Genomic DNA, 68061 nt, shown 5'->3' on the forward strand with positions numbered 1-68061 from the left:
TTCATACTGCAATTTATTTGCAAAGCTTTCAATCATCTGACCCCTTTCTCCCCCTTTTTTTTTTATTTCCTGCGCCGGCACCCACCTTCACCGTTTTCAGACAGCCCACTCGAGAGCATGAGCACAAGAGCGGTCTCTCAGTAACACTGGCCGGTACTGAGTAGTTCTTAATCATTATAGTCGTCGTTATGATCAATAACACGCACACGCCAGCGTACACAGCATAATCGGTATGTATTATCATCGAGCTACTACAGGCATATATACAAGGTTTCATCGAGCTACGTGACATACGTCGAACTGACGATGCAGCTACATACAGCATCACTAAATCGTTGTCAAGAAAACCAGTGACGTCGCACTAAAGAACCGCGCGTACGTTTCGAGCATTGGTTGCGGCGCTTTTTATGTACAGTCATTTTAAAGGCTCTGTTCTAAACGAGCAGGTATTGTCGTAAAATTCACGAAACACGCAAATTTGAAATGCGAGTACATCGTTTATGACTTTCCGCTAGCGTTCTGCGTATAGAATCTGTACAGCAAGTGTGCTATATAACATCGTAACTAAAGAATCTTCCAGAGAACCGCTTCATCGGCGTAGACTGGGAGGTCACTTCCTAAATTTTATACGTTTCTTCAGGTGAAAAATATTTCTCACTAGCGGAGAAAAGGAGAACGACGGATTTATTTTTCTTCGCTTAAATTTTTGTGCCCGTACCGCGAAATTTTATACGTGGGCATGGGAATCCGGGTATTTATAATGCGAGGAAATCCCAGAAAAATGGCCAGGTCGAGCACTTCTTTCTTTTTCACAATGTAAATTTGTTTTCTTATGACCAATGTAATCAACACAACTCACCAAAATGCTCTCGACACCGCCAACGTCATACAGAATGATGCGAGAATTATGAGAGGGCGTGAAACAATCTAATCCTAGAAATTTTGTATATCCATCGAGCTCGATTTGTTACTTATCTTTAATCGCCCTGTAATATCGCTCACTTCTGTCTTTACTTCTGTATTAGTCTATAATGTCGCAACGCCGCGCTATACGGTCAAATGGACCAGTAATATCGACACTATATCAAGTATTGTCTTTACTAATACTGCTATTTGAAATTTAACCATAGAAAAAAAAGCATTAAACGATGTACTCACATTCGAAAGTATGACAATGTTGGTCTTTCGCCGTGAGGGCAAAGGATGCTGTCTTAACGTTTCCTCGCACACAAAACGAACGTCCGCGTAGATTGGCTGTCATCACTGACAGGCGTATTCGCCAGCGTCATTAATACTTGCTGAAAGTTAATGCAGGTTGACGCGTACGGCACTTACACTGTAAACGCGCAAAGTTCACTGGGGAGCAGTTTCACTAACTCTATCCCGGAGCCCCATTGCTCTTCCGTGGTTTGTGAGAGAACACGGTCTATGATTATCACACATCGCTGATCACCACTGGTGCAACTTTCGGAGGGCCGGTGTGAAGCTGGAAGAGGGAGAAAAAAAGACAAGCTTTGGCACTGCCATTTGAAGTGGAATTTCGAGCACATGGGGTGCCGCTTGTTAGTTGAGAAAAAGGTCGAGTTGAGAAATCATGCCTGCAAGGCCATTTAGGTAGTTCGCGTCGACAGAAGATCAACTCCGCACTTCCAGCGCACATAGCTAACACAGGTACAGTTATGTTTTGCCACAGTCAGACAGAATAGTGCAGTGTTCTTTGTCGCTTTCGTTGCCGCGTTCTGTTTCTTTCGCCCTATATATGACTGAGCTGCGCACTCACAAGGTCAGCAGAACGTTTCCTTGTAGTGATGTTGCAGAGCACCTGCTTCTGGTAAGAAATCTGTCCTTCCGAAGAAGTCAGCAGACTGCACGATGGCGGTAGCAAATTCATGGTGACAGTTCCTTCTAGCCGACACCGACGAAGTAAGCGACATAACTATTTCTGCTTTTGGAAGTGGTATCCTTCACAAGCCAAAGATTTGCAGTTTCAGCCTCGCTTCCTACCAGTCTTGGTCGACGCGCCGCCTGGCGCCATCTACTATTAAAGCAAGGATATGCCTTCAGTGAGAAGGTGATTACGAGTTACCACGATGCTTATTCGTCCCGACTGCGTCAAAGGTTTCTTCACATCGCATGTCTTCAGAGCACTATGTCGCAGAGGTCTTCATCTTGAGGCAGTTCCTCTGGCGCTCCTTGCCTGAGCGGTTGAGGTCTCGTTCCGGAAGCGGCGGCGAAGTCGTGGTCCTCGTCTTCGTCCTCCTCCTCCTCTTCGTCGTCCTCGCTGAAGTTGCAGTCGTCGTCGTCTGTGGCGACCTCTCTCTTGACGGTCGCCTGGGACGCCTCGTGGGTCCGCTGGGGTCACGAGGCGTCCCAGAGATCCAGTCACCAGGTGCGGCCCTGCAGCTGCAGGTAGGACGGGCACATGGAGGTCATCGCGGCTCCCGGCATGCCTCCGGCTCCGGTGGCCGCTGCGTTGCCCACCATGCTGCCCGGGTTCAGGTCCACCGCTTGGCCGTACGATGTCATTCCTGCGTAGCAGATCGGTAAACTCGTTGAGAGACATCCCAACGCCTTCAAACGCACAAAAAAATGGATCAGTGTCTTGACGCCTCATATTGTGCGAGAGAGACAAGTGTAGTTATCCTGATAGAGGAGATAGCATAAAGAATTATGTTCTATGAACATGTTCTCATATATGGCATTGGGGCTTAATGCTGAAACAGTACGCGGCTTTCAAGAAATGACCCAACCAGCGGAAGTGACTGAACAATATTTGGAACGCGTTCCCGTACTTCCATTGGGCACCGGGCGTGCTACTAACTTCCTGTGGCCTTTTCGGCTTATTCCAGCTTCGTTGGCCCTTTCGTCACCCGACTTTTCCTTCTATCCCCGTTTTCCCGTTTTCCCTTACCAGGCGCAGTGTACCGAACAGGGCATTCGCACATTGTCAGCCTCCCTTACACTCTGTCACTGTGGTCTCAAATCTAGCGCTTAACGTGACCTCTGATCTCAGTGAAAAGCGCACTACGAAGAGATGTAAGCTTCGTGTCGTATAACGTGTCGGACTAACGACATTTAGGCGCATTTCTTCAACATCAACGTGACTCATATATAGTAGAATATTAGGTGAAACCTTACAAGCAAAGGTCAATTTCTCGCAACTCTTCTTCCTATCCTATAACGATGCTACGAAGCGTCAGGCTGGCCACCCTATGTTTCTCTGGAAGTACACGCTCTCCTAAGTTTCACGCCTCCTTGGTCTCCTCATCCCTTTTACGGTAAAGGGAGTACAGTACTCACCGTTGATGTTTAGAGGGCTGGAACTACTGGGAGGCGCCCCGCACATGACCCTAGCGCCGGTCGAGCTGTCCACCAGGCACGACCTGTGGTGGTGGTGCTGGTGGTGGTGGAGGCCTCCTGCGCCAATGCCGTTGCCGCTCCTTTGCGACGAAGAGGACGAAGACTGGTGGTGCGAGGCGCCCACTCCGCCGACCGAGGAGCCAGTAGAGGAGAGCAGGTCCCCGACGGCGTCCTCCTCTCCCGAGGAATTGCCGCACGGCTTGCCGTCCTTCACCAGTACCGGCACGGCTACCTGAAGAGTCGGGCATGGTGAACGGGGAACTGGTCATTTATAATCGAACTGATCGGAAGCAAGCGATACGTTGGTTTAAAAATCGCGGAGCAGAGGCTGTGTTATGTAACGATTATTTCTTGCCCTTCTTCAGTATAGTCTACAGTCGCTGCGACTGCTGATACAAAATCAATAGCATTGAAAGAAAGAAATCCCCACATGGTACAGACCGAGAGTACATTCCGAGGTATTTCACTTTCGGAAGGAATAGACAATTTGACAGCTCTAAAATAGCGGGACTTCCATGTGCGTCTTTGCAGCAAATATACTGTTTCTTGAGGAACAAAGGGGAGTACGAAGGGAGGTCTCACGTCTGCCACTCACATTTCTGCGTGGTATTGGTTCGACGGACAACTGATAAACGGTGTGTGTGAACTGGGACGATACCATAAGACTGAGCAGCTGCCGGCTCAGAAACGGAATAAGCGGTCTGAGATATGAGAAGGTATGTGATAACCCACGAGAGTACGAACCAGGCTCGGACGGCCATGTCAGTCCCCGCTTGAAGCGACGTCAACACAATCCCTGCAATTTAGCGCCAGCCTGTTCTTTAGGAGCTGTTAGGTCAGTCAGTCACTTTGTGCAAAAGTGTCGCGGCCAGATAACTGTGCAAGAAAGTGACACGGCATTTGCTTCAAGACGAGCCACGCTCTGCTCAGGATTAGTGCACTTCCTGGTTTCGTTTGTCCTGCAGTACCATAATTTATATCACAAGTCAGTCGGAAGGGTCCACCTATAAGGACGCCAAGTTCTGACCCGAGGTAAATGTATGTGACTGACGGTAGGCTGTGACTCGACGAGCTTAAAGGGACACTAAAGGTTACTCTGAAGTCAAGGTAAAATGATAAAGCAATGCTCTAGAACGTCTAAGGCGTCAATATAATCGCGAACAGAGCTTTAGTAACCGAGAAATTGAGGAAAATGCGTGACACGATTTGAATCCCCCCAGCGACATTCCAGTACTAGCCCGATGACGAAGGCACTCCTCATCATAATTTATGTCACCAGTACTCAACTACTCGCAGTAAAAAAGATCATTTCATTAGGTTATGAGACGGAAGAAAATGCTACTTGTCTACTTCTATTCGAATCTAAGAAAAAATAACATTTCGACGTTACCCTTCAATAGTATGGGTGGTCGAAAGGTTTCGTTTGCGCTCGACTCTGCGCGTTCGACTCTGTGCCGCGCGCGCTTTGGAGTTTCAGTTGTTTCGTTATCGCGTCGTGCTGCGCTGGTTTGGCTGGCTTGCGAAACTTTCATTTGGAACAAGTAGCTAGAATGCCACGTCCATGTGATTTCGTGGGATGCGCGAACGGTCCGCGGAACTTGGCCAAGGGCACTTGCAGCGGCGAATCCAATGTTACTTGTCACTGTGTGCCAACGAGTGAACCTCTCCGTTCGAAGTGGTTGAGTGCCGTACCTCTGCCACAGCGCGTTGACAAAGAGCCGGAAAATCGTGTGCTCGCTGCACTTTCAGAGGATTACGAGTTCAACGCCGACTTACTGAAGTCGTGTGGAGTGCCTTTCAAAGCAATGCTTTCGCGTAGCGCTGTTCCGCCGGTCGTGCCTGCATTCTCCGAAGCGCAAGCACAACTGCAGGTCGAAGACGCGGCGGTGAGTGCGGCGTTTGGTAGTCACGGAGGAAAAGCTACAAATGTCCTAATATGTACATCCATGACATACAGTTGCCGTCGTAGTAGTACGCAACGATGCCGGCAGCGCGAGCCCTCAGCAGCAGGTCACATTCATCAGTGCTTAAATCGCTGAAGTCGAGCCCAGCATCGCGAACCAATGTGTCGTTGTCAGGGTCGTCCATTGCAACGAGCGTCAAAGTTGGCGTTATAAAATAAAGAACCAGCTTATCGCCACGCGCTTTCCCTTCCGCTGGCCACCATAGTTCCACTTTCCAGCTGCTGTCGGCTCTATCTTGGCTCTGTTTCTGGCCGCGCGTTTGCGTTTTGCGCAGAAAAGCCGTAGCGCCGTCTGCGGGCGCCGTTTTCCTCACCGACGGCGCAACGTCAGTATGAGACCATGACGTCACCACTCCTCGATCAGAGGGTGGCGATTTGAACTGCGCTAGAGGTACGCGGGCGCTTTAGAACGCATTTTCTCTTAAAATAAGTCTCTTCTTCGCATGAAACAAGCGTTTCGAGGTTTCTGGGATGATATTTCATCAGTCCACGTTGACTTAATATTAACCTTTACTGTCCCTTTAAATCTGAAACGACTCGGAGAAGTCGCTTGACGGCGCTAGGTGTCAGGAGATTATTATGCGTCTGCATTTGTCATTGCAGATTACACGCGGGCTTGACTTTTAACTGTTTCTGATAACGTTGCCTGCTTCGAAGCATCCATGACGTGTGGGCTAATGGTGGAAGAATTCAGAAATTGTGTGTGCGCATGCGCATATGATGTATACCTTTCTAGGGGAGTGCGACCCCTGGTGCGCTCCTGACGCCGTGCCTGCGCTGACGCTGTTGGTACCGTGCTGCAGCTGCTGCTCAGCCATGGCCTTCTCCTTGGCCTGCCGCTTGCACTTGTAACGGTGGTTCTGGAACCAGATCTTCACCTGCCCGTAGAACAAAGTGCGTTTGATTATATTGAAGATGATGAGAAAAAAAGTAATGTAAGGAGACCGCAAGGGGGGTTTTCCCCCCCTTCGTAACGCTGGCCCACAAAGAACTGCATTTCGAGGTGCACACGGATGCCGTGACAGTGGGTTCGTAGTGTAGCTTATCCGTAGACCTTGGCCTTATGTTCTGAAGATTCAAAACATTGCCGTACTGTAACCTACCTCACATTTTCGTTTAGACCTAGCGGAAACATGACAGGTTTATGGTGGTCGACAGCATTGCGATGCAGCAATGACTTAAACTTGATCAATTAAGTGCGTGTGACCTTATCGGAACTAATGCTGTGCTCGGTGACTTAACCATTTGACCATTTTTCGCCGCAAATTGAAACACACACAAAAGGAGGACACGTAGAAGATGGCACGGGGGGTATATGTCTATGTGTTCTCCTTTTGTGTGTGCTTTGATTTGCGGCAAGAAACATGTCCTTCAGCAAGCACCAACTAGGCCTACAAGTAGTTGTTTTGAAACGTGCTGACCCTTTTCATTTAATGCCTGGCCTTTCCAACTATTTTCTTCGTTCTGCGCCCGGGCTTACAGTTGACAGTGCAATCTACATTCTAAAATTATAGCAGTAAATCATGGACTACTTGGACACATAATCTAGGGGCTATGGCCTGTCTTAACTTCAACTGCTTACAAAAATATTCCGCATTGCGCTGTCATGCAAACAGGTGCCATAGTTCGGCATAATAGCCGACCAATTATACTCACTGTATATAAAAGCACACTACCGAAAATGGACCACTCGGATCCCGGATGTACCCACGCTTTTTCGAGCTATATTTGTCCATCTTACTTCTTTGTCGCTCTCAAGCGCGTGCCATTGTTAGCGTAAGGTTTATCCAAAGTTGTCTTATCGCGTTTCTTATTTATTGTGACCACTTCTCCACTTTCATATATGTACCAATATACCGCTGCTCACTGCAGGTGGCGAGAAAATCTGAAATCACTCTTCCAGCCGTACACTCTAAAAACAGTTGCACCCTTTGGGGTGTATATTTGTCCCACAACGATAATCGTCATCTGTCTTGCCCGCGTTTCCTTTCTTTAACGCTGCGAGCCCGGTACTTCCCGGTCACGAACGGCATGCGCGTTATCAGTGTGACGCAGCATTCTCGACAGGAAAGTAGCGAGCGCCGAGTTTTCAAGAAAGGAAACGCAAGCAATTGAGGCAGATGACGATTATTGTTGTGGGACAAATATACACCCCAAAGGGTGCAAACTGTTTTTAGAGTGTATAGCCCCTAAATATACCTGATGGCTGAAATCGCCGGATCGAAAGTAGCAGGATGTGTTTTAGTCTATACAACGTTTGATGCTCAACGCACACCGAAACAACTGCTTCCATATTTTTGGGTTACAGTAATGCATACCTGAGTGGGTGTTAGGTGTATGAGACTAGCCAGGTGCTCCCTCTCCGGAGCGGACAGGTACTTCTGCTGCTTGAACCGTCGTTCCAATTCGTACACCTGCGCCTGCGCATGGAAGTAAATTATGTCGAACGTACACATTTCATCGCGAACGACTCGCCAGAATCGCAGTGGCTTCTATTTTATTGCGATAGCAACTATATGGACACTCCAGGCGCATTCCTGCCGCCGCCGTCGGCGTCGCCGTGAGGTTCCGTATAAAATCCAAACGCGATAAAATCTTCGCCGCGTGCCATGCTCTGTTTGTGCGAGTGAAGGCGTGCCGGGGTGAGCCGGCGATCGCAGCTCAATCTCGCGCACGCAAGCGAGGGAAGTGGGGAGGAAGCGCGCCGTCTTCCGTCGCGCGCGAGGATCAGGAGGGAGGGAAGGCAGCGGGGGCGCGTTGTCGGCCGACCGCTCCCGCCCGCCCGGGCCGCTGTATCTTGAAAGCCATCTGTCACGTGGACAGGGTCCGGCAGCGAGCTGTGTCTTCGCGGCTTAGTTCGCGTTGAGGCGAGACGCAGCACGACGGTTAATTCGCTCGCTGCTCCCGCCGCGCTTCCTCGCTCCAGCATTCTGACAGCGAGTTTCCGCGGTCATCGAGTGATATGTGTCCATATTTGCGGGTGCGCGCGTGATACCACGCATTTTAATTTAGTTAGGCATACTATATTTACGAGTTTGTACGGTCGATAAAACTGCTATCCTTATTTCGTACAGCTAGCTGTCCAGCAATTTGCTGTCGCAATCAATGCTTCGCCTTTTGGGCGAGAACTGCAACTTTTTTCTAGGTTCAGAAAATTGTTCCGAAGGAATAAACCACCTTCCTATATTGTAATTTGAACCATTTCCTCACTATATAGTATTCAACCGGTGGCTCCACGAAAGCACGCGAGCGGATTAAGTAGATATAGAAACTTGCGTACTAGAGGCACAAAGTGAATTATTCTCACTTCAAGCATGTGAATGTTGCAAACTTCGGTCACGATGAACATGCCACACCCACACACTTAACGAAGATTATGAGAAATCTCCGCCGTTTCTGTCTGGAACGATGGGACTGTGCTGCTAAACGAAGAATCACACGTTTTAAGGCGGAATTTTAATTTCAGTGCCAGAGCTAAAGGAAAAGTATACCCGAACCGGCAAGTCGCATAATCTCGAGTACTGGATCTTGAATCTGTAGAATGCTGTAAGATTATGCTTTATTTTGTTAGGAGCACTAGGCTATACAGCGCTCTCTACAATCTCGACGAAGCCTGTACGTTCTCTTTCAAATGTTCCTCGAATCGCGGAAGAAGCGTGCTGACGACTTCGCGGACTCGGATATAGGCTAAACGAGTCTCAGCGTTCAAGTCGCGCGACCAGTCAGGGCAACGGCGCTAAGACACACAGCGGCCCGGCTACAGTATAACATGCGGTTTACGGTGGCTTTCATTACTATTGAACGAACGGCACTTTGAGAGCTCTAAATCTACCATCGTCTGTCGTTCACACGTAACTGCATTTTGTGTTCAACGGTACAGGTATACATTCCGACTAAACGGCCTTTTGCGATCCTTGACCAAATGAAATCAATGTACATGCACGAACTGAGCGGAGACCGTGTGTTGGAGCTTAGGAAATTAGAAACTTGAATATTCTATAGTTGAGTACGTACATAGCGTATAAGTCTCATCCCTTAATATAAATGTGCTATGAATACGGGCTGTGTCCCATGCATGCCTTCGACGAAAATACACCCGCAACAATTAACTCCGCATGCGGCGGTCGTTACCTCAAATCAGCAACTTATTTATTCGATACACTGGCATCCCGCCCTTATATAACAGCGATGTAACAAGGTTGACCGCTAGCGCAGAAGTCACATGATGCGAAAGTAATAAAATTAAGTGAATTGACGCTGCCTCACGCGTTCTTGCTATACTTAATCTTTAGACTGCTGCGGCGGTTCAGTGGCTTAAGCGGTTCTGCTGCTGGTCACGAGGTCGTGGGTTCGATTCCTGGTTGCGGTGGCCGCGTACCGAGGGAGATGCATGCGCAGGAACGCTCGTGTGCCAAGCTTTAGGATGCATGTTGAGGAGGCCCAGGGTGTTAAACATTAGTCCTCAACCCTTCATTATATACCTTGCATCACATTGTCAGTCTGCATATTTGTGAGGCTAAATTCATTCAACCAATCATACAGTTCCCGAACACCTCTGTGATAGCGGAGCGCTCATGTGCTAAGCTTTAGGATGCACCTTAGAGGGCCACATGGGTGGTCAAGGACCTGCGAACGGCGGCTGTGGCATATTTCGCGGACGTTTGACTTCACCGGTGAATCACTGAACATCGCGGTGATATACATGGCGTCCCACTGGCAAACAGGAAGGTCCCGCAGAAGTGAACTTACCTGCGTGAAGAGCACGCGCCTCTTTCGGCGCTGGCCCAGGGGAAACTGCATGCCTGCGGCCGCGGCTGCGGCTGCACAGGCGGCGGCCGCAGCAGCCGCCGCGGCCGACTTGCCCATCGAGTCCGCGCCCGAGCCCGGACCTCCACAGGCCGCGCTCAGCGCCGGGCCCAGCTGGGCTCCGGCACCGGCACCCCCTGGGCCGCCCATCAGCCGCGAGACTGCAGCAATAGTGGCAACAGGTCAGCAGTGAGACATCCACGGACGTACCGAATATCTGCTACTGGATATCGAAGTGAACGAGGGTGTGAGAGAGCGAATGAATGAGTGAGTTGAGTGAGTGAGGGAGTTAGTGAGTGAAAGAATAAGTCAGTGAGTAAGCGAAAGAGTCGAGGAGAAATTGAATGAGTGAGAGATAGCGTGATTGTGAACAGGAAGAGGCGCTATTTTCTGCAGCCCTCAGCGCCAAAAAGGTGAGAGTGAGTAAATGAATGAATGAGTGAATAAGCGAGTGAGTGAGTAAGTGAGGGAGTGAGTAAATGAATGAATGAGTGAATAAGCGAGTGAGTGAGGAAGTGAGTGAGTGAGTAAATGAATGAATGAGTGAATAAGCGAGTGAGTGAGGAAGTGATTAAGTCAGTGAAAGAGTAGGTGAGCCACTCAGTGAATGAGAGAGCAAGTGCGTGAGTGCAGGAGTAAGTGAGTGAGCGAGTGAGGGAGACATTGAGTGAGTTAATCAGTAAGTCAGTAAACGTGCGAGGAAGTGAGTGAGTGAGATGGGAAGGATAACTTGAGCAGGTGAGTGAGTGAGTGAGTGAGTGAGTGAGTGAGTGAGTGAGTGAGTGAGTGAGTGAGTGAGTGAGTGAGTGAGTGAGTGAGTGAGTGAGTGAGTGAGTGAGTGAGTGAGTGAGTGAGTGAGTGAGTGAGCGAGCAGCGAGCGAGCGATCTGTGTTACCTTTATGACAAAAAAGCAAGGAAATTTAGCTGTTCTTCTATGTGCATGTTGGATTGTGCATGTTGGTTGTAAATGTATATGATACGGGCAGACCTAAGAAAAAGCTGTCCTTTCGTATTTCTCCTGAGGCTGACACAAAGTAAGCATTAAAATTCAAACAGCGCTAAACGACAGGACCAGAATGAGAAGGAGACAAACACGGCGCTTATTTGTTTCAGCGCAGATTGATCAGCGCCGTGTTTGTCTCCTCCTCATTCTGGTCCTGTCGTTTAGCGCTGTTTGAATTTTATTGTTACCATGCAACACCAACTCGCCCAATCCGCTGCCCTTCTGCAGACCAAGTAAGCCATGTTGTTGAGAACATCAGCGCTCACACTATTACAGCATCCACATAGGTATGGTCAAGGTATGCCTTGTGTGGACTTTCCCGAACGTGAAACCACGCCTCATCTCTCGTCAAGCCTTCAGAGAGAGAACGCTGGCAATGTCTTTGCGAATTCCTTTTATGATTAGTTCTACGCACCAGTTCATGTAAGAGGTCATACATAGCTAACTTGTTCTGGAAAGACTTCGCTCTATGGCGGTTTCAGGGGAGCATACGGTCACATGACGGACTTAGTCCGCACATCCTCTCACTAAATTCAAAGCCCTACATGAAACATCGGTAAGACTCTTCTCAAGGTGGATGGTCGCAGTCAAAAAGGCTGGAAACGTGACACGGGAAGGAATACAAGGCTCTATGCAACAGATAAATCTGCTCGCAAGCCTATCAAATTGTAAATTTTATTTTCAACGATTTTGAAAATTCACGCACGTACACACCCCTCCCCCTCCTCTCCCCCCCCACACGCACGAAATATTGTTACGGAAGATAAAGAAGACAGAGGAAGAAGATAATCGCGAGACGCTGGCTGCTGCGTGTTGTTGGTGGTCAGCCAGCTTATTTACTCTGACTCATCCTGTATATATATTGTAAGTACCGTCTTTATATACTCCCAACGTCCCCGTAACATATTGGTGGAGGTGCGGGGTACCACGGCTGGAAATGGAACTCCGCAGTGGACGTCTCATCACCGTCCGCACCATGAATGACGGTGAGCACGCGGAATCAACGTCGTTGCCGCCTCCCACGTCACCGTCGCCACCTACGTCGTTGTCGCATTCGGTTGTGGTTGTGCAACCCAAGGATCCTGGAAATTTCTGCGGGACCGATGGCGACGACGTTGAAGAGTGGGTGGCTATGTACGAACGCATGAGTGGAATCAATAGATGGGACCCTACGCTTATGCTAGCTAACCTGTTGTTTTACCGACGAGGCATGGCAAAGGTGTGGTACGAAAACAACGAAGAGGAGCTAACCAGCTGGGACCAATGCAGAGAGAAGTTGGCAGAGTTGTTTGACAAACCAGCCGGCCGTAACATTGCCGCAAAGCAGGAACTGGCCTCCCGTGCCCAATCCCCCACGGAGTCCTATGTCTCGTACATCCAGGACGTGGTGTCGCTTTGTCGTAAAGCCGCTCCCGACATGAGAGAAGCCGAGAAGGTGGGGCACGTGCTCATTTGCAAAAGCTGCTCTACAGTCGATACTATCATAAAGGAGTGCCGACAATTCGAGCAGGCAAAAAGCCGACGCGTCTTGCAACCATTCGCCAGACTTCCCAACACTGCCGCAAAGTCGACGTGTGAAGATCAACCCGCACAGCAGCATGCGTCGCCACCAGAGGACGTGGTGCGAATCGTTCGACGTAAACTGGTCCTCACCCCAGCAGCTGCCCGAGTGCTTCGTGTGGCCGACGGCGGCGCGCTGGTTTTCCTTGGAATGTGTACTGCGCGTTTAAGTATAGCTAGCTGCCTTACTTATGTTCTCTTCGCTGTGATCGAGAACTGCCCTCACGACGTTATCCTTGGACTGGACTTTTTATCCACTCATTCTGCTCTCATCGACTGGGAGGACGGCGTCCTCCAGTTTGAACTGCCTCAACTCGCCGATGCTCCGAGCACCGCCCCACCGCACTTGTGCTCGCTTCATGATGTCCGTCACCCGAGGCAGTTACTTACGTCACTTTGACCGCCCCGCCACAGGTTCCTGACGGCGAATATGTGCTTCGCCCCATCATCGACGTGCTTTTGTACCGGAACATTGCTGTTCCGCATACGTTGGTCACGGTTACTAATAACGACGTCGTTCTACCGCTTCTGAATTTCAGCCTGAGCCCTCAAGTGATTCCGGCCAGCATGTTCTTGGCTAGCGTTTCTAGTGGTTCCGAATTTGACATTGAGAGTCTGAATGCTGAGAGTGGTTTATTAGCGCCAACTGCAGCTCACAGCTCTGGTTCCTTAACGGATGACCTCGTGAAAATGATTGCATCTGACCTCAGCACAGGCCACGGACATACGTCTCCTGCTTGGATCGTACAGTGACATCTTTGATTTCGGCGACAGGCCTTTAGGCCAAACATCTATTGTTCACCACCGCACAAACACTGAAGACACGACTCCTATATTCGTCGGCGTCCCTATCGTGTAGAGCATGCTGAACGTCGAGTCATCCAATCAGAAGTGGACAAAATGCTCGGCAAAGGGATCGTCGAGCCATCAGCCAGCCCTTGGGCTTCGCATGTCGTCCTTGTGAAAAAGAAAGATGGTACCTGGCGTTTTTGCGTCGACTATCGCCACGTAAACAAGATCACGCGAAAAGACGTCTACCCACTACCACGCATCGATGACGCCTTAGACTGCTTGCACGGAGCTAAATACTTCTCGTACATCGATCTTTGATCCGGCTACTGGCAGTTTTCAGTTGATGAAATGCACCACGAGAAGCTGGCCTTCATCATGCCGGATGGCTTATATCAGTTCAATGTCATGCCCTTTGGCCTATATGCAATGCTCCTGCGACATTTGAACGTATGATGGACTCTCTTCTTCGAGAACGGCAAATTGACCACCTGTCTTTGTTACCTTGACGACCGTTATTATTTTTTTCTCCCACGTTCGGCAGCCACATTACCCGACTCGCTGCCATTCTTGCGGTCTTCCGAAAAGCCGGCCTCCAATTGAACTCCCCGAAGTGTGAATTCGGGCGCCGTCATATTACCGTGTTGGGACACCTCGCTGAAGCATGTGATCTACGAGTATAGAGAAATTATGTATTAGTGTTGCTCTCCGGTGTATAAACAGAGCGTGCCGTTCAATTTTTTATGCGGGGTGAAACAACAGCTTGATTTAGTTTAGTTTAGTTTAGTTTGACAAATATGTGAAGTTTCACCGCGTCTATTCCTCTTTTCCTTTTTTTTTTTTTGCTTTAAATCGTGAATGCGCTCCGGTGAACTTCAGCCGGTTGAAGGATTGCCTCTATATAAGGGACAAGTGAAATACGCATATCGAACCACGGCTTTGCTTCGCTCGTCGACCAAGTTTGGGCCCAAAGAATCTGAAACTGAGGTCTCGCCTCTTAGATTAGCGCTGTGACTTGACGATCCGTCCCGCTTTCTTTGTCTTTTCTTCGAGACGTTGCAGCGGACTCGCGAGCGAGAAGAGAAAGGAGAAACAGAAGAGATGGAGGATTAGTCGTACACGTTCTTCAAACGGCTTGTCCTCTTATTTCTCCCCGCTTTTCTAAAGAAAGCAGCTACCTTTCCCCTCATCCTCTGCTTCACCTGAGCTCGTCTTAATGCCTTTCTGTTTCTGCATCGTTTGTAGTAAGTCTGAGAAGCAAGGTCCTCCACTATATAGTTTCTACGATGTGCTGACACCGTACGTGTTTCCTGTATGGTGGTTTTCGCATACGCACGCGCATTCGTGTGTGTGTGAGAGAGAGAGAGAGAGAGTGAGTGCATGCGGGCTCGGTGTAGCTTCATCGAGAGGATGAGAGAGTGAGAGAGAGACAAACTGGGCAATGGAGATGTCACAGTCAAGCATTTCTCCAAGTTACTCGAAAAACGACGTCCGAATACCGAGTGCGCCTCCCTCGTTTCTACAACGTTGTATAGAAAACAATCTCGTGAGCGAGAGTAGCGCAGTGCTCGTTCGTAGGCACTGCCGTGCTCTTCAGTATCACACATTCTTCCGAAGCCCTCCTCATCAAGTACTCGCTGCGTTGCCGTCTTCTTTGCCGTCGCCATCGAAAGGAACCTCCCAACGAACCTCACGCTCCCTTTCCTCCCGCGGCCACGTCCTTTAGGGCACCGGCGCGCGTCGCGTCTAGTCTTCTACACGAATCACCTTATAGCTCTTCGCCCCATCAACCCACAACCGCCACTGCGACCAGGGAAACCCTCCGCTTCACTCTTCAATATCCTGCACGGGGAGGCACTGGAGAGGTGCTCGGGGTTCCGTCGTGCACAAGGACCTTCTAGTACGGACTCCCCCCCCCCCCCTTTTTTTTTTCTCCCTCCTCCCTCTTCCTCTCTCCCCGTGCTCGCTCTCAGACACCGCTGCACTCGTTCTGGGGTGCTCTTCAAGTTCCGCCGCTGCTTCAAGGCGCTCGGTGTAGGCATCGGCGGGGGAGAGTGAGGTAAAGAGCACCTCTCGTCGAAGCCGGGGCGCTCAGCGTCGTCTGGCGCTGCGCGCACTCCAAGGTGAGTTCAGCGGCGGAGTGGTCCCCGCGCGTGCTTCGGCGGGCGTTGTGCGGGCCTCCCCGACGTCGCGCTTCTGAGCCCGCTGCTGTCGACGCCGTCTCGACGTCGAGACCTAAGAGACCCTCGAGTCTCGGCGGCGGGCCTTCTAGGGTCCTCTTTACTCCGTGCCACAGGGCCTCCGGTTGTATAGTGCGCTCGCGTCCGCAGATGGTCTCGTCTCTTTCCCTCTCTTCCTCCTTTCTCGCCGCCAAGCTGTATAAAAAAAAAATAAACCAGGGGCCGCGATGCCAGTCGTGGTTCAACTTTGGACCAGTGCGGTCGACGCAGTGCGGTCGTACTCGGATACTGGGGAGTCTCCCGCTCTGGCCGTTTGAGTGGTGTTCGGTGTCTGCCGGTGCAGGTGATTATATACGTTCGGTGGCTCGGAGGAAAGTGTTGCTTGCGGTGTAAATCACGCGTTCCTAGTGTTCGTGACTTCCACACTTCTTCGAGGATTTCGAGGCGACATGAACGTCACCGAGAACCTCTCGCTTTACCCACGGTTTGTGGCCAGTGCAGTTCGTCTTCTCCAAAGCCACCGCTTCGATCTCTTCGGTTACGGCCGTGTCATCCCCGAAGATGAAGACGCTGTCGCCGTTCTGTGACCATGCTGTGTTCTGACGTTGTTCTGCCATTAGTAGAAGCAATCCATCTAGTGCAGTGGGCCCGATGAACCGTATACCTGACTCCTGGATGAATACATGTGATTCCACGCGATGTCTCTAAAGCCTTAATATTCTTGCATACATTAATCCTTACGAATGCTGTTAGGCCATCCCGAAATTTTAAATTGCAGACACAGCGGCTAGGGGCTATATACGAACTCCTATGACTATGTAGCGCGTCGCTTCAGCTCTGATTGTCTGGTAGCGTGGTTTCCGTGTACAGAAATGCGGAGTCAGTGCACCGGATGATTTAGATACGGGCTGATCGCGCGTGAGGGGCTTGAAGCGCAAGCGTCTATCCTCTACTCTGTAATACGGAGCCGTCGTTAAGTCTAACGTGTGTGTGCATCCACGTTTACTGCAAGTTCGTTGTGAAGCGTACCTATCACGCGTGTTTACATTGGCCCAGTCGAGTTCAGTTGGCTTGACAAACGAGAGCCGTCGTGTTATGGATCCATGCCTGCAGTTCAGCCTCCTGCGCCGCTTACCAAGATGTGACTTGGCGCTCTTATATCGCCTATACGGTTTAAACTAGCCTTCGCGATTGTCTACGCTCCTTTCTCGCTGGTGTGGCCGACGGTCTCGAATGTGAAGTTTGAGAGCGCAAAGAAACGACTTGCTCAACCTCTCGGTGAATGTTCGCGCTTCGGCGAGAAAAATAACGGCGCTGGCTTCACCAGATCGATACACTATGCAACCGTCGCCTCAAGGGAAACAGAATACTTCAACAATATTTGCAGCTTATTTATACGTCGCCCCGAATGCCTTTGTAGAAGCGATAATGTGCTTTGCGAAAGCAGCCGGACATCGTGACGGCGTGATCATTGTCATGCACCACACATTTGTGCGCGGGTCGACAGCTCATTCTTACATCTTCCTCTCCCTTTCTTGTAATATTTACTGCCTTTCACCTTGCTCCAGTGCAGGACAGCAGACAGGTACCCGGTTTGCTGCCCGGTGTGTGATGCGGCGACGACGAGGGGAGAGTTAAGGATACCATTTCTATCGGCCTGCTCGCAAGTGATTTTTTATGCCAATTCGCCCCGTCGGCGCATGATCGCACAGTTTTGGATTAAGGAGGTGATGGAGCGGAGCTCTTATTTCAGGCGTTATACCTCTGAAAGTCGCAGCCGCAAGGAACTAATTAACTGTATCTTTGCGGTTGCGAAGTTGCATTGATTCGCTTTTTTTTCGACGAACTTTCCTTGATTACCTTTCTTAGAGAAAATCAGTTCTGCGGAATCCCGCAAGGTGGAGGAAATTGTACATGAAAGGGAACAACTGGCATCCACGTGAATTGCAGCGTGCGAAGCTACAAAGGAAACGCATACGAGGTTTCCTTTGCAGCTTCGTGCTACAATTCAGGTGGATGACACTTTCTTCTCTTGCATGATTGCCTTCTTCCTACGGCAGTGTACGCTGGGAGAGTTTCGAATGATGAGTGTAGCACCAACGTATTTCGTAGCACATTACGGGGTCGGATCTTTCAAAGCCTGTTCTATATATGCTTTTCAGTATTACTGCTAAGTGGATGCGACTTCGCTACTATAGCCCGATTCGACTCTGCGGATGCGACACGTGCCCCAAGATTAATAGTTAATATTTCAACCATTGCCGCTACTTCGCCAGCTCATTAATTAAACATCGCGATTCATCCCCCCGTGCCTCAGCTCCTTTCCCTATAGTCTCACTCGGGTGGTGGAAGTTTCCCCGTCGAGCCTTCGGGGTTTAAGGCGACCCTTACGTCTTCCGCTTTCCTAATCTGGGGCCCAGCACCCGAAGACCGCGTGGCGTGCCAGAAGTGTTCTGGCTCCGTATCATGCAGCGGATGCTCGCCATTTTTACGTGGCTGTGCTCCAGGGACAAAGGCCACACGAGAGAAAGTTCTTTGCGGTGCCAGGATACAAATAGACCGGCCTAGAAATGTGATGGACATAAGTTCCACCGGTCGAAGCGCTGGCAGCAGAGACATTCCTTGTTCTTCTACTATTGCTAACCACGAGAAGTTAATTACGGACGACAAGTACAGAAGGCCACTTGCGCAGCTTCTTCATACGACCGAGGTCCTACCCGCCGCGTTTATGTAACTATGGTATTGCTAAGTGGGAAGAGAACGGCGATGGCTCCAAGGACGACGAAAAGTCAGACTGGGCTCTCTTCCGTCTCCGTCAACGTTTTGTATTTCTACACGAATCCTGTAAATGGTTTTATACGCGTAACAATATGCCGTTTGGAAACCACTGCGGACAAAAGGGAAAGTGTCGTCAAGCGAATAATGCCGTTTTATTTATGCTATCTCCAAAAACAAAAACAAAAAATGGCTTTACCTCTTTCGGTATGTCAGACGGTGTCCTTGCATAAGTGGGAACTTATGAAAAGACCACTGGCGATTTGAGTCTCGATGCGTATAATGCGATGGGTGTTCGAATCACAAACTTGAGCACGCGCAGACTATATAGACCGTTCGAATGCCGAGAGCAAACATGCGGCTCGTGGCTTGACCGAATGAATCAGTCGCGCGTATTCAACCGTCGCCACTTCACGTCACGTCGCGGGCGCGCTGACACACAGGCGAGCAGGTACAAACAGCGCGTGCAAGATTTGAATGCTACGGTCTCTGCCCGAGTGGTCGTCGATGCTGTCTGTGCATGCACTCGCAGCAACCGCCGCCGCTCGAAGCTTACATATCGTGGTTTCACGGGTGGCGGCGCTTCGGCGAGGAATATGGAGGGCAAACAACAACCCGCACGGCGCGCGCTCTGGCGTCGCTCCACCGCGTAAAGGCAAGCGAGCGGGCGAGCACTTCCCGCTTGGCTTCATCTTTCTCGTTCGCTCACTCCATCGGGAACGTGCAAACACGGGCTTTTCTCGCGATGTTGGCAGCTCGGAGCCGCGCCGCGTAGCCCGAGGCGCCCTGTCGTCAATCCCGATGCAATCTTTGTCGGTGCGATCTTGAGAAGGGGGCCGTGTAAGCCTGTCGCGGTCTCCTCCGTCCCCGCCGCGCCCGCAGAGCCGGCTCGCAAGAGAATAAGAACGTAATAATAGATAACGAGGTTATCAAAACACAGCGCGGTCGTCGACGACGGACGACGCTATAGACGTGCGCGCCCTCTGTGAACGACGGGTTTGGCGGTAGGCAGTCGGCGCCATCTTTAGGCAAACGCGTTCGCCCGGCCAACCTTCTGTTTGCGTAGCAGAGAAGGCGTGGAGAATGGCGAATGGCAGGAGTTCGAAAGAAAAAAGAGTGGCGTGGCATTACTGCCCAGTGTGGTGTACACACCAAGTGGCTTTCGAGGGCTGCATATCCGTGGCGCGTTTGAATGCATTGGCCACGCATATGTTTCGGCCGCGAATCGCTTGAAGGCATCGACTCTATTATAGCTGTATACTCGGTACAGCGGCAGATCCGGAGGCGTGATTTTTTTTTTTTTTTTCGCGCGCCCTTAGCGTCAACCTCAGCGCCGCTTAACTGACGCTTCATCAAGTGGCATGAACAAACGAGCGTGGGCAGATGGGTTTTCGCGCCGGCCTCGTCGGCGCTAATATGTGTCACTCGGGTTCGCACCGTATCATTACACGTTCAAAGCAAAGCCTTCCAGCGCAAACGGGAAATCTAGACTCGCACATATCGAGTGACGTGGCATGGGATTAAACAGCGACGCTCGAGCGTGTATTTTTATCCTTTTTTTCCCGGTTAGTTCTGATCGGTAGGATGAGCGATACAGCCGCAAAAGAATCTGCAGCGAGTGGCCTTATAATGTATATGTTATCATATAGCCCGAGACATACGCTGGGGCGTGAGGCAGTCTAGCGTGACGCGGCTTATATTCGTTCGGGACGCCTGGTTATACGCGCGTGCGGTGCTTTATAGATAATCTGCGTGCATGTCCGCGCATCTGAACGGGGGATTTCGACGCTCCCTGCTTGCCCTTTAGCAGTCTAGCGGAGCTGAACTCTGGGAGAAAGGGTCGGGGTCGCGACCCGTGCGGTTCTAATCGCTGGCGTGCGTGAAGTTCATTAGGTTATTGCAGCTCGTGGTGGCGCTGGCTGCGGGCGTGCCCCATATACGGCGCACGTTCGTTACTGTTTTGTCCCCATAATTGAAATGCGAGGACGTTTCCGAGCGTTTGGATGGCGCGTGATATTAGGCTGAGCTTAGACGGTTTTCGATTGGAGGCACACACCCGCCGTGGTTGCTTAGTGGCTATGGTGTTAGGCTGCTGAGCACGAGGTCGCGGGATCGAATCCCGGCCACGGCGGCCGCATTTCGATGGGGGCGAAATGCGAAAACACACGTGTGCTTAGATTTAGGTGCACTTTAAAGAACCCCAGGTGGTCGAAATTTCCGGAGTCCTCCACTACGGCGTGCCTCATAATCAGAAAGTGGTTTTCGCACGTAAAACCCGATAGTTTAATTTAATTGGAGGCATACGTGTGCTAATGTTTTCGCCTAGCCTGAAACACTTAGCGTGCCTTCGACGTTGTTACAGAGCCACTTATAGACGGCGCATGCGCATTATACCAGCGGGTTACAATTCTGATTTGGTATCATTTCCAACTGGCCACGAAAGTGTACCCGCAACCCCATTCTTTACAGCTTGTATGCCGATGTGGGGCGCTCAAATTTGAGAGATCAGGCGCAACTGTAGACGAGAGCATCGATAGAAACACAACAGCAATAAACCAAGCAGCTGAAACGACTCGTGTGAAGGCAGTAATGTGTGCGTATACCTTCGACTTCTTATCTAATGACTGATCGAGCTTTGTGAAGTTGCCTGTGTTGGTTTTTTGAACTTATTCAGTGGCATCACGTCACCTTTAGAGCCTTTTCTTAGAGCCTTTTCTTTAGAGCCTTTTCTTGATATTGTTTTTTTTTTTCGCTTTTTCGTACTTCCGATAGAAATATACAAGCTGGAAGTAACAACCGCCGTGGTCTCTTTCGTTGCTCAAATGCAGTGTGCACATCATCATTGTCATCATCATCATCAGCCTGATTACGCCCACTGCAGGGCAAAGGCCTCTCCCATACTTCTCCAACTACTGCGGTCATGTTCTAATTGTGGACATGTCGTCCCTGCAAACTTCCTAATCTGATCTGCCCACCTAATTTTCTGCCGCCCCCTGCTACGCTTCCCTTCCCTTGGAATCCAGTCCGTAACCCTAAATGACCATCGGTTATCTTCCTTCCTCATTACATGTCCTGCCCGTGCCTATTTCTTTTTCTTGATTTCAACTAAGATGTCATTAATTCGCGTTTGTTCCCTCACCCAATCTGCTATTTTCTTATCCCTTAACGTTACATCCATCATCCTTCTTTCCATAACTCGTTGCGTCGTCCTCAATTTGAGTAGAACCCTTTTCGTAAGCCTCCAGGTTTCTGCCCCGTAGGTGAGTACTGGGCAGAAAGTGAGTACTGAGCTATATACTGAGGCAGTGTGCACGACCATGCTTAAAAGTATCGAGAGCCCGCATTGTTGCTCGTCCAAAATATGCCGGCTATACGCTCCTCACTATACGATGATAGTGATGTGCATTAAACAGTTGTGGTGGGCACTTACTATATGCCGAGCACTTTTGTGCGCTTCGCACAGAGAATCGCACTGGCAGCGCACGTATTTGCCATTTAAACAATATATGCTGATACATGACGTATCGCAGGAAAGCTGTCTTGTCGTTTATTGAAACGTATCTATATTGCGATGAATTCTGTCATGCAAGGTGTGTGCGTTGTCACGGGCTGCAGCAGATATAGTTGGGTCCCGAGTTTCCCGCGCCGCCTGATGGAAGTATATACAAGTCCTTACTGGAGCTTGCCAGTGTGTAATGCTACCTTTAATTGAAAACCTCTTGAAATGTTATTGAAATACTAATGAAATGTTGATGAAATGTTTTATTACAGCTACCCTGAAGACACACATGGCGCAGTGCACCTTGCTATCACTCAGTGGTTCTCTTTTATTAGTGCAGGAGTCAAGGAAGTTATTTTTCATCACTCTTTCCTTGCATTTCGTGCTCAGGCGCGAAAACGTTCCCAGAAGGTCCCATGTGAGTATGCGCTACTCCAATCGCCACGAATTTCCTCTTGTTCGCGCATCGCCAGCCTTGCTCCTTTTTTTCGGTTGTTTCTGTGCGATAATTTATTTATTTGCACGTCCAACTCTGTAACATGCGAAACTTCGACTGTCGATCTTTGCCTGCTCTTCGTCGAGTTCCTTTCCGCCAGATTAATCGCCACTACACTTTGATGAAAATGACAGAGTACAGCCCGACGGTGCGTCCACTTAGCTTCGTCGTCTTTGCAGCTAAACCTATATCAAACGCCTCTGGAGGTCTTCTAAACTACGCGCGCGCCGCACATGTGCCGTGTGGGGCAGCACAGATACCAGGACAGCACGGCGGCGGCGACGGCGCCAACGCGCCTCGAGTGTCTGCATGTCGCAAAAGAATGAATCTTCACTTTACACTCTGTTTAGCAAGGAATTAATCATTGTCCCAGACGGAGCATTGCTATACAGGCTCGACGCGTCTTAACTGTGCCTTCGCTCTCCGAGACAGACACTAATCCGAAGCCACAACATTTAGGCGCTACCGTGCGTGTACAACAGCAGCATGGCAGCGCCGGTATCTTTAAGCAATTTAAAGAACTATGTGGCCTGGTGTGTTTCAAACTTTTTTATTGTTATCGCGACAGCAATTACGCCGATGCTGGAGGCGCATTCACGCCTTCGCCGTCGGCGCAGCCGCCGCCGCCGTCATGCTGTCACCGTATCGACGCGCACGCGCGTTGCCTATCGCGCCGTGAGTGCTGAGGCGCCTTCAGCGCTATGCTGAACATTGTTATCGCTTTCAATGCCTCGCCTTCGGGCGAAACTGCCATTATCTTTTTCAACAATCGACAATATTAACCTTATACGATGACGCAATGGAAGTAGGCCATAACACGCCGTTACGTCTTTTGGGTGAGTGCGCTCTATTCAATGCGACATTGCAAGAACTACCTACGTAAAAACAATAATAATAATGTTTCATTCATGAGGTATTGGCTTCTAACATATTTTAGTGACGAAACTCGGCGGATTCCACACATATGTGGGAATCGGTATGAGCGAAGCTTCCTTCGAAGTTTATTGAAATGTCTTCACTTCTATCGCCTGCTGCTCGCTCAACGCACGCTCTGTGCCATTTTCCTTCTTTTTTTGTTCAGTTTGTTTTTTTCTCCGCACTCGGCTGCTCCTGCTGCCCACTCCTTCACTTCTGTGTAGCTGACTTCAGCGGCGGCAGCGGCAGCGGAAAAGTCGAAGGAAGAGGCAAAGAAAGCTTCGCTTTAAAAAAAATGCACACGCTAACGTGGTGCAACGCACTACAACTTTCAGAGACGGCCGCACAAACCACAGGTCCTTACGTATCGTAGCAACGTGTTTGAACTCTCAAGTGCTGAAACCGGTCCCTAATCGTGCTATGGACTCTCTCCTCCGTCAAGGGATCCAGTAAACTAAGCACCGCTCGCTGCTGACGCGCGAAATTATTTCAATGTGTCACATTAGAAAGTTTGATAGCCTGTGTGTAATTTCTCCGTCAGTTGCGCTAACACAAAGGGAGATTACGTATCTCAGTCTCAATTCATTTTAAACCGTACACATGTGCCTCGCGCATTATCAACACATGACAAGTGACTCGCTATAGCCATCGACACGGTTTTGACAGCTGCCCCTGTTTCTGCGCATGCCTGCTCACTATACATACAAGGTCTTAATTCGCGTCGTCGATAATGTTGGGAGTCAGCGTTGCATGTGTGTTTTTTCTTCGTTTGTCCCTGTATCTCGCGCTGTTCTTACTTCAAACGTGAACTGCCAACACGCCCAAGACTCTACCCTTCATGAAATGAAGAGGACGGAATGACAATGGTGGAACAGCTGCTACATGCACGATGACGATGCAATGACTACAATGGAATGACCACAATCACATAACGACACTGAAATCATTGCGAGAAAAGACGACGACAGTACGACCACGAAGGCACGACGACGGTATGACGACAACGACTGAACGACAACGAGACGACGGAGCCGGAATGATGACGAGGTCAAGGCAACGATGGCACTACTACGCTGGGACGACGATCCAACTGCATGTAGACGACGGCATGTCGACAACGGCACGACATTATATGGATGACGGCGCTGATACGACGACGACGCAATGATGATGACATGGCGCGAAGACAAACGCACTTCGACAACGGTATTACGACAGTGGAGTTACATCGACAGCAAGACAACGATTGAACGACCACGACGATTGCAGTACGGTGACTGTATGACGACGACGTAATGAAGAAGTTGGCACGACGGCAGTGAGATGATGACGACGGTATGACAACGACGGTTCGAAGATGTCGGCGCGATGACGACAGTGATGGCGATAAGATGACGACAACGACGGCGTTTTGGTGTTGCTGCTCACGTCACGCTCACGTACATGCATCGGCTGCCGCCCCGGGTCGCCTCAGTTGCCACTATATTCGATGCTTCACTGCACTATGTACCGGTCAATCGTGCAAGGCAGCCAGCAACCAGAACGCGATAAGTGGGAGAGAGAGGCAAAAAATCTCTTTTTGGGAAACTAAAGGAGCGGAACGCGATTCGTGCTCGGGAACACTGTCGATCCACCTCCATTTCGGGAGCAGGGGGCAGTTTAAGTTCTCTCAAAGCTAGCCTTGTATGGTGTGCGTGCGTGCGCGCGCGCGCGCGCGTTTGTGTGTGTGTGTGTGTGTGTGTGTGTGTGTGTGTGTGTGTGTGTGTGTGTGTGTGTGTGTGTGTGTGTGTGTGTGTGTGTGTGTGTGTGTGTGTGTGTGTGTGTGTGTGTGTGTGTGTGTGTGTGTGTGTGTGTGTGTGTGTGTTCTTCTAGCAGTTCTTCTAGCTCGACACAGGACAGCCTACATATATGGAGTCGGCGTGTAAGGATATAAACCGTCGGCAAACCTCTGTGGCAGCACAGCCAAAGCTACACGCTTTGAAGAAGTTCTCTTGTGTTACCACGCAAAGTATTCTGCCGACATTTTGCTGGCGGTTTACTATACTATAGGAGATCTTGAAGGACCAGGAAAACCAGACATGGATACCAGTAAGCTAAAAAATTAAGCATATCTTTCGCATTGTGGAAATCGATGTAACCGAATGTTTCTGTGCTGTTTGCGTTCATTGACGGTATACGGCGATCATGTTGACGACATACGACAGTTGTGATGCGACATTAAATGTTACCTTGCCTGCACCACTTGTGTTTGTCCACGTAGTATACACAGAACACAGAGAGACGTGTCATTGATTCACTCATTTCTTCAGTGAAGCGAATCCAAATGAGCAATGCTTTCTGACGACGCATTTTCTTCCGCCCGTGTCGTGTCAGGTAAGCTGCCACGAGCGCAGAAGGGCAAGATTGATCACCCGCTTCCTGACTATATAGTCATCTGTACCATTCCCCTGCATTACAGGCTTCCTTCCCCACGGAATTACGCAACGAAGGAAGAAACGCCACCAGAACATTCTCACTGCAACAAATATGCACCTTTAGGCGTATCATTCCGTTAACAAACCGAATTAATTTTCCTCGATTCTTTCACCCGCTTTCATACTCGAACAGGGGCGTTTGTCATAGAACGCCGACTGGCTGTTTCAGGCGCACGCGCCGTCGCACAACAGCTTTGCGGCGTAAAAAAAGCTTTTTTAAAAAGATGCTGTTGGTGGTGGCGGCACGCTGCTGCATTTCTCCGCCGCTCAATAGTTTCTGGTCTCTCAAAACCTACTCGGCATCCACGGTATAATGCACATTTCAATGCCGTACGCTTGCAACGTATTATGGCTGCTCTTATGCTGCTCCCACGATGACTCCGCAGTTGCAGCTTCTGGGATAATCTAGTTTGACTCAGAACATCAACTATACCAAAGGTATTTTTTCTTCACCCTCTCAAGTGGGTGGTGTCCCTATATCATGAGACAGTTGCTATATAGCCTGCTTCTCTGTCTCTGCGTATATATGTGGTGTTACATGTGCTTACGCGATTACTAATGACAGTGTATCTCCGCGGGTGGCAAAGCAGTCATTCTCGAAAGCCAGTGTAAAGCGGTGTTCGCGCACAGACATCTCATGATTGATAACATTGTTCCCTCTGCTCGCCACACGAGAAGCCGCGTCGTGACAAGTATAAAGGACGATGCATGCCGTTATAGGCGAGTTTTGCACGTTCAAACACAGCAAACTGCGGTTGTATTTTTCCATCTGCCTAAAATTTTTCTTCCCGTTTTCTGATGTCTGCTTTCGTTTGCAACGTTGATATCGTAGTGACGGGCCGCCGTGTCTAACGTACGCCGCTGCGTGCTCCTATAGGATGAAGCTCAAACGCCGTGAATTCGAGTGAGAAAAAAAGACCCCCCCCCCATTTTATTCTCTCATCGCCTTGTATACGCATCCAAGCACAGCATCACCTGATAATCTCGCGACTCGTCTTGTACGTATACACGTCCAAGCAAAACGTGCTACGATCAACGACAGGCGTCGCTGTCGCCGCTCGCCGTGTCTCTCACGTGGCGTGGCGGGTCATGTGTGAAAGAGCAATCACAGCGCAGAAATGTTCTCGGACGATGTGATTTCGTAAAGAAAGCAGTGGCGTAAGATTTGTTATCGGAGCGAGTGAATGCATAATTTTTGATGCTCTCATAAATGTTGAATGTGACCTTCCGAACGACCTGAATATATTCTTGCCATACATCATCATCATCATCATCATCATCATCATCAGCCTGGTTACGCCCACTGCAGGGCAAAGGCCTCTCCCATACTTCTCCAACAACCCCGGTCATGTACTAACTGTGGCCATGCCATGCCTGCAAACTTCTTAATCTCACCCACCCACCTAACTTTCTGCCGCCCCCTGCTACGCTTCCCTTCCCTTGGGATCCAGTCCGTAACCCTTAATGACCATCGGTTATCTTCCCTCCTCATTACATTTCCTGCCCATGTCCATTTCTTTTTCTTGATTTCAACTAAGATGTCATTAACTCGCGTTCGTTCCCTCACCCAATCTGCTCTTTTCTTATCCCTTAACGTTATACCTATCATTCTTCTTTCCATAGCTCGTTGCGTCGTCCTCAATTTGAGTAGAACCCTTTTCGTAAGCCTCCAGGTTTCTGCCCCGTAGGTGAGTACTGGTAAGACACAGCTATTATATACTTTTCTCTTGAGGGATAGTGGCAACCTGCTGTTCATGATTTGAGAATGCCTGCCAAACGCACCCCAGCCCATTCTTATTCTTCTGATTATTTCCGTCTCATGATCCGGATCCGCCGTCACTACCTGCCCTAAGTAGATGTATTCCCTTACGACTTCCAGTGCCTCGCTGCCTACTGTAAATTGCTGTTCTCTTCCGAGACTGTTAAGCATTATTTTAGTTTTCTGCAGATTAATTTTTAGACCCACTCTTCTGCTTTGCCTCTCCAGGTCAAAGAGCATGCATTGCAATCGGTCCCCTGAGTTACTAAGCAAGGCAATATCATCAGCGAATCGCAAGTTACTAAGGTATTCTCCATTAACTTTTATCCCCAATTCTTCCCAATCCAGGTCTCTGAATACCTCCTGTAAACACGCTGTGAATAGCATTGGAGATATCGTATCTCCCTGCCTGACGCCTTTCTTTAATGGGATTTTGTTGCTTGCTTTATGGAGGACTTGCCGTACAACAGACAGCTTATGGAAGACAGGCCACTGCCAGGAAGATAAAGGGGTGCCTCTCTATAGCTGGGCTCCTGGCGCGGGCGGGTTTTCACCTTGATTTCGGTCGGGCATGCTTTTGGTAATGCAGCGTAAGTATATAGACGCTTTTGCTTGCGCTTCTCGACGCGTACTGCGTTTCGGTGGAGGCGCTTCTGATATATTCGTGGAGAACGAGGGCGCTATTCTGCACGTATATCGGCGAATTCCGCCATGTTATCAAATTCGTTAATGGAGGCACTTGGAGCCAATCGCAGAGGTTGTAGCAGCCCCGTGAGCCAATCAAAGCTGGCAAGATGGCGGATTCGACACTATATGGCCGAATTCGCTGCTATATACCGAGACTATACAGCACCGCCAGTCGCGGTGGCGGTCACGTGCCGAAACGAAATCGGCTTCTGATTTCTGCGCTTAAGTATATATGACACAAACAGACAAGTCGACAAAGGCCGCGCACACATATGCGTGCCAAGCGATGTAAGTAATGTGCATATATATATATATATATATATATATATATATATATATATATATATTATGCAGTCGACAGCGATATGTGAAAGGAAACGCCGGCTCTTTTGAAAGCAACAATTAATGATTATCATCATCATTATTCTGTTTTATGAAACGACTTAGCCTTGTCTCGCGTCATCAGAATCTATCACATTCCTTCAGATTTCCTAATTTCATCGCACCGCTTAATAATCTGTCGTCTTCGACTACGGTTCCCCTGACACACTTGGCCACTTGCTATCATACACTCGGCGCATGCGCCGTTACAAGCCCGCCACTCTAAGAACCATAGTTTCCCACGAGTACTACATGAGGGAAATCGGGCGCTGTGATCGTTCGGCTATCAAGGGATTGGTCGTCATAGTAAACGGATTTATCTAATGTTCTTGCTTGCGGTTTTGAAAGTTCACATGACGTTATTTATTACGCTTTAGCTTCCTAAATGTCGAAGCACTCTTAATTTTCTAAGCAGAGCAAGGCAATTACTCTACGCGCATGCGTAATAATTACGATTTTTTGCGTTTACGGCGCGGTATGTATGTTGCGGAAAGTCATCGATTGCCCGAATTCTCTCTAGTAATTCTTGAGTGTTTGTAACTCCGTGCTTGTGTCTTTGTGACCTTGAGTGTCCCATTTTGTAAGTGTCAAGCGCGGATTTCGTAGCTTTCGCATGTACGTGGCCATCACCATTGTTTGTCATGTTTGTCTTCACGTTCATTTGTCGGGGCGTTTTCTGAATAAATGGCTATAGGTTGGCGTCCACCTCCTGCTATCTTTTTTTCCCTTTTTTTTCTGCTCAACGTATGATCCTCGCACTGGCTTTAATTTCTAGTTTGTTACGTTAGTATGCCTACGCGCACTGCCGTCTTATGTGGACTAAAAATGATCAGGATGTATGTACCGAATAATGAATAGGTTCTTCTGGAAGCGTAAAAACAGGAAGCGGACCCGGGAGAGCCCTAACGGGGAAACAAGAAACGAAATAGATTTCGTATACCCTCTGCCAAACCCAGCACTGTGTAGGACATAGAAGTGTTAGGTAGGATACACGGCAGTGATCACAGCCAGTGAAGTCTAGGATTGCTCTCAGTTCGAAGCGAGAAAGTGCAAAACGAGTGAAGAGGAAGCAGACCATCTATAAGCATGCAGTCAAGGGAAAACTATAGATGAGTTGAGGCAAAAGTGCTCGCGAACAAATATGCGACTTTAAAACAGGCAGATGAATATATCATATAGATGAATAATCTGTATCTATATAGTCATTTCAAAACCTGCAATGGAGGTTAGAGGTAATGCACTAACTAAGACAGCAAATAAATAAGCTCTCCCAACTAAAGAAAGAGGTATTAAAACAAACAAAATATAAAAGTGATGATAAAGAAACTAAAGTGATATCTGGTAATATAACATATGAATGATTGAGAAAGTAGGGGAAAGTTGGGGCAGCATGAAATAAATGAGAAGACTTGCTATAGGAAAGAGGAAGATGCATGCATTGAAAGCACGACAATGTCAGCAGCATTTTTGATGATGCAGTAAAGACAGCAGAGGAATTCTATACCAAATTGTACAATACTCAGAGCAGCCACGTAACCTTGATTGAAAGTAATGAATAACAGGATACAGACAGGATACAGAATTTAGTTCCATGTATTGCTGCCGTTGAGGTTAGAAGGGCTTTGCCAGACATTTCCCGGCTAAAAGCGACAGGAGACGTTGGAAAAATCGTCGATTTGATCAAAAATGGAGAGGATGTTATACTCAAAAAGCTTGCGACCCTTTATTCACCATGCCTTAAGACTTCACGTGTACCAGAGAGTTGAAAGAATTCGAACGTCATACTAACTCATAAGACGGGAAACGCGCTAAAGTATTGAAGTAATATGGGCCTATAATATTGCTTTCGTATTGTACAAAGTATTCGCCAACTGAATTTAGTCAACTCGGAGAGTATTCGGGCGTCAGAAAGGGGTATTCAACAACGGATCACAACCATGTCATATCAATCAGGTGCTTGAGAAATCGGCGGAGTACAAGCAGCCCCTTTATATATCGCTCTCGTGAATTACGAAAATGTGTTTGATTCAACAGACGTACCAGCAGACATGAATGCGTTGCGTAGCGAAAACGTACAGAAGGCATACGTAAATATCTTAGCAAATATCTGCAAAGGCTCAACAGCTGCCTTAACTCTACAAGAGAAAAGCGGAAAAATACAGCTATCAAGAAATGGATTAGGGCAAGGAGGCACAATCTCTCCAATGCTATTCACTGCGTACTCGGAAGAATTAAGTATTCAAGCTATTAAACTGGGAAGGCTTAGGAGTAAGGATCAAGAGCGAATATCTCAGCAACCTTCGGCTTGCAGACGACATTGTCCTGTTCAGCAACACTGGAGACGAATTACAACAAATGATTGAGGACGTTAACCAAGCAATTGTACGAGTTAGGGTTGAATATAATACGCAGAGGACAAAGGCCATGTTCGACAGCCTAGCAAGCGAACGACAATTCATAATTAGCAGGCGCTCTCTAGAATCTGTGCAAAGAGTACGTTTATGTAGGCCAATCATTCACAGTGAACCCTGGTCATGAGAAAGAAATTTACGGAAAACTAAGAATGGATTGGAGCGCACACGGCTGGAATTACCAAGGCAGGTGTTTACCGCTGTTTTTGAAATAAAAATACCTGCAGCACTTGCATTCGACCGGTACTATAACATATGTGGCAATAGTTTGGAGGCTAACAAAGAAGCTTGAGAACAACATAAGGACTACGTAACAAGCGAAGCAATGAAAAATATTATAGCATAAGGTTAAGAGACAGGAAGACGGTGCTGGTGGATCAGAGATCGAACGGGGGTAGCCGATATTCTAGTTGAGATTAAGAGCTGGAAATGGGGAGGAGGCAGCTGGGCAGACTATGTAAGTCGTACAGGGCATATAGCCGGTGGATTATTATAGTCACATAATGGGTGCCAGGGAAGGGAAGCCCAGTCGAGGACGGCAGAAAACTAGGTAAGGTGATGAAATTAGGAAATTTGCAGGCATTAGGCGTGTTCCGCTGGCCCGATACAGGGGCAGCTGGATAGCACTGCATGAGAGGCCTTCGTCCTGGCAGTGTACATAAATATGATTGTGATAATGATGATGTTGCAGGTGTCACGGCAAGCCGGTTGGTGCTGTTCGAACTGCTCTTATCGGACAAGGAGATAGTTGGGGCGCCACATCAAAGCGCTAACACATTTGCGTGTTAATAATTTCAGGCACCAAAACTCCTCGGGGGATGTCGACCCTGCACGGCGAGTTTCATAGTTGTTGCTTTCATCAGTATAGAACCCCATCCATGAACAAATGGTATGGGGACCTGTTCCAAGGACGATCGACCTATTAAAAGAGACACCTACAGACGTTGCAAATGCTGGTGGCATATGTATAGGCCGTTCGCACCATGTAACAGAACACGTGCGCGCGCACACGTCTCCCGGAATACCGAGAACAATCACGGCCATTTCTGCCGAGACCTCAACTCCTGGCCGTCACTGTAGGCTTCACGACATCTCGCTTTTGTGTGCAGTTCACACTATGTTCGCCTGCAGGCGAACATAGTGTGAACTTGGTGACGCTACAATGACGTCACTGCCACCGCGATATGAAGGCGAAATTTGAGAAGGGAAGGCTGGCATTTATTCTGACCACTAATATATCCGACTTCTTTTCGCCAACACCATGGAAAAACGTTATGTATACCGAGTAAACATTTTCTTTTGCATCATTAAGCGTGCCAGATTGTAGATAACACCCTAAGGTTGTGAGTTATAGACATATTTACACCGTTTTTCACTTTTAAGGGTGTAAATTATTTTACAGTGCGTTTGGGTCCTTTCTGCGGAGAAAAAGTCGACAAAAGTTTCCGCGCTGTCTTCTTCCTTACTTTGGAATGCAACGTGATGCGTCTCTTTGTTAAAAAAAAAATCTGTTAATAAACCTCGAGTATACACTGCCAAAATTCCCAGAGCGTACGTCGCCATTTGTCTTTCTTGTGTCCGCGATGACGCATACCAAGGCGTCACCTAAGTGGTACTGACCTATTCGCTATATAGAACAGAAGCGTAATACACCGGAATACTTATTCCTTTTTGCAATCTTTCTCTTTTGGGTCCCTTAAGTGCACATCAAAGTGCACTTCAGTGTGTGCAATCGAAGCACACAGGCGCGTTTTTCTTTTTTCTTTTTTTTTTTTTTTGCATTCCAGACTCATATTGGAAGGAAACTGCCATAACTGGGAACCGAGCGCGCCGACTTCACTGTCGGCATCCGAATGCCACATCTCCTTTGCCAACGCGAATACTCGTTGGACGAAATTCTTCCATGCAGTATGCATGCTTGATAACCGCCACATATACAGCTGTGATACGTAAAAGGATCTTGTCGATGAAGGCACGGCAATTTCGTATTTCTTCAGTGTGAATGATGCATTTCGATATTTTTTTTTTGTCACTACAAAATTTGGAGGGCGGCACTGTGAATGTGGAACAAGATTTGCAACTGAGCGCGGGGGTTCGAATCCCGGGGTCGCGGCGGCCACATTTCAATGAGGGCGATATGCAAAAAAAAATAATAATAATAAAATAGAATAAACGCCCGTGTGCATCAAGCATTGGGCGCACGTTAAAGAACCCCAAGTGGTCAAAATTAATCTATAGTCCACCCTTACGGCGTGCCTTATAATCGTACCGTGGTTTCGGCTCTTAGAACCCCAGATTTTACTTTTTTTTTACTGATGGAATTATCGAGGCACCGAACCACGCAACCTAGGCTATAGGCGTAATGCTACCAACAAGACTCACATTGCATCATCTGTGACTCACTGTCAAACACTGCTGTCATATATAGGCAACGTGACAATCGATTTCGACACTTGATGGGAGGTCTTTCGTAAGGTTTGCATGACGGCTGAGATCTAAACCGAACGAGCCCGTATTAAAGCGCGATACGAGGCCCTTTCTTAAAGTCGTTTTCCGACGCATTCTTTAAGGAGATTGCTGCTTACGCCTCCTTTAGTGCTTACCCTTTCTTTAATAACATCAAAGTTATGACCCTTGTGCTGCCTAAACATAAATCTTTCATGAAACTAGACGTTGTATAGGGTGCATAAACACAATTGTGCCCATTGTCGTCAGTTGTTGAGAATGTAATTAACAGCTTTACTAAAGCTTAATTCGCTCCACACGGATTCCAACATATGCGTTCGATCTGCAAGAAGTTTATTTGTTTGGTGCGACGTGCGATAAAGCTATTTTCTTCTCAAGTTCGTAAATTTGCGCTGTGATAGTGCCGCAGTTACTAGAAGACGACATTGCAAAATGGATATAATAATGGGGAAAGAAAAGGTAGCGGAGAGTTGGACGAAAAAGCTCGTCTGGTAAGGTAGCACGTTCAAGAAAGAATAACACAAAGGCTTCTGATCACTTAAGAAGTTACAAGTTAATCGACGTCTTGGAACCCGTACACGTTTTTCGTTCACAATGCTATACCACATGTACCACCTAAATTTCAATTAGGTTTTGCCTTGGTCAGTAACTAGCAGGCTTTGTGTTTTACTCTATAGAAAATAGCGGATTTAAGCTTCAACAGCCATGTCATCTGATCCAAGAAGCTGCTTTGGAATACATAATGATCACTATGACGGATGTGAACTAGATGCATCCTGGGCACATTCAAATTATCGGAAGTTGCTAAGCAAACTACAACTCGAGGGTATAAGTCGCAGATATTTACGCGCAATAATCCGGAAGTGTACCACATGACTCGTTTAAATAGTGTTTCCGCTGCAATTTGGGCAATTTAGTAAGGCAACATCATATATAAGGTTCCCATCATGAGGTTCATGCTGTGTGCATGTGCCGTTTTTACGTCGTGCCTGACTGTCGCTCTGCAACTCGAAACCTTAACAGTGCTGCGACGTATATAGTTATGTAAAAGGAATGAAAATTTTGTCGTTGGCTTAACACTATTGCCCCGAAAAATATTACATTTCGCGCACGTATTCACACCTCCTATACTTTCAGTCGTCATGCTTCCAGCGCATGCGCAATTAACGCACTCACAGTAATCGCAGTGATACAGGAGCTGGCAACGACAGCTAAGAGACCTAAATCCGTCTGGTCTTGGATACTGGGCTTTTTTGAAGGCAACACCAATAACGAATTTCAACCTGTCCACAGATTTCCCCGCATTCCACCAGCCTTTCAGTTCCTTGGAGGCAACTTCGTGTATAGGTCGCAGGTAGCCAAGATCCCAGGTTCGTCCTCACATATGTATACACTGGCTGATGTATCCGTTCTGCCGTGTTGCTATGTGTAGTATATTATTTTCCGCCCGTCCTTGGCACTTATTGCATTAAGTGCACGAAGCTATATACAGTGTCCGCAAAGTTAATAAAATGCCGAACGGCCTCTCGATTTCCTAATGGTGTAGCGATTGCCAATAACTGTCAATTTCAGTATGACGGAAACGCCTGATTGTTATCTCGCATGGGCATTCTTTTCGCATAGAGCTCGAATGCTCCCGTCTGCACCATTAAATTGGTCCTCTGGAAGTGCGGGACCATTGTTACCTTCTTGACAGCCGAATACAACAGAACACTAATTCAGTTCATGACAATACATGCCAGACTGTCCCGCTACAGCCTCTATTGAGTTATATGGGTGCACACTTCACGAAAAAAAAAAAAATAAAAACCGCTCGCAGTGTTTCACGATGTTGATCAACACGCAGATATATGTTGTTCGTGGGCACGAACGCAGCGACAAGCTCACTAGTGTCGTTAGCCTCTGACACTGAAGACCAGGTAAGAATAGAAAAGTGCTTAAAAAAACCAGGGAGGTTAAGTTTCTATAAGCATATGCATGCTCGGCATGCTGCTCTGGTTTGTTGGCTGAAGAGTCAAAAAGCGTGATTGCGTGCTCAACATATTATTATACGTTATAGTGCCCGTGGGCGATTATTTGAGTGCGAGAGATGGCAACGAGGCGAGTGGTCCTTCTAAATTACCCAATATGGCGGAACGCGAGCGCAGTTACATTATACCGCACAACCATCGTGGTCGATCGAACTTTCCGCGTCCCTCGTGTTGATTGTTGAGCCGGCCGAGTTGCCGCGGATGCCGATCACACCGAAAGGAAAAGGTCTGTCGAGCACGGTCGAGCACTCTCTGTTCTGACAGCGAGCGGCGCGCGCACAGGTCAAGGGGTCAAGTGCGGAAATAGTGTACTCACTGGCAAAGCGCGGGTCTGGCGCCGTTCCGTACCATCCCGCGGCGGCAGCCGCGGCCGCAGACTGCCGCATCGGATCGGCGTAGTGACCCGTCAGGTCCGGCGGGCCCGCGCCGTACTGGGATCCGGGAAAACCCTGCGAGCCCAGCTGCATCCCGTAGTGACTGTTCATCATCAGGCCTCCGAATCCGCCGGTGGCGGCCGCGCAGCTGACCGTCACCGTGTCGTCGTGGAAGTGCTGCAGCTGCTGGACCGTGCTCACGTCCAGGGGGCTCAGGATGTCGGACACCGAGAACGGAGTGCTGTTGTGGCCTTGCAGCAGCTGGCCTTGGCGGCCCGGCGGAAGCACTGTCGTGGTCGTGTCTTCGTCGACGTCCTCCTGGTGTCGGTGTAGAGGCGTCTTCCGGGCGGGACTCATGGACATGTCTTGCCGCTGGCCGAAACCATGCCGGCGCCTTGGCGCTGCCTAGCCTCCGTTCGGCCGGCTCCCATGCCCGCCGCGGCGTCGGCTTTACTTCTTTTTTTTTTCTTTTGCGTGCTTCGAGATTCGTCTCTTTCCCCGATTCGCGCGGGCCGCAACGAGTCTTCCCTGTCGCGGTTCTCCGCTCGCTCCTTGTTCTTGCTTCCTTTCCCCTTAGGGAAATCTCGCCGCGTCTTCCTCTACTTTACCGCCTCCTCCCCTCTTCCTCCGGAGAGGCACGGCCGCCATCTTGGCGCGTCGTCGTCGTCGGTTCGGCGCTGCTGGTCTCGGATGCTCGCGAGGCTCGCGGCTAGGGCGGCGTCGTTGCTAGCTGCTTGCTGCCACGAGGTCCCACTCGGCACTGAGAGGCCCCTCTTCGCCGCTTTAGAGGGGGCTTCGAGTGGCGATTTCTCTTGTTGTGGAACACGTGCGTGTGCGTGCGTGTGTGCGTGCGCATGTGCGAGCGCCGCCTTGTCGAGGCTCGTCCACACGCCGAAACGGCGTGTGACGCGAGGGTCGTCGCAACGCGCACCTCCTCCGTCGTTGGACCCTTCTCCTCTCCCAGCCAGCGCCTGGGCTTCAGCGTTGGCCTCCGCTTTTCTTTCTTTGCTTCGGTATTACTCCGTGTGATTTCCCCTATTTCGCTTTCGCCCTCGCCCGCCCACCTCCCTTTCCATTCTCCCTTCGCGTCGCACGGTTTTTGAGGAGGGGCCACCGTCGGCGCCACATCGTTGTCAACGGTTTCTCTTTTGTTGTTTTGCGTTTGTGCGTACACGCGAGGGTGTCGAAGTGGGGCGTGGCCTCAGAGAGACAAACGTCGACGATGCCGTTGACGCTGGAAGCGACGGCGGCGACGAGCGATGCCGCGTAAATCGCGGAGTGCTAGGATGCAGGCATCGTCTCCCCTAGTTCTAATGCTTGCACAGAGAAGTCGCCCATACTTTTCCTGTACCCGAAACCCGCGAGCACGAAGAATAACCGACTCGCTCGCCTTGGGCCACAGCTGCGATGAGCCTAAACCTCCGGAATCGTTAGGAAGCGAGCGGTTGCTACGAAAAGGAACAGATAGAGGCGGAGCCTGCGACCAGGTCGGGGGTGGGGGCTCCGCCTTCACCCGCCGGTTACTGTGGCACAGCCGGACACTTTGCGTATGGCCGCGGAGAGAGGGAATCGAAGCCGTGCGCGAAGCCGAATCGTATCAACATTTCTCTCCCTTTCGACGCTCTCGTTCGGATAATGTGTCAGTCTCCTCGCGCCGTGCAACCCGTATGCCAGGGCCTGCTGCTTGCGAAAGGCGTGGCTTCGAACTCCGCGCTTGATTGATGGCTGTCGTCACAGGGAGAGGCGGTGAGCTCGGACAGCCCCGCCCCGAGCGCGTTTTTCTTTCACAACAAGGCTTTTTGTTCGTAGCGCTTCGTGAGGCGCCCGGGCACGTGTGTGTCTTGTTGGCGTGTCCGTTGACGTAGTTAGCGGCTGCCCGCTTTCGGGATCGCTAAGTACATACGCTGGTCTCTGGAGAGGCTGGCTATTTATCGCTTCGTCCCTCCAGGGTATTGTGGGGACGGTGTAGTCCTCGGTTGGTGGCTGGGCGTTCTTCGAGCGCGTGTCTGGCTGGCTTGTGCGGTCGCGTCTCTTCGTTAGCGCCGTGCGGCCCTGTATAAACGTCTGGCAGCCAGAGCTCTCCTACTTCCCCCCTCCCCCCTTGCCCCTTTCGCTTAATAATCAACTCTGAGCATAAGCCCTGTCGCGAGCAGTGAACGATGCTCTCTCTCCAGCAGGGGTACGTCGAGTCAGAACCGTCTGTAGGGTTTAGTTCTTTCCGGACGGGTTACCACGCTTCGTCGGAACTGCTAGGTTGTGTTCGCTCTGACTTAGAACGATGTTCACGACATGCTCCCTGAGAACCCGAAGGAGTAGTTCGTGTCAGGGACTTGGCGTGTGTGTAAAAATAGAAGAACTTATACTATCTTTCATTGACAAGATATTTCATGTGGAAAAATAATTTTAAAAGGTTGCCAGAGCCACTGCTTCTCATACTGGCGGGAGAGAGAAATCTCTTTAATGAAATGCAGAATTTTTTTCTTTCCTGCGCATGTGTATATCACCTCTACATGCGGCGCACAGGGCAAGATATGTAAATTTGAACATCAAATTATAGAAAGTTTTCGATCTCAAACCCACAATCAGGCCGTGAGAGAGCCCGTACAGTTGAAAGCACAAAATTAATTTCGAGTGCTTCGTGCTATTCAGCATGTGCGCCGAGCTTGGCATAAGTGGGCGTTTCCACAGCCACGCTTAAAGTCGAATCCTCTACCTTGTGTTCAGTTGGATAACGCAGCGGCTAAGTCATCGTGGCGGTTGCGAAAAGGGTTCGGGGCTAAAGTCTCTTAAATAAGAAAGCTTACGCATATAAGAAAGAAAAAAATAGACACGTTGTAAGGAATAAGACGGGAAAAGGTTCGGGGCTAAACTCTCTTAAATAAGAAAGCTTACGCATAAAAGAAAGAAAAAAAATAGACACGTTGTAAGGAATAAGACGGGAAAATACCGCTGCAGACGAAGTTATATCACTAGTAAAACTTTTCGGCCCTCGCCCATCGAAAACAGCACAGCGGAATACATTCAACGCGCTTGAACATTACTTTGAAGAAGCAGAGACATTGAACGTGTGCTATAGGTGCCACATTGGATATATGCAGTTGTGTAAACGCAACCCAATTTACGTTAATATGCATTTCACTTGTATTTATAGGTGCGCTTGTGGGCCACGTACAATACAGGATTGTTTCTCGTTTTTGTACGCCCTGGTGTGTGTGTCGAAACACCGTTACCACTATATTGTGTCTTTGTGCGTTTGTTTTGTCGCCTGTGTATTTTTCTTGTGTACGCCTGCTCATCTAGAACAGCGTGTGCTGCCTTTTTATGTTTCAGGTACTCATTACACACCTGCGTGTAGCGACTCTCTTTCTCTCTCTCTCTCTCTCTGTGTGTGTGTGTGTGTGTGTGTGTGTGTGTGTGTGTGTGTGTGTGTGTGTGTGTGTGTGTGTGTGTGTGTGTGTGTGTGTGTGTGTGTGTGTGTGTGTGTGTGTGTGTGTGTGTGTGTGTGTGTGTTATGGTATACCGTGCAATCTGTCCTCGTATTTTGTCTCTGTTATATACCATGCAGTAGGCCTAGGACTATACAGTGTACTTCATTTACTGTCTTATCTAACTCTGCGCTAAATTGTCCGGACCTGTGAGGATATTTTTTTTTTTTTTGCATTGCGAATGCGAAACAACGCTAAAAAATACGAGGACAAAGAAAAAGGTAGACGTGACATGCGGTGGCATTTCTTATTTTGCAACTGTTTCTTTTTATTATACCATTACATGAAAAAGAAGGTCACCGTCACCATTATAAGTGATTGAAGCTCTCGTTTGTTTTGATTTCACTTGACGATAATATTCTAAACCTTGCCGTTTAGGTATTATAGAAAAGATTTATGGGGCTCTGAAGGGCATGCCAAGTGGTACAATATTCTTTGAATGCAGTGGTGCTTACGAAAGTTACTCAGTTTGATTAAAATGATAAGTCGCCTTGACTGCATAAGTAGGCCGTTCGTACGCAAACTGTGTTCTTTGTTGTTTCCGACGCACTTAAGCTGTCGTCGCGTATATCTGGTGAACGCGTTACTCGAAAGGACGCTATATGTGATATCGAATTTACGTGCTCAAGAACAGATGAGTATGCGGAGGGAGAAGGTGACGCTCATATCAAGTAGCTGTAGGCTGATTAAAGGTTAAAGCTATGGGTGCGGGCTATGCGAAAGTTCAGAGAGTCCGTGCGTTGGCGTTTCTCAATTTTGACACCCTGAAATTTTTTTTCGGCGTTGCCCCCGACGCACACCAGCATTCTCGCCCCCCCCACCCCCCCACCCCCCTGGAATCGCGGTCGTTAATTAATTGCGAGCGGGAACTGCGCCTGCCAACCTGTGCCCAGCAACGGTATACGTATGCCATAACCACTTAGCCGCGCCGCCGTGTTCCAATGCAACGTTGGAACTTAAACGACGCGAAGCTTGTTTGAATTAGCCAGGTAGCAGCATTACACGACGGGTGACGCGAACACAGGTTCGTCGCCTGCATAGCCGTGAGCGCCACGAGGACAAAAGACGTTGTATGACACATGGCGAGGGTGCAAGGTTGACGAGGAGCCGCGTGCGCGTACAAATGCGAAGCGTATGTATAAATACATTTAAGGTTTCATGCATGCTGCGTCATGGTGGTACAGCTATCTTGGGGGACCGGTCGAGAATGGCATACATCGTTTGACCAATTCAGCAAATCCAACGCCGAAGTTGTCTGTGCGGGTGCACATATAACATGTCCCAAGCGGTATGCTGGGCCAGACAGCACCAGCAGCAAGTTGTTTATCCGGGTGCACATACCAGCAGCGGCTCAAGTTGTCCGTACATCCGCAAATACATCCCGCGAGAAATAGACGACAAACGCCAGACCCATGCGACGAGACGAAGAAAGCTCCGCTTCGAAATACGTTAACACGTTTAGGCCATGCGAAAGGGCAATTTTCTTTCATGCAGATTGATACTTATGCGACGTAAACCGACGAAGAGTGCATGCAAGTTTTGTCCATGAAGGCATGCGTGCCTTTCGTCGGTACAAAACTTGTCTGCCCTCATCGTATGTTTACGTCGTGTCAATTTGCATGAAAGAAAATGTACGTGCACATAGATTTCATTTGTCTTCTGTCCTGCGTACGGTTATCTCGTCGGTTCGAAGCATGGTTATAACATTGCACACGACGTATACATGTTTATTTTTATTTATTTATTTCTATTTCATCATTAGTACAGAAGGAGGTCCCGGAGTTACAAGAACTGTCAGGGGACCTCCTATTAGTAATTTAACAATGCAGGAATTAATACATTATGGCAACATAGCAGCGACAGACATCAGAAAACACAAATTTAATGAAAAAATAAACAAATACAAAAAGTTGCTTACAATAATTGACGTTCAAAACACAAGCAAATGAAACCAATACAGCGTATGAATAAATAAATATGTAGTAATTGACAAGTTATGGAAACATAGGAATGACACATGTCAAAGAACACGGGGTTAATGTAACAGATGATTAGAAACAAATATATGCTTACAATATGCAAAGTACAAATGTTATATAGACTATGCGACAAAAAATTTAAAATGCCTAAGAAAGGAGAAAAAAGAAGACAAAGGAAGATATAGAATAAGACATGTTCACTGTCTTCCTCATATTCTAAGCATGGAGTTACTGTGACATAGTTAGTAGCGCAAACAAAACGGAAGAAAAGGTGGGACAGGACAGAGCGCTAGACTTCAACTGTCTCAAGTCCTTCTACTGTCCTGTCCCACATTTTCTTTTCCGTCAGCCTTGTTCGCTCGAGTAACTATGTCACAGCAACTGCATCAACACAAACTAGCCCTACTTTCTGCGTTAAGCAAGGAACTGCAGGGTCTCCGGTCATATCTGAAAAGGCCTTCCTTGAAAGGGAGCAAGTCCTTCGGGAAATGAAGGACGATCGCGTCAACCACCCGATCGCCAGTTTCACCCAATCTTCGAACACATGTAGTTTGCATACACACTCACACAACCTCTTCTCCTTCTAGGCGTTGAACGTGTATAGCATATATGACAGCGCCTTGAAACGTGCGTTTCAGAAACGTCTTTGGTGCGCAAGCATGCCTTCTTTAAAACATGGAGGAGGGCTTTTAATGTCCGCTGTGTAGACGTCCGTCAGGGCCAGGAGGTTAAAGTCACTCAGCTATTAAAAGTGTAAATGCGTAAACGTGCAGCACATAGGGAACCCTTCCTCATATATATAAGGTGTCCCATCCTATGTTAGCCAAGCTGTTCAACGAAAAAGGAAAAAAGCTGGATTTAAAAAACATGGTGCAAGATATGAGTTTAAGGCCTACGGTGTTCTGTCATATCAGACCGCTGACGACCGAACACCTTATAGGTCTTATAGTTGTATCGTGTGCCACAGTTTTCTAAAATCTTTATTTTCGTTGAACAGCTTGGCTAACGTTCGCTGAGAAACACGGTGTGGGAAACCGCGTAATCTACATACCGCCAACATTGCTGTACTTACGTTCCTCTCCTGATCGCAAGTGCCGAATAAAAATGTCTAAACAATTAAATCGTATTGGTACAATTAACTCTATTCGCGGCGTACACTTACGTGATAATGAATATTTACTACTTTCCTGTGAAGTATACTCGAGCTTCTCGGCAGCATTATTGAGCCCTATACCAGAGTAGACAATGGGTGTTTCACAACAAGAACGTATGATTTTGACTATGCTCAGGTTGTCGAACTCCTCTATTTTGAGAACGGTATTTCACGTGCAGCATTTTTTTTAGTGCAATGTTGTTATGGTTTGCCACCACAATCTATTCGTACGACGTGTCCCATTGTTCAGTGTCCACGGAATCCCCAAACCGCAATGTCCGCGGCAAATAGTGTTGAACCATGCTGAAGTACACGAAATGCTTTTTAGGGCTCAAACTAGAAACACATGCATGTAGATGTTTGTCTGAAGCGAAATCAATTTGCGATGGTTTCTTGCGAAACAGGAACTGAAAAAAAAAAACATAAACATTATGAACACGGTAAGGGCGGAAGTGTCCTTCACGGCGTATAATTTCCAGGACCAACGACCTCCGAACTTCGCCCCAACAAGTTTAACAACTTCCGGCAACATCACCTTCCCCTACCTTACAGAGTGCCCACCGCTCTGACCTTGGCTCCATGCTTTGTGGACAAGCGAGTAGTATATGCTCATTCGTGCACGCATTGATTTGAGCCCACGCCTAATCACCGCGACTCTCCTATGCTCGGAGCCTGCATATTTTGTCTCCGCAGTCAGGCGTACATGCAGTGGTCCCGAAGCTTTTCAGATTCGCGTCGCATCGCTTCACTGTTCTCAACAGAGCGGGAAAGAAGCGCCCGGAGTTCGTACGTACACGCAGTGGCGGTGGAGACCCTCAAATTGCACGCATGGCGCACCACGAAGTATAAAGAGAGGCGGCGCGTCGCGTCAACACAAACACCATTTCCATATCTCGGAGCTCGTTCCCAAAATGGTTGTCCGTCACTGCATCTCGAACCCCGTGCGTCGTCGTCGCGTTCTCGAATGAGCAAGCGGACGCATGATACCGGAAGTTGACGTCTTGCCATCCACGTACGGCAACTACTCCCTCCCTCCCTACCAGGAGCTCTCTATTCTTGCCTTTACTCCTCTTTTCTCCCCCGTGTCCTCTCTATTGTCCCCTTTTAATATATTCCTCGCGTCCTCTTTTTAGTCAACTGTCGCCTTTTCTTTTTTTCTTCTTATTCTTAGTGCTTGGGCGGCAGACGACAAGGACGAATACGACGAGTGCCTTTTGTGCGCGCTCATCGCGCCGTGCGACCCCCCTGGTGGCGGAGGGGAGAACCCGTGTGTGTCTGCGGCCCTCCGCGTTGCTTAAGATGTCAGCGGGAAACAGAAATAAGCGTGTAAGAAATAAAGAATACGTACGCTGAACGACGATGCAGTGCCTCTGACGCCGTTTACTCAGCCGATTGTATGTAGTCTCCCTCCCTTCCCACTTTCCCCTCGTCTGCCTCCTTCTATACTTCTGCTAGCTTACATCCCACCTTCGGTTGGCCGTCTGTTCCGCAGGGAAGACGAACTAAGCACTCCCGAGTCGAATTATTATTGCTCTTTAAAAAGAGCGGATAGTACCGCGCGGTCGCCAAGGAATATACCGGTGTGCGCAGATTGGTTGAGCTCGTTACTTACGGTTCGGCTCGTTTCGCGGGTCGTTTTGTGCGTTTCGTGCAGAAGTGCTTCCCTTGATTCTCTTTTTCTTCCTTTCCTTCTTTTCTGTTTCTTTTTTCTTGTGTAGGCTTCCGTGTTCCTCTGGAAAACGTGAGGGCGGAAGTTTACGTTTCCGTCCAAGCGTATGTGGTTTGTTATGTTTTTATTGGTATATGGCCCCTTTGAGTCACTTGATTATTTTGTTCGCGCATGCCGATATATCGATGTTTGTCCGGCTTTTGGATGAACGACCGAGACAGAAGTACGTGACAGGACGCTGTATAGCTAAAGAAAGCGGTTGTTGAATGACGTGCATACATACGTGTACAAAAGGAGGGTGTCGTTAGTTTGGGTAGAGGGACATATGCGAGTGTGATTCGCGTGACCATTCGCGGAAGTATTCGGGGTCTCATCCAATTCCTCGTCCTTGCATCGCGCGCATAAATAACGGCTCTCCTGGGGAATATTATGGTTTGCGTCGTGGTTGAACGGCGACTTGTATATAGGAGAGAAGACAGGAGCGCGGCTTTCACAGACCCGTGAACTCGAGTCGAAGATGATGAGGTCGTTCGCGCAAGAGACGCGGGTTGGGTTGTCGACCTTGAGTGCGTGAAGCTGGAGCAGTTGTACTTAGTTTTATGTTTTCGAATCACCTTTGGGTATTGCAGTATCTGTAAATAAAAAAAAATATAGTGTCAGTGGCTGCACGGTTGAATGCCGCCGAGATTCATTGCCTCTTGAGTGCACGCGGGCATCCGGGAGCTGAAGGGCATGTGTGTATGTATGTCAAGTGTGCTAAGCGCTATACATTGAACAGGCGTGTATACGTGCAGCGTTAGCCTTGACGAGCGCCTAAAAGGGAGCAGGAGCTTATTAGCGGATGCAGATACTCGACGACAAGATGTGTCAAGGACGCGTATTTACCTGATGCAGGGTCTGAGAAAGCTAAGTGCATTTGATATATATATGTATGTATATATATATATATATATATATATATATATATATATATATATATATATATATATATATATATATATATATCGCAGTGTTGTGATATATGGTGCCTTCTGCTTTATGGGTGAGACAGTAGTTGTTTTAAGGATGACATCAATCTGTCGCACGCGTACATAACCGTTCTTATGGGCTGCTGACGCGCATGGCGTTTTAATATAATCCAGATATATATATATATTTTTTACATTTTTACGGTGACACTCACGCAGGCAAATACCCGTTGTCATCTCTTTCGCAACAACCCACATCGTAGCTGCCGGCGCATACTTCAAGCATGGCTGGGAGCTGCCGCGTCTTCAGCGGCTGACGACTTCATCGTAAGGCTGTTTTATATCTGCACTGCAGGCCGAAGGCCTCTTCCGACACTCTCCCAACGTGTCACGTGTTGTATATCATTATTAAGGATATATATATATATATATATATATATATATATATATATATATATATATATATATATATATATATATATATGCGTTTAATGAATATCTGCAAGATGTGTGGGTGTGTGCAATCGAGAAAGTGCCCAATCTTAAAGTTCAACTGGAACAAAATTTCGGGCACCCGCCGTGGTTGCTCAGTGGCTATGGTGTTGGGCTGCTGAGCACGAGGTCGCGGGATCGAATCCCGGCCACGGCGGCCGCATTTCGATGGGGGCGAAATGCGAAAACATCCGTGTACTTAGATTTAGGTGCACGTTAAATAACCTCAGGTGGTCAAAATTTCCGGAGTCCTCCACTACGGCGTGCCTCATAATCAGAAAGTGGTTTTGGCACGTAAAACCCCAAATATTATTATTATTAAAATTTCGGGCAGCGTAGGAATCCATAGCGGCCAATGTGCAAAACTTTACGTATAATATAGAGCGGGATGCATCCCGAAAAGCTCGCAAAAATAGACGTTTTGGATATCGAATCTGTAAAGGTAAAAATTGAAAAAGAAAACACCGCTCTTGCCACTCGCCACAAGTCTCGCGTGGTCCAGAATGCGCGTGGCTCCTGGGCATGCATGACCTCCGAGATTGGAGGCGGCACCCGCGGGCCTCAAAAACCTGCTAGGTGATGCGGCGGGGACTTGCGTCATATCCGCTAACCACCAGGTGCACGCGTAATCGATTTAGGTGTTCTTGAAAGGCTGCTAATAATAAAAAAAATGACGATTAACACTTCTGCAGCTCTGCCAAGATTGCTTCTATATAGTATATATAAACTTATTACCAACTTATCCAAACAAATGAAATATCGTTGTGGTTGGCGTTTGACCCTCGAGATGGCGGTTGTCTCCGCTAACCGACGGCATTTGTTGAGCTTTAAATAACTGAGTCCGAGGCTTCCGGAAAGGTCACAACGCGAGTTTAGGAAAACTTGGCGCTTGCCCTTACGCGGCCCTGACCGGTGCAGTCAGCCAATGCTCGACCTGCACGATTACGTGTGTGTGTGTGCACACCTGAGCGCTGTTCAATTCTTGTGCGGAACCCCCGTATTGTTCGTCCATCGGGCGTCCGCGCTGGTGCGCGACCAATGTCCGTCTTGTGTCCATCACACTGGGCTGCACACGCTGCTACTTGACGCCCAACGCAATGTTGAAAAAAAAAAGGCAGATAGAAAGTTACATAAATAAAGAATGGGGAGGGGGGGGGGGGGGGAGTCTAGTGGCGCGCGCGTCGCAAGACGCTCGGTGCAATAGGCAGAACGTGTGCAGAGCACAGCATAGCAGACTCCCGAGTCCGGTGGCGTGCGCAGAGACACTGCAGAAGGCACTATAGACTGCACCGCATGTGGTCGACGCTGCGGGACACTGCGCGATGAAAGAGCCTGGTGAGCGCGCTATGTACGGCTCGTGCCGTATATATATATATATATATATATATATATATATGCCTACCTGCAGCACTGCTCGTACGCGCACCTGTGCCAGAGAAGCTGGTCTAACGTGCACGCATAGCGATGGCTCTGGCCGAAACGTCAGGAAGACGGTTTGTATGAGCATAGACGCGGCAGTGTACAGCTGGAACGGGAGGCTGTCACTTCTCATGGAGTCTCGCTTTGTTAGCGATGTTGCGAGTGCGTGCGTTTCGCGTGCCAAAACATCGATTTGAGTGGGATGTACGCGCCGTGGTGCGAGATTCCCAGTTAATTTTGTCCACCCGAGGTCGTTTCGTGCACATGAATCTACGTATGTACATACAGGAGCGGGGTGTTTTTTTATTATTTTTATTTTTTCATTTCGCCCCCATCCAAATGCGACCGCCATGGCTGGGATTGTCTTTGAGAAAAAAAAAAGAAAAGAAAAATTGCGAAATTGTACTCCTTGAAGATTTTATTCTATTCACTACTTCCTACGACATGTACCATTTTTTCTACAGATAACTGCTTAAGCTCGTTTAAGTGTTGCTGAGCAAAAAAAAAAAAAAAAAAAAGAAAAAAAAACAAGTGGTATGTGCCTTCCTGTTCTTTTTTTTTCTTTTTGTTCTATTTCTTTTTGCCTTTTTATTCTTAAGCTTATATAGTCCTAAACGCACTAATACTTTACGCTTAATGAAGGTACTATAGGTTATCTGAGTCCTTTCCAATCCCAACCTGGTTTGGAGGTTGGAACAAAGCGTCCTTTTCGTAGTTATGGCGTTCGAAGCTCTCTGTGGGTTGTATCGTTTTCCAAACCATGCACCTAGCTAAACATTTTGAAGGCCATTGTGTTTTGTTACGGCTTCGAAGAAGGCATGTTGTAGAACTGAAAAAAAAAAAGGCAGTGGATTGTTTGCCGGCAAGAACTTAGTTTAAAATAGCTCGATCTTTCATCAACATGAAAGAAAGTTCTACAGAATTCTCAAGCAAAAAATCTATACTTTGTAAGCTTCGGCAACCCTGGATCATAGACATGGATGAAATAAAGAATACGATGGGAGCTGCATGCGACGATATTGAAGCTTAGTAATTCAAAAATGCGAAGGAAAAGCTTATGGGAAATGTGCCCTTACTACGTGATATGCAACGGGTATTTCTAGGAGCCAAGCGCGTGCTACGAGTGTGGGAGAGTAGAGCGAAGAAGGAGGGGAGAGGGCTGATCGCGTCGAGGGCGTCACTAAATTCTACCACGAACGAAACAATGCCTCGAGAGGTCCGGCAACCCCGTAGAATATTTCCTGAGAGCCGACGCGCATGTACGCCCAACTCCACCTAGATTACTTGGTGCGCCCCGAATGAGGCAGAGAGGCTGTTAGAGTATATTGCCTGCGGTGTGGCTGCCTGACGTCATGCATGCTTCCGCCTAGTTTTTTTTTCCTGCCTCCATGGTCACAATCACGGAGCCCGGCAGTGGCATATCAGTTGTAGCGCGCGCCAAAAGAAACAAAAATAAGATGGCAGAGTGAGCGTCACCTGCGAGGTGTCTGCAGAACCGGAGGAGTAAACCGAAACGCCCTCGGTCGCTCCAAGCTTTGACAGCCGGCAAGGAACCGACTGACTGACTGGCGCGCTCTGTGCGGTCCGGTCGCTGTGGCTCGGTTTGCTCGAGCAAATCGGTCCTTCGCGCACCCTCTCGCTCTCAAGCAGGCCCTCTCGAACGTTACCGCTTCTTCTTCTTTTTTTTTTCCAATCTTTACGTCGGCGTGAGCCACCTGCGGGCTTCTCCTGACATCGTTTAAGCCTGCAGAGGCGCAACAGGACCGTCCGTCTACGTGCTCGACAGATGAATACTCGGTGGCATAGACGTGTGGTTACCCCGCGTAAGAATAGTCAAGTTAAGCTATGAGTGGGTGTTGTGTGGATTCAACATTGCTTAATCATGCTGAAAGGGGAGAGAATGAGCGAGTGAGCATTGCATGCACGAGAGCTATAAGACACAGCGGAGGGCGTGGCTGGCTGCCCAATGGATGTATAGATGGATGCTATGAGCATCCCCTCTAAAACGGGGTGGTGGCTTGCCCCGCCAAGCTGTACTGTTCTTATTTTGCCGAATGTCTTACCTATTTGCCTTTTATAGTTGTTGCTGCTGTTTTTGTATTTTTTTGTATTGCCGACAGCAAACGCCCTGCATCAAACGTTCTGCGCTATTATTGGGAACTTTGCTTTTGTACTCCTCCGTATGTTTCTGGTTTCCCTACTTTTCGATCAGTAAACCTCCAACCACCATTTTACTAATGTCTGTGGCGGACATGTTCACTTTCCACCTGCTATTCCTGACGCCGAGGGCTTCAAGGAAGCCAGCGGGGCCTAACCCGACAATCACGCAGACATGTCCAAATTCTAATAAAATATGTTCCTTCGTTTGCCTATACATTTACCGCAACACGGACATTTTTCTTCCTTGGTGTACCTCAATTTGTGGAACGCATGTAGGCGTTTCAAGGCATCCTGATCTCGCTTCGAAAACTGAAGAGTTTCTCTTTGAGTTGTCATAAATTGTTTCTTTCCTGATTTCGTTTTTACCTCTTAGGCAGTTACTCAAAGCCGGTTTCTATTCCATTGCAGCCACCTGCAGGATATTGTCTCAGCTTCTAACGTTGTTCGTTACCATGCATGTTGCTTACTACACCTCCGCCATGCTTGATGGTAAGCTTCCTAGCTCTCTTCCTCCACTGTGAGCGAATGTTCCTCCTGCGCAAATACCTGAACACTCTCGCAACCCATTTATTTTCTTTCATATTCCTCAGTCGTTCTCCTAAATCAGTTTTGCTCAGAACTTCCCTCACTTCAATATTTATCCAGCCCATGTGCACCCTGCACAGCCTCATTCGTAGTCTTACCGTATAGGCGCCCAATGCGAGGCGTTCCACAGCCCTTTGATTGACATCTATTCCAGATTGAACCTCTGACTTCGAGTAAACGACCGTATATATCTCCAAATATGAGTCCTGGAACAATTACACCTTTGCACATGCCCCGGAGAACTTCACGTATTGTATCAACAAAGCGTTCAGTGTTTTATTATGACCGCATTTCTCCTACTTTTGCTATGATTGCTTTTTTTTTTGTGTGTGTGTGTGAACGGATGAATGTTATGAGGGTCCCCTTTGGAACGTGGCGATTGGTTGTGCCACCAGGCTCGTGTTCTGATTTTGCCTAATGGCCTAACCTTTTTCTCATGCTTTTTCTCTTTTTAACAAAGAATTCTCAGCATCAAGCGTGCTGAACCACAACTGCGAACTTTGCTTTTGTACGCCTCCGTTGTTTGTCATTTCCCTACTTTTCTTCCACAAATCTTCCAATCACCTCCTACTGATCTCTATTGCGGACATGTTTACTTTCCCCCTGCTATCCCTGAACCCAAGGGCCTCAAGGAGGTCAGCGGAGCCTAAACCGACAGCTGATTACATATATTTACATTCTAATAAAACATGTTCAATCGTTTCCTTAACGTTATACCGCGGCAATTAAGCACATGCTTTTTTCTTGCATGGTGTACCTGACTTTATAACTACGCGTTCTGGGGCATCCTGATCTCTCTTCGAAAAGTGCTTCCCTTTGAGATATCATACATTGTTACTTTTCTGATTTGGTGCTTTAAAACCTCGGTGTTTCTAGAGTTACTGTATAGACTACCTTTAGGGAGCTCCCTAAATATACATACCGAAAGCGCTCCGTTGGTCGCGTTACATTTCGTCAATCGTAAGGCTCTTTATGCTGCCTGCGTATGATGCACTCTTAACCTATATTTGCATCGAAGAGGTTTAAGTACTTTCAAAGTGTATGCGACTCGAATGATATGATGCGCAGCGTCGAAAAGCGCTAAAGGGACACTGCGCATGACTGAGTTAGGACAGATAACGAAATAATTAGTCTTATCGACGGCGGGCGCATGGTAAGCCAGTAAACAGTAAGCCAGTAAACACGCAAATGTCCATGTTTTGTCGCCTCTAGGCGACGCAACGTGGATGTTCCTGCAATAAGTTGTATAAGATGACGCCATGTATTTTGACAGACTGTTCAAGTCGAGTTAATTGTTTATCTATAAATTTGGTTTTTATACAGCCATCTGGGAGCACTATATGAAGACTGAACCGTAGAAGTTATAAGACCTTTTTCTGGGTAGGAACGGCCTTGTTACGAAAAGAATACCATGAAAGTCGCCACGTCTCATTGACGTACCGGGGCGGCAATTTTGGAGCTAAATAAAAAAAAACAAGAAGGAAAGTCTTGCCTTTATTTTATCCGCTGGTGATCACCCTCTTCCTCCAGAATAAGTCGAAATAGCCTCGAGGGAATGCTTCACTAGACTAAATTGCTTAAGCGTTGCTCTTAAATATCCATTTAAACGATCTTATTGAGCGAACTACCATACATTAAAGTATAAACCCCCAGACGCATGCTTTGTTCATTTAAGTTGATGTGTTTTGCTATACAGTGCAGCAAGAAAGTATTTCTGAAAGTCTTGCAGTAGGTTTTAATCCTTGCACGTAGACCCGCCATGGTTGCTCAGTGGCTATGGTGTTGGGCTGCTGAGTACGAGGTCGCGGGATCGAATCCCGGCCGCGGCGGCCGCATTTCGACGGGGGCGAAATACGGAAACACCCGTGTACTTAGATTTAGGTGCACGCTAAAGAACCCCAGGTGGTCGAAATTTCCGGAGTCCTCCACTACGGCGTGCCTCATGATGTGGTTTTGGCACGTGAAACCTCAAAATTTAATTTTCTTTTTCATCCTTGCACGTATCAAAATTTTGTCGTTTGCTCGTTCCGTGCGGCCGTCGATGGTATACTTGACTGATCAAATCGAATCATATCAAGTTTATTCATTACAAACAAAGAAACGGTTACATTTTCGTTTTACAGACGAGGGTCCCAAAGTCGAAGACTGTAACCGGGACCCTCGGTGGGTAATTATAAGAAAAAAAAATTACACAGGTGGCAGGACAGAAATAAAATTTATAGAATGTACACTAACAGAAACGATGAACTGATGAACTGATGGACTTCACGCTATTGGCTAATCGCTCACAGCACTTCCGGACGACGAGCGACGAATTCTAGATTTCCAGAACCGAGCGAACGAGCCCATCGAGCGACAAGAACGTACAATTTGTTCTTGAGGTCGGCAGATGGCCCGTTTCGTCGCTCGAAGCCGTCGCAGTCTCGCACATCACTGTCACGGGGCTCGGGCTTAACGCGAGCTCCGATGGCTTCTCGAAAAGCTTTCAGCGATTCTTACAGACCCTATACTTGCGCTCTACTGTAGTCTCGGTACAAGTTTCGGTCCGACAGATGACGACGATGATCCTGATGATGTCTTGAGAGCCATTTTATCTCGAACCAGCGCCACCGACTTCCTTCTTCCCCACATAGCCGCGCTGTCGAACAAGCTTTCGCAATAACGCAAATTCATCGGTTCGTATCAACTGGCACCTCTCGAACCCTCCCGCGCCACTTACCTCCGCTGTCGCTTCCATCCCACCCCCATCGCGGGTTTTTCTTTTTTTTTTTTTCAAACCGCCCGTGTTTGCACACGCCATCGCGCGACTAGCTGCGCGCACTCAGTGACGGCAGCGCCGCATGGGGGCATCTGTCGACTGCGGTGGCACGGCGGTGGCGATGAGTAAACGCGACGCCTCCCCGCTCCCTCACCTTGAGCAGCTCTTTCCGCGGTAACCGAACTGTCAATCAGCGTACGGTGGGCGCAGCCGCTGGACCCCCGCCGCAGACCTGGTATTCTATATATGCATTGCCGAACGCTCGGCCGCGTTGCTCCGATTCAAAGAGGCGCTTATAAGCGAGCTGCGGGAAGTCCACCTCGCGCCTCCTCGCATGGCACGCCGAGGCGATGCGGCGAGCCGCGAGGAACGGCTGCGCTGTGTAAACAAGCGGGATGAAGGAAGAACGCTTAGAGGCGGGCCTTTGTTTACTCGCCTTTTCTGCAGTGTTGCTTTTGTTCCATCCTGAGGGAGCGAGTGAAAGAAAGAAAGCAGGCAGTCATTCTTATATGTACGGTGGTCGAGCTTTCATTCCGACAAGTTTGGAAGAAGATTGCCGAGCTCACCGCCACGTCGTTTTCGGTCACAGTTCGCAGCAAGATCGAATTTTTCGGCCCGCATCGTTCAAGACAGCCTTCGACATCAATACTGGCCTATTCGCAAAAAGGGAAAAAAGAAAGAAAGAAAAAAAATGCGCTGATCCGCTGTCGGAACCGATGTTATACGAAGCATTGCGCAGGTACCTGGCTATCTAGCATTGTTTAGGATTCCGCAAGGAGACACTGAGACACTGAGGAGACACTGATGATTTCATCATCATCATCATCATCAACCAGGCTGATGATGATGCTGCTGCTGCTGCTGCTGCTGCTGCTGCTGCTGCTGCTGCTGCTGATGATGATGATGATGAAGGAGACACTGAGTGGACCGACACTTTGTGTAATTTGCGTAGTTGTGGGTCGCGAGCGTACGTGCATGCCTGTGACGACGACGACCACGCTGAAGAACGATCGTGTGGCGGCAACGGCATGGTTTCTACGCCGGCCTTTCGACACTAGCTTGCGACATCGCATTTATTTGTCCGTCTCTACATAGGTAGTGGACGAGCGCAGGCGAAGGAAACACGGACTGTCACGTCATTAGCGACTGCGTGCTACACAATCGCACATATATACATTATATGGCTTTGTCATGTGCTGTTACGACGAAAGCATTTGTACTACGGCGAAGGAACGTTAAAGCATGATTAACTTGGCGATCGTGAAGTCTGTATATCGTACAATTTCTGCGCAGAGTGCGGCTATGAGAAAGTACTGGAGGAAAGTGGGGGCCGGTCAAGAAAATAGGGCAGCTGTCACGAAGAGCAAAGACGGGGAAGTGGCGCGATGTGTACGCGCGGAATGTCTCAAAGAGCATGCAGGCCGACTTTGGGACGAGAGAACTGTGCATGCGATCGAGGCCTTATGGTTAGAATGCCGGGCTGCTCTGCTCGATGGAAGCGGGTTGATTCCGCCGTCGGTCACAGGTTATTCTCTTTGTTTATTAAAGTGAGGCGAGACCTGCCACAAAGTGGTAGGAATGAAACGAAGGACGATGCGCATAAAACACACACACGCGCGCACACACACGCACACACACGCCGGCGCATGCGCATTTCGCTGTGACAGACTGATACGACAGATAATACACACGTGAAGCCTTCGTCGCAAAATGCGAAGCCAAAGGAGGTTAAAGGGACACTAAAGCGAAACAATAAATCAGTTTAAACTAATGGAGCATAGCTTGAGAACCCTGCTGGCAGTCATTTAAAAAAAATAGTTTGATTATTAGATGAGAAAATGAAGGTCCAAGTATCAGTACTTGAATTTCGCGCCGAAACCCCAGCGCCGGTACGTCAGCGTGACGTCAGGGATTCCAAAGTATGTTTTCGCATTTGGGCCGCGTTGGCTGAATAAAGGTTCCCGAAACTTGCCATATTTAATAGTTGGTTCCTTTAGAACACAATGTAGTCAATCTGCACGGTTATATATCATTAGTAGGCCCTAGAAGATGCCATCACAATCCAAGACGTCACAGCCCCCAGGTGCGGGAACTCAAGTAGGCGTCGCCACCCGTATTTCGTTCTTCCGCTTTTTCTGGCTTACCAAACGTCTTATCGTTCTAAGAGTAGTATTTTTGGTGGTTTGGAACGGTAATTTACTGATGCAGAAGAAATCATTTTTCACTTTAGTGTCCCTTTAAGTGTTGCTGAGTTGTGGCCGTATCGTCTGGCCCATCGGTCGATCGACTCCTTCTCCGCATAGCTTTCGAACAAACCGGATGCAATAGAAGGCACATACTGCGCATGCGTCCAGGGTTGTGCACGCGTGCGTGCAGCGGTTTCGTTTATTATTGCGATTAGCATTATTTGGATACTTCAGGCGCTTTTCTGGGGGCTGACTGCCTATATCTGTCTATGTCTCCAACCATGTTCCCGCCAAGCTGGGTCATCATGTGTAGTCCATGGTCAAACATGTATCGCATCGGGCTGCTGTGCTGAGGAAACAAGGCTCTAAACGAACCATCGGACCAAATCGGGTCACTGAGTATGGGGCACTGTGCTCCTATGTGCCGCTCTTCAACGAACCTCTTTGACGCCGACATGGGTTACTGCTGATGCGGCACTGGACTTGTGGCACAAGGTACGTGCCCCTCTTCAAAGAACCTGTTTGACACCGACTTGAAGCGTTGAGTACTTGCCACTCGGTGTCTGCGCCGCTCTTTAATGAACGTCTTCGACGCCAACTTGCGGAACTAGGTATGTGCCTCTGTGGCGGCGAGGCCGCCACAGAGGCACATACCTAGTTCACATACATAGGCACATACATACAGAGGCACATAAAAAAAGATGGCGGCGAGGCCGCCATCTTTTTTTCTTTTTTTTTTAACATGGGTAGGGCATCAGACAATATAGCAAGAGCTTGGTGGCGCAACCCACAACCCCGTTCCAAAGGGGCCGCTCATAGCATCCATCCATCTATACGCGCGAGAGGAGATCGGCTGCACGCGCGTTTCGACGTTGGCAATACGGCGTGTCACTACGTTGCTGCGATGCCAGCCGCATTATTATGTCGACATTCATCGTGAGGCGGGTTCTGGCGGAATTGGTTTTCACGTGGAACGCGCGCACGTTCCTTTGTTACTCGAGGTTTGAAAAAACCCACTTATATTGCTGGTGCTGCGGTAGTATAATTAACTGATGACAGAGCGTTGAGCGTGTATACCGCTCTGCCACACCGCACGCTTTACTTAACAGGTGCTGATCTTTGTTGTGAAGAAACTGCTGAGGTGCCTTGCGGACCTTATCTATATATTTAACTGCTCGTATAGTCTGCAGACTGGTCTGTGTCGATACCTCTATATAGGCGCTTTCGTGTGGCCTTCATCCCTGGACACCGCCACAGCAGGTAACGAGCAACTGCTGCAGACATGGGGACAGAGCTTTTTGGACCCTTCACAGGGTCTTCGGGTGCAGGTCCACAGGTTCAAATTACGGAAGGGTGTAAGAGCGGTTTTCTCCGGGGGCCCCGACTCCCCGGAGAGATAGACCCAAAACTCGAGTTAGATAGCGGGGAAGGAAACAGACACACGGGTGATGAAGCACGTGTGTCCCGTGGAGAAAAAAAAGGAAATTACGCGCAGAATCTCCTGTGGGAGTTATCTAAACGATACGCAAGCATTTGCTAATAATCACCTGCTGTTTCGGGATCGTGTATGCTGCTGTGTTTGGTATAACTGCGAAAAACAAGAAATAATCGTGAAACAGAGAAGCGTGGTTGCAGCACCGACATATTAAATGTTAACCGAGACCAGGATGAGCCGACGAAGGAGAGCTAGGCTAGCAGCTGCAATAACGTTCACTAACGTTAAAAGATGGTGCGCTTGGATAACGCCGCTGCTTCGTGGAAGACGAGCACCGGCCGATGCGTGCTGTAGTACGTGACGTAATTTAACGATGTCATGTTTGGTAGACATAGTATACGCAGACGTGATCGATGGCGCTGCCTCCTTTAGATGTGAACCATTAACAGCCGTGATCAACCGTACTCTGGCGGCGGCTATGTATGGCGCGGCCACGCGGGCTCTATCTTCAAAGCGATCTGCGACGGGGACAGAGTGTGCCGAGCGCTGATAGCTTCGTGTGCGCTGTGTCCTGGCCGCTCAGCTCGCGTTGAAGCGAGAGGCAGCGCGAAGGTCTTATTCGCTCGCTGCTTCGGGCCCTATATCTCGAAAGCGATTGTCTTACGTGACGGACGGACGGGTTTCCTCGCTGGGTAGGCATAGAAACGCTTGCGCATTTAATATATTTTCCGGCTACACAGATGGAACAGCTGGGTTGGAGGAACGAGAAGATGGGCTGTCAGTTGAAGAAAGTGAGTAGGTGAACTTCTCAGCTATGTTTTCATAGTGTCCGTGCCCGTGAACCTGCACCCTGTTAAGTCTGATGGTGGATTGGGCAGACATGTGAATTCTATGAATCTGTGTAATCTTTCCACAGAAAAGCCTTGTTCTGGTAACTTGGTTCGGCTGTTTCAGAGCAACTCGGTACACATGTAAAGGAATATTCAGTGTTGCCCAAGGAGCGCAGAGCCGCGGTAGCTCGATTGATAAAGAGAGTACGCGCTTCGCTGCGCGTAGGGCCCAGGTGAGGCAGTGCTACCTGAATGTTATTAGGTTTTAATCTTACAGTCACTTCACCGCATATATTTCTTGTTCATAGCTCACCTCACGTGACACAGTTTCAATACATGTATGGCATATTGTACGTATTTTGCAGTGAATATTTTGGGTCATTATACCGCCAAGTTACATCCGTACCATTGAACGTGCTATCGAATACCTCTGGCGCTCTTTGGCCATTACTGCACCCTGCGCCATTAAACCCCATACATCATCAAGGGGGCGAACAGCTGTGATCGTATTGTGTGCGGTCTATTGCTCAAGTGTAGTAAGGGAGTTTCTGCCACGTAGCTCCGAGCGGTAATACCAGGGGGTGCAATCGGGCTTGATCCGCGGCTGTGATAGGTCTGTGTCTCTCAAGTTATTGTTTATATCTTCGCATCCTCTGTCCTTACGGCCTTCTGCACATGGCTCTCCTTCTCTCCCCTGCCCTTTCCCCGGCACATAATATAGCCGGCTAGACAAGTTTACTACCGGCCGACCTCTCTGCCGTAAAGTGAATTTTCCATATCTGATCGATTCATGCACATAAGTAAAGTAAGAAAATGTTGACTGTAGAGAGGGAGAGGGGGATACAGATGGAAGGAAGGAGCTTGTCCTCCTCAGGCTCGAAGACCACTCAAAGATCTGCAAGTTAGTTCTTACTACCCACAGGTATGTCTGAATGTGAAAAATCTTCATTAGAAAAAAAGAGAATATCATGGCTAGATGTAAAATGCAGCATCTCCATGTACTACGTGGATAAAGTAAACCGTCTCCTCTAGTTCTTTCTCGTGAAAACCGTTTTTTACTGGCTTGAACTCACAGACATGGTGATATGACATATTGCGTGATATATGTTGGAATGTTGGTGATGCACTTCGGATTAGTTTCCCAAACCGCGGTATTCCAGACACACACCACGGCCCCTTTAGTCGCCTGTAACGACATAACGGTCTAGACCAAAATGGCGATAATTAAAAAAAAAATGTGAAGGTATAACAATGCGCTTAAACAATATACCGCACAGATCGAAGTGCCTCTGATTATCCGGGATAAATGTTTTCCTTCATTTCTTCCGAGTTAATTGGAAAGCAGTTGAAAGGCAAATATATACCCAACAGGGTATATATCTTATATCTTATAACTTATAACTTAACCGTTATTTTATTTTTTATTTTATTTATTTATACATACTGCAGCCTCGGTGAGGCTATTGCAGGAGTGGGTAGTGAAAAAAAAAAGAAAGCAAGAAAACGAGATACAGGCACAAAAAAATATGAATATCAAGTATATGTAATTGCTTTCAAAAATTCTTGCACAGGTAAAGAGCGGATGCTTCCAGGCAGTGAATTCCAGAGTTCAATGGCCAGTGGAAAGAAGCTGTGCTTGAACATCTCCGTTCGGCAAAAGAAAGGGATAAGGTTGAGATTATGAGAACTCCTAGTGATAGAAGGTGGACTAAAGTTCAAATAATTATGTAGTGTGTCAAGGCGCTCAGAATGAATCAGCGTGTGTAAAAATTTCATGCATTCTAAGCGGCGGCGAGATGAAATACTCATCGACCTGATTACTTGGCTTTAAGGCCCGTCAAATTGAGGCAACGTATTGCGTTGCATCCCAGCATGGCGGCAGCTGCTTCTTGTTGACCAAGTCGTCTGTATAAATGCCAGCGGCCCAGAGGCTCGAGCGTAAGCACAAGTTCGTCAGGGCGCGCGCAGTCACGCAAGGCTGGCAAAGAACAGAACGCGAGTTGTTTACAAGTACTCACTACCGTGTCACAACGTATAACATATTTCTCCTAGCGCGTCTCCTCTTCTCGCAATTAAGACGACACGGCCGGCGAGTGCGTTGGCTACAAGTTGCCGGGTGTGTGCGCATAGTATATACTTAAAGTGTACCCAGGACAAATTTTCGCCTACGTGCTGTTTCCACGGTTTTTCGCGCCAGCAGCCGTCAGCGATCGTGTTTTGTTTGTCCTCCGTGGGCTTGTCGCTGCTGGGGCCGTGTTTGCGCAGTCTTCGCGAAGGCGGCAGATCGCCGCACGGTGGCGCTGTGTGAAGTGTGTGTGCCTTGACGCGTGCGAGCGCGTGCTGTGGTAGGTGTCGCTGCCTTGTTGTTTATCGCGGCTTGCGCAGGGCGTGTAGATGGCGTGTGTACCGCAAAACGTTGCCTGTACGAGGCGTGTAGATGGTGCGTGTACTGCAAAACGTTGCCTGTACGCTTGCCCGCGGAAGTCCGAGCCCGTCGTGGCTTGAGGAAGTGTTGCGAGCTGAGGAGATGTTGTTGAGTGCGTTTACACTTTATAAGGTTTTGTTCGCCTTTGCACTTGGAAACAGTATGATGCCTCTATTTCTGAATAGGCGAAGATTAATACGCTCTTGGGACAATATTCTGCGCCCTCGACTGTTGCAAAATATCTGTTGTGCATTTTTAATAGGTAGTTGCTGTCTTTGTTTTTGGGTAAGGAACCAGCACGCAGTCATGCAGCGAATATACACGGTGTTCTGCTTGTGATCAGGATGTTGCATTTTGGACATATGATCGGACGATGTAACGTTGAGGAAGGGGGTGGGGGAATAATACCCTTGTTACACAGGCACCGTTAACCGCGGTTAATGCAACCGCGGTTACGCGAAACCTCGGTTGGCGCATGTTAGACGGCGCACGAAACCGCAGTTACGCTGCTAACCGCGGTTGTGGCAAACCGAGCTTGCTAACCTCGGTTACCGAGAAACCGAGAAAATGGCGGCGCCTATAGACGGAAGGTGCACTGCAGTGTCCGCGGGCGATAAGCGCACCAGTTGGTGCCGATCAACTACGGAGAGCCTTATCGGCTTGTGGGAGAGTAATCTAAAATATCTGCGGGGCACGACGCGGAACGCGAAAATATATGCAACAATTACGGCCGAATTAAACGCCGGCCTGGCGTCAGGAGCGGAGCCGTTCACTGTAAAGCAAGTGCGGCTGAAGATCGACAACCTCAACAAAAAGTACCGGTAAGTACAAGAGTATATTTTGAGGCACATATTACATGTTTTGCTGGTTGCTGTTCAGTATACGCGGAGTTAACGTGCGCCAGGAGCAGCGTTGTCAAGTGTTCAAGCTTCTACTTGCGTGGTTGTGTTGGGTGTTTTTTGCACGAGGCTAAATATTTACCTCGAACGTCTCGTCTTTCGTCGGGTTGGAACCAGGCACGATACAAGTAATCTGCACGTCAAATGGAACTCTGCCGATTGCGCTAGCATAACCCTCTCGCTGCAGACTCATTACTGCTGCATTGCATGCGATCAAAGTGGTAACGTGAGCAGTTTAACGCCTTTTAACAGTGTGTGGACTATGAGGGACGCCGCTGTGAATGGCTCCGAAATAATTGAGACAATCATGGCTTTCCTGACGTCCACTTGCATCGCACAGCACACGGGCGCATTCTGTGTTTTGTTTCGCTCGAAATGCGGCCGCTGCGGCCTGGATCGAACACGAGTACTCCGGTCGACAGTCGACTGCCATAACCACCGAGCCAAGGCATTAAAAGTAGCGCTCTGTCATTGCCGATACGGACAATTTTGTGATCATGCGGCATGATGTTTCGCTTCCATTTCTACATACTTTCATGCCCGGTGCTCAGCAAGCATGCTTTCACATTTCTTTTGATAGCATTGCACCGATAGGACCTTTAGCGGGATTGTGTCTGCAGTGACAAGTTTTTTTTTTTTTTTAGGAAGCTGAGAAGGGAAGGAACGACAACCGGCTCGAAAGGTGTCGAGTGGGAATATTATTGGAGCCTCCATAAATTTTTGGGCACCTTAGCAACCAACGACGACCAGCTGGTTGAAGAAAGCTTCCAGGTATAATGTGTTTATAAGCTAACTTGGAAAGTTTTACCACCCTAAATAATGTTGGAATATTCATCATGCCATGCAAGATTATTTGTATTGCATGGCTTTTCACAATGATGTTGTTCACCAAATAGTTTGTGAGTAGTATTGGACAATGCTATTCATACTGAGAGTAGCACTGGTTAGCACGTGACAAATGCAGACTGATGATGAGCACCGAGTAACAGCCATCTTCGATGCGCTACATTGCTAGGCAATTCACATTTGTCCTGTTAAAAGTGTGCTTGCTTGTTTGTGCAGGAGCACCTGAGATGTCGTGATTGTGTGGTACGATAATCCAAGGTCACAACTGTGCAGGTTGACGTAGTCGAAGATGTGACCGAAGACGCGGAGCTGCTGGCCTCTTGGGATGACACCATCCCCACTGAGTCCAACACAGATAGAGAAAATGTTGCAAACGGCAACAGCCGCAGCAGCCCTGCTCTTGCAAATAGCAACAGCACCAGACCCAACAGTGCAAATGAACAAGGCAACTCTGTTGCAGTTGATGGCACCGCCTCCTCCAGCGGGAAGAGGAAACGGCCAGGAGCTTCAGTCATGCAGCAGCTGCTGGATTTGCACAAAGAAGAATGGAGCACTGCTAAAAAAGCAGCCAGAAAAACGAGAAAGCTTATGAAGGAAGGGCTGAAACTGCAAAAAGACTCTAATGACATGCAAGCAGCCATGCTGCGACTGATGCAGCAACATTTTGCTAAAAAATAAAAAAGTAGAAACTGAATTGCAGCATTTCTTAGTAGCCACGGAGAGGCATGTAATTGTAAGCAATGGGGGAAGCATTTAAACTTTTAGAGCAAGGCTTGACGCATGCAAAGTGCCAACTTGGAACAGCTACAAAGGTATTCAGGGCAGGTGCTGATGCAAGTTGGTATATAACATTTCATGCCCAGTAGTAGTTCATTCGTAGCAGTAAAATTTATTACACATAAAGGTAAAAAAGGAGAACAAATGGAACACTCTTCAAGATTGGTTAGTAATGACATCTTTCCTTTGCATTCCTTTCACTTTGTTTCCTTGCCTTAGCAATGGGTTCAGCATTGTGGAGCATCTTTTTCGCTGACCCTATGTTGTGTGAAGGCTCCCATTTTGGCATACTTTCGCTGCCGACATTCATTATGGAGCTTTGTCTTCTTGATTTATGGTTTGGCTTGATTGGCTGACTATCCTTAATTACACGTGTAGAGCCCATGACAACCTTAACATCTGCCTTCAGTGGAACTTCAGACGTACTTAGACCATACCTGCCGGCAAAAGCCCGAATGGTGCACAAAACATTTATACTTGCTAGGGAGAGGTCACTACTAATATGTGCATGCCGATAATTTTCACTAAAGCAGTTTTTAATCTCAGCTTTGCCCTGCGCCACATTAAGAACGGCAAAAGGTACTTAGAAGACTCATTATTTCTATTTAGCGTAAATAAGCGCCAGGCATCCAGATGTTCATGTCGGTCATGGTGCAATGATTCAGTTCAGAGAAGCGCAAACTCGTCCAAGTTGTGCCATGATAGCAAGTTCACTGAGAAATCAGTGAAGGAAAAGCTGGAAAGCATAATTGAAAACTGATTTTATACCATAGTATTGATTTTGATTACAACAGCAAAGTTGTGCTTATTCTTCCAGGCTTTCTAAACAAACACATGTAAACATTAATACAGGCAGTGCTCTGTCACACTGAGAGGCTGCATATGGTAGCCACACAAGGAACTCGCAGCTGCTGATCTGTTTTTCATATACAACTTGGGTGACTGCTGTAGCACAAAAGATGACGAACACTTTTTAGTTTATATGGTAAAGTACGCTGAACATCGCACTGCTTCACCCATTCCCAGTGTCACAGATTTGCAACCAGAAAACACAGCATAACACTGGGTGCCAAAGCACCCGCACAGTTATGCACACTGAAGTGGCCTTGAAGAGTTAATCCATGTGCTCTTTTAGCTGCCAGCAAGGAATGCTGCTAATGCATTTCGTACTTCTGCACCACCTGGTTCTGACCGGTTGGTTTTGCTCTGTTGTTGAGGCCTACTGGCATCAATAGAGTTCAGACATTCAAGCCAGCTTGTTTCGCATCGATCACTCAGTTCTTCGCAAATGTTGTGCAGCACACAACATGCACGGATGATGCGTCTCGCGTTACTAATGTTATTTTCCAGGCCTTTGTGCAAAATTCTGAATCTTGCTTTCAGGCGACCAAATCCATTTTCCACAACCCTTCGTGCACTAGACAGATGATAATTAAAAACCTGTGAAGCAGAACCTGCAGCCCCTGGCACTGGAAAAGGCTTCATCACTTCCTTTTGAAGTGGGAACGCTTGATCTGCAAGAAGTACAGGGCCAACTGTCACTCCATGGATCACTTTTTTTTCCACATCAAACAACTTGCTTGATAATATCTTCTTGAGGTTTGACTTCTGAAAGACATCAGCATCATGGTTTCTTCCAGGTGTGCCTACATTTGTATACATGAACTTGTAGTTTTGATCTACCACAGCCAAGAGTATTATACTATACCATCCTTTATAGTTATAATAGTCACAAGCTTGTTCTTGTGGTGGGCACACTTCTATATGGCATCCATCTAGGGCTCCCACACCTTGGGGGAAACCGGTTAGTGCTGCGAACTGCCTCATGTGTTCCGGTAATTCGTGCAGTGTTGGGAAGCGCACGAATCGCGGCTCAAGGACACGTACAACCACTTCGCAAAACTCGCGGAAGATAATATTTACAGAAGAACGGCTGACGCCAAAGACGTTTGCCACAGTCCTGTCTTCCGCAGATGAAGCCAAGCGGTAGATCGCGATGGCCACCCTTTTGTCCAATGGGATGGCTTTGCGCTTGTTGGTGTCGGCGCGTCTCATACACTCACATACACTTATTACATAACTGGATGTACTTCGACTCATTCTAAAGTTTCCTTTGAAGTCGTCATCCGAAAGATGACGCTGGGTAGTCTCCCACCACGACGGACCCCGAGGGTATGACCACAGACTCCTCTCACGAGAGCACAGCCGAGCAGCGATTACCATAAGGCGTTTACATCGTCTCTCCGCTCTTCTTCGCTCGGCGTTCAGCTCTTGAACTTGAGTAAAAATGATGCGCTCCCGGATTCGCCGCTGTTGCAGCAATACCTGCTGAGCCATGAAAAATGCCCAGAATGTTGCATCGTCGTCGCTGTCGTTGACTGTCACATCAAGTGCAGGCTTGCTCTGGGCCATCGCCGCAAGACTCGAAGCGCGCAAGCACACCTCGGTGCACAAGCGACATTAGATGCAATGAAAAACTCTGGGTCGTCGCCCCAAAGACTCGAAGCGCGCAAGAGAACCTCGGTGCACAAGCGATATTAGATGCACAAAGTGAAAAACAAACTCAGCTGCTGCTACGACGCATCACTGAAGCACGAGAAGAGCAATGTTGAAAGACTGTTTTTGCGTCCCACTCAACTTCGCGCACTCCAGAACTAGTTCATGTTGCAAACTATTCTGGACAACTGTTTTGCGACTGAAACACATATAGTTTGGTATGAAGTTGTGTTTTAGAAAGAATATTCTTGTAATAACTTACATATCTGCATACGGCGCTTTATTCCGCCGATTGACGCGTTAGTTTGTTTGTTGCGTTCCAGGGGGCGTTAGTTGTCTTAACCGAGAGCGTTTGTGACCTGTGTAACAGCGGCGAACCGCGGTTAGCGATAACCGCAGTTAAGTTTGGTAACCGCGGTTTAGCGTAACTACGGTTAAGTCGGCCGTGTAACTAGGGTATAACTGGCACAAGAGCATCGCTTGGTTAAGGTCTTCCGCACTTTCTGGTGACTAAAATTAATGTCGAGTCATCTATGCTACCGTTTGTCGACCCATGTCCAGACCAATGGGGTAAACTCACTCACTCACTCGCTCGCTCGCTCACTCACTCACTCACTCACTCACTCACTCACTCACTCACTCACTCACTCACTCACTCACTCACTCACTCACTCACTCACTCGCTCACTCACAGTCTTGAGCATTGGCTCCGTAAACATTCAAACTGTCATTTGAATGGAGTGTTTGGTGGTTGTGCATGTCAGAAGGTCCGCAGCATTGGATATGCTCAGTAATTTAATTCACTCGGGGCTGCTGTGTCCGTGCGACGTATTTTGACGATTCCAAAAGACGATTAGGTTGGAGACGTTTAGGTTGGAGGGGAGGGGGAGGGGAGTAAGTAACTGGCACAAAAGCATCACTTGGTTAATGTTTTGCCGCAACTTCTGGTGGCTAAAATTAACGTCGACCCATCTATGCTACCGTCTGTCGTAACAAATGCTCGAAGGCTTCCAGCTTTCGGGGACTCCTACAACTGTTAATGAAATACCTGTATTAAAACACTCGTCGGTGTATTTATTTCAACAGTGAAACTCGTGACATCTCTTGCCGAAGCAAACTTCCGGCAGTCTGTAGCATCTCCCCATACACGCCAAGAAAGACACGAGCGCTTATTGCACTAACATAACTAATTGCTTATGTGGCTGGCGCCTTTATGGTGAGTTTCGTGTGGCTTCAAGCGCACAGCTCAACACCACGGATATATCACTTTGGGGAGGCGAAGCCAATAAACACTCGTGTACCTCGCCTTGGTATGCACATTAACCATGGTGCCACTCGTTTCGAAGAAATCTGTCAGATCTTTCCAGCGGGCCACGCTCTGACCAGCGGGCCAATGTTGTTGAAAGGAAAGAACGCGGCGAAGGCGATCGACCCATGGGAAATCACCCAAGGCAGCTGAGACGATGATAGTGATGCAGCGTGCGTAAGGCGAAAAAGTGGCAGCTCTCGTGGGTTTTAATAGCAAGAACGCCGCATTTGTAGACGCAGCTAGATACAGACACAAGCGTGCCTACACAACACTGGTGATAAATTACGAGGGAAAATGCACGACGAGCGCTGCAGTGAACACGCCAGACGTAGAAACCACAGAGGAAATAGCTATAGCGTTAGCCACAGCACAAACACAGGCGTACATAATCATCAGTGATTCCCAGACGGCGATACGAGACTTCGCCAACGGCAGAATCTCCCCAGAGACACCAAGACTCCTAAAATTAGGGTAATAGCTATGACAAATGTGTCCAGCTCATCTGGACACCTGTTCACACACGACAAGATGGTAGCAATGAGGCGGCGCACAGTATGGGCTTGAGAGCTTACGGATCGAGCCTCGGTTAGCCCCGCCTTACCGACTACGACTATAGTTGGAGTGGCGAAGGTTGAATAACCAGATTTCGCGAAATTGCACAACACCATAGGTTGCAGAGGCGCACATTCGCGTCGCCGCATCCAAAATTAAGCAAAAATAAGTCTGTCGAATGGCGGCAGTTACAGACCAGATCCTATCCGAGACCAGCTACCATGCACCTAATACACCCAGATTGATACACGACTGAAAAGTGCAGACGTCGCGACTCCAGAGCCACCCTGGAGCATATCCTATCGGAATGTACGGCTATAATACACGATAACGCTCATGCAGCTTCAAACAGCGACATCCTCCGCGCGCGCTGGGAGTCTGCGTTGCTCAGCTCGGACCTTCGGCACCAACGCCGGGCCGTCCAGCGAGCCGAGGAAGCCGCCAAGGGCCAACAACCCTTGGCCGAAACCTAGGCGGGATCCAGGCCCACCCCACCAAATCGCAGCTGAGGCAGTCAACAAAGTTATTTAAATGAATGAATGAATGAATCAATGAATGAATGAATGAATGGAAATATCGTAGCTCCCTGAAAAAAATTCTGCAGGAAGATATGTTTTGAATCACTGATGCATTGTATTCATCCGGCTTTGTTCTTTTCGGAAGAGAAACTACACATTATTTTATGTCATTTGTGATTCGCTTTTTTTAGTATGTTCGTTTATATTGTTGTTGTAACACCACAGGGTTCTTCAGCACAGTGGATTGGTACCAGTATCGAAGGAATCATCATGACCAACATCATGAGACTGTGTCTGTATTCCTGTGCACTCGAGGCGGGCGGAGGAAAGTGCACTCTAATCTAGTAGGCACGTGTGTTAAACAGCGGCGAATGTCAACATCGCCGCGCCAAGCAGCACCCCCCCCCCCCCCCACCCCACTCTCCCTTTTTGTCCCTCCAGCATCGCTGGTTTTTCCCGCTGGTTCGCAGGAGAAAGCGGAAGGATCGAAAGTGGGCCAGCGCACGGAGAAGTGGCACGATCGGCCGTGACCGTGCTCGGAGGGTGCGCACGTGTCCCTACGTCCCTAATTGGCAGTAATTAGGGACGACCTGCGGGCAGTGACGGCGACTATAGGACGGTGGCAGCCAGCATAGCGTGCCCAGATCCGCTTCGTTGCATTGCTCGGGGGCTTGTGTTCCTTCTTTCCGTACCTCTGAGCGTGTAGCCAGGGTACGGGAAACCGAGGGAAGCATTGGGGAGTGAGTGTCCGGGAACGCGACGGCGGGATCGTGGGGAGGAAGGGAAGCGGGTAGCTTGAAGGAGGAGGGGACGCGTCCCCAGCAGTCGGCTTTAGAGGGAAGACGTGACTGGGAGTTAATTAAGCTGCTCGCCCTGCGCTTTGTTTTGCTATGTTTGCTCGTTTGTCTCTTCGAATTGGAAGCACCGTAGAAGAAAGTGGATGGCCGGTTGCGATATAGGATGGCGTTTGATTCGTGGTGTGTGAACGTGGGTGCGCAAATTGGTTGCGCAGCACGTATTGCGCGTGCACTTCACGTTGCCGCGAGTATTTAAACGAACGTGTCGAAGGCGAGCAGGTTTCTTTGTTTATCGTGATGCTCTTGCTTGAAGTAATGATTTCTCCAAAGTCTGCGACAAGATTGTCAGAGAACGGAGTGCGGTCGACGATTGCGACATATGTTGGTTTTGTCCT

The 68061-nt window shown here is 48.4% G+C and overlaps 1 protein-coding gene across 1 annotated transcript; it reads right to left on the reverse strand.

Moving 5' to 3' along the window:
• Window positions 1–610: 610 nt before the first annotated feature.
• On the reverse strand, window positions 611–36571 carry LOC142586987 (homeobox protein Nkx-2.1-like). Its single transcript, XM_075697857.1, has 6 exons — window positions 35871–36571; window positions 10073–10290; window positions 7642–7743; window positions 6052–6201; window positions 3301–3592; window positions 611–2528 (listed from the first exon to the last, which is right to left on the reverse strand). The coding sequence occupies exons 1-6, from the start codon at window positions 36289–36291 to the stop codon at window positions 2383–2385; spliced, it is 1329 nt and encodes a 442-aa protein (XP_075553972.1). The 5' UTR covers window positions 36292–36571; the 3' UTR covers window positions 611–2382.
• Between the last annotated feature and the right edge of the window lie 31490 nt (window positions 36572–68061).

The sequence above is a fragment of the Dermacentor variabilis genome, chromosome 7 (genome assembly GCF_050947875.1).
Source record: "Dermacentor variabilis isolate Ectoservices chromosome 7, ASM5094787v1, whole genome shotgun sequence".
NCBI classification, from domain to species: domain Eukaryota; kingdom Metazoa; phylum Arthropoda; class Arachnida; order Ixodida; family Ixodidae; genus Dermacentor; species Dermacentor variabilis.

Bases quoted from the DNA above. Each gene is read 5' to 3' on its own strand.
- LOC142586987 (XM_075697857.1), bottom strand. From the start codon at position 36,291: ATGTCCATGAGTCCCGCCCGGAAGACGCCTCTACACCGACACCAGGAG. The intron at 7,744-10,072 runs GTAAGTTCACTT...TTCCATGCGCAG, and splicing joins GGCGCGTGCTCTTCACGCAG to GCGCAGGTGTACGAATTGGA. The intron at 3,593-6,051 runs GTATACATCATA...CCGACTCTTCAG, and splicing joins GGTCGCACTCCCCTAGAAAG to GTAGCCGTGCCGGTACTGGT.